General features: G+C 37.2%; 1 protein-coding gene across 1 annotated transcript; it reads left to right on the forward strand.

Moving 5' to 3' along the window:
* Nucleotides 1-6,643: 6,643 nt before the first annotated feature.
* Nucleotides 6,644-45,306, forward strand: ACTR3 (actin related protein 3). The gene is made up of 12 exons (XM_070948273.1): nucleotides 6,644-6,868; nucleotides 26,390-26,445; nucleotides 31,333-31,457; nucleotides 31,852-31,962; nucleotides 34,665-34,760; nucleotides 36,203-36,310; nucleotides 37,106-37,249; nucleotides 38,975-39,148; nucleotides 40,823-40,915; nucleotides 41,808-41,933; nucleotides 43,382-43,465; nucleotides 44,145-45,306. The coding sequence occupies exons 1-12, from the start codon at nucleotides 6,825-6,827 to the stop codon at nucleotides 44,238-44,240; spliced, it is 1,257 nt and encodes a 418-aa protein (XP_070804374.1). The 5' UTR covers nucleotides 6,644-6,824; the 3' UTR covers nucleotides 44,241-45,306.
* The last annotated feature ends 26,783 nt before the right edge of the window (nucleotides 45,307-72,089 follow it).

Consider the following 72,089-nt stretch of genomic DNA (forward strand, 5'->3'; position numbering starts at 1 on the left):
GATGTAAGTCCACCCAGTGCATATACATTCTTACCTACACTAACCTACACTCAAAGAGGCCATCTATGTCAAAATTCAACAGGGGGGGGAGGAATACGACATCATCTATCTCCAGTCTACATACAACACAGTCCTTTCAACAGTTCCAAGAAGGCTCCATACCCATTTGCACCACTCAGGTGATTCTGATGACACAGATAAATCTCCAGGTGGCCTTAACGACTCGCTAAAAGAATGCAAATGACCAGCTATCTGCAAGGAGTATAAATCCTTCCATTCCCCACCATCCAGTCAAAGCTGAAGAAGCTTCTTGGATGAGAAGCAAAAAGTCTTCAAAGAAAAACCAAAAAGTCCAATTGCCTCTTGAAAAAGCACCTTTGGGACAACCATGACCTGGATGACTGAGGATCTCCATAGACATTTACCTACACTAACAGAATAACAGAATTGGAAGGGACCTTGAAGTATTCTGATCCAACCTCCTGCTCAGGCAGGAAGACCTATAACATTTCAGACAAATAGTTGTTCAATTTCTTCTTAAAAACTTCAATTGTTGGAACATTCATAACTTCTGCAGGCAAGTTGTTCTACTGATTAATTGTTCTGTCAGGAAAATTCTTCTTAGTTCTGGGTTGCTTCTCTTCTTGATTAGTTTCCATCCATTGCTTCTTGTTCTACACTCAGGTGCTCTGAAGAATAGCTTGACTCCCTCTTCTTTGTGGCAACCCCTTAGATATTAGAACACTGCTATCTTCTCACTCCTAGTTTTTCTTTTCATTAAACTAGACATACCCAATTTCAGCAACCGTTCTTTGTTTTAACCTCCAATCCCCTAATGCAGAGTTCCCCAAAGTTTCCAGCTTTGTGAACTGGGAGGGGTCCGGAGAGGGGATGGTTCCACACAAGTGCTTGCACGCAGCTCCATTTGTGCAAGGGACATGCATTTGTGTGTTTGCTGCACATGCAAATGGAGCATGCACGCACATGCTCGTCTGCTGCTTGCACAAGTGAGGATGCACGTGTGCTTGCCAGCCATTTCCATGGCCCAGCTACAAACCGATCACAGCCCACAGGTTGGGGACTTCTGCCCTAATCATCTTTGTTGCTCTTCTCTGCATTCTTTCTAGAATTTCAACATCTTTTTTACATTGTGGTGACCAAAACTAAAATGCAGTATTCCAAGTGTGGTCTTACCAAGGCATTATACATGATCTTGATTCTAGAAGACACTAGAAGAGCCTTCTGCTCCTGAGAATCCTTCTCCAGCTAATTTGTTTCCTAATTGAACACTTTCAACTTGCTGAGATCACAGTCTTCAGAATTCCTAAATCCCTTGGCAAAGTCTTAGCAAGGGCTCATGTTGGGCGGGAATTGTAGTCCTAACCCTGTAACAGCCTATTAGATTTGGGAAAGTTCTGTTAGTGGATGGGAGAAAAAAACTGTTGATACCTGCTGCCAAGTTTTCCAACCTTCTCAGGGAGCTGGATCCCCTTCAGCTGAAGCAGAGCCAACAGTAGCAAAACAGGAAGAGTGGTAGCTTTCTGAAAACAAAATCTAGTCAGGCAAAATCCAGAGGGAAAGGAAGGGAAGGAAAAGAAAGACAAGGCTGCTGCTTCGATCAACTGACAAAGCTTCAATGCAGAAGACAAATGGATAGTTAGATAGATAGATGAGAAATTACAATGTTGAACAACGAGGAAAATACAAGATTTAGCAGGATTAAATGCCGGAGAAAATAAATAGATATTCAAGTGATAGGCAAAAGTTTACAAGGCTTCAGAATAGCCAAAATACATCGGGGAAAATGCCAAAATTGCAGCATCTGTGTCAGATTGTTATTCAGTGAATCACTAGTAGAATATACAGAGTCAAGGAGGACTGCCAAATTCTAAGCCGATGATGGCAAATCTATGACACACATGTCAAAGGTAATATGCCAAGACATTTTGGTTGACATGACAGTGTTCACCAACACTCAACAACTATTCTTGAAAGCCTGCCCCAATCTTGCTCAATTTGCAGAGGTTGAGCAAAAATGGAGTGTGCTCTCACATGGCCTCTGGAAGTTGCATGAGAGGGACATGTTCTCACCTGGCCTCTGGAGCCTAACGGGACACATTTTTGTGTGGTTTTCAGAGGCTGCAGAGGCCATGGAAGAGCAATCTCTAAAGCTGCTTCAAGAACCAAGACTCCGTGCAATCCAGAGCAGCCTCAGAGAAGCCATAGGAGCTTGTTAACAGAAAAAGAACACCACTTGAAAATAAGCAGCGTGTAGCAGATCCTGGGGGGTGCCAGGCTGTAGCAAAAATCACATTGGTTTCAAGGTTCGCTACCTTGGGTCATGGCATGAGGCGGCCTGTTTCAGTGGCAATGATGGCATTATGACTGAAATCAAGGCACAGGCCTCTTCTACAGGCCTTGTCACTGTCAAGAGTTAGTGTTCAGAATGGTTTAAAGGGAGGAGAGTTAGAGAATTGTTTAGTTGTGGGGGGGGCATATATCCTCATTTAATGCCTGGAAAGAAAGATGCTATTAGCCTACACTTTGATTATAGAGTATAGGTCTCCCTGACCTGGCCTGGTTGAGCTTTGGAGTCTGCTAAAGAGCAGCATAATCTCATATATGTGTGAGGGTTTCCCCTTTGCAGGCAGTCATATTCAGAATGCAACTATCAGAGAAAACTAGAGAACTGTATGATTGAGGGCAGGGCCAGAATGTCCACCTCACTGCCTACAATATATTTGTACTGTATTCAATAGTTTAAAGATAAATGTAGGAGCGGTAGATAAGAGAGTCTTGTGAATATATTTAAATTGGTTTTGAAAATCAGCACGTATTAAACAAAACATAGACATTTCTAGGATATTATATTCCTCTTTGGTATAACTGATATGAGAACCAGTTTTGTGTAGTGCTTAAGGCAACAGGCTAGAACAACTCCCGGGCTGCGGCCCACTACCAGGCCATGGCCTACTCAGAATTGGGCAGTGCAAATGGCTGGCTGGAATGTGTGCATGCAGCTCAATTGCATAAGCAGTGGGTTGGCAGGCACTTGTGCATGTGTGTGCTAGCCCACCATTCATGCAAGGACTGCATGTGTGCAGCCCAGTTCCCCTTCCCCCCCTTAGCTGGGGCACTAAGCCACGAATGTTGGGGATTGCTGGGCTAGAAACTGGGAGACTGAGTTCTAGTCCCACTTTGGGCAGAAGCTGCACAACTCTAAGTATCTTAGGGCCAGTCAGTTTCTCTCAGTCCTAGGTAGGCCATGGAAAAATCCTTCTGAAAAACTTTTGCCAACAAAATTGCAGACTTATTTAGGCAAATGCCAGGAGTCAAAATTCATTCTAAGGCACCAAAAACCAAAATAAAAATCCTATATGAAGTAAAAGGTACAGATAGCATCATGAGGAAATAATCGAATGGAAGAATGGTATAATTGCATTGGGAATCTGTAATGCATTGGAAATCTGTAATGATTAATGCATAGCATTGCTGGGGAAGAAAAATTTGTAAGATGTTATAGATAGTCCAGAAGTTCACAGTTTTAATAAGAATAGATCTGAATCCATTTGAATTTGAATTCTGCTTGCTCCATCTGGTTTTGGATGCATAAAATACAAATAGTTGAAGGAAAGATGGATGGAGCTTTTTTCTACTCCTTGTCCCATCTTGTAATGTCATTTGCCAGAAACTCCTATGGCTTTTGACATATAATATTAAAATATATTCTTAAATGCCATGGGGTAGAGAAGGAAGAAGGGCTATAGTATAAAAGAATAATAATTAAATTCAGGGATTTTCTTGCGTAAGTGGAGGTGCCACTCCATTTGCACTTTGGTTCTAGCAATACACACACACACACACAAAATTAATATTTATATTAGAAGCCACATGATAATTACCCATCAAAGGCCTATGATTTGAGATGGAGGAAGACGTATAATTTTAAATAGATTATTTGTTGTCAGTTGAAACAACTAATTCAATATTAGAAGAACATTGCTTCCCAACATTGACCTCAACAGCACTTACACTAATGCAGTTTATGGAAACTGTCCAATAGATATGTTTCATTGGCCCACTGTTTTCCAACATTTAGAGGTCAAAGATGAAGAAAAAAATATATCTTGTGGCTTGTGAAGAGGTATGCAAGCACAGAAAAGCCATTTCAACCGCTGATTGGTCGTTTTTATTTGCAATATATTAAGACGTATCAAAAAGTTTTCTAAAATGAAAAGAAACCTTCATATGCTTTACTAGGAAGCATGCATATTAATCTATGTATGTCTAAAGACTGACTTTAGGCACTAGCCCATGTTTACCCACATTATCATTTGTAAAGGCCAGCACTTCTGCTGTAGTACAAGATTTAAAAAAAAAAAAATTACCATGCCATTTAATTCACACATTTCTCCTCCTTAGAAACAAGCCTAAGTCCCACAGTGGAATGATCTCAAGCCCAAAAGAAGATGCAAAAACCTGTAACCAGTTGTGGGATTCCAGTAATTTAACAACCGGTTCTCTACCCCAATAATTTCTTCCAACAACCAGTTTGCCAAACTGCTCAAAAAGTTAACAACCAGTTCTCCTGAAGTGGTGCGAACTGGCTGAATCCCAACTGCCTGTAACCAAGTGTGAGAATGATTGTAACTGCTCAATTGAACCAAAAGTGAATTGTGAGGAAGTAATTGTGAGGAGGTGTTCATGTCAGATAGCACTGGCTCACACAGCAATGATAAACATGAGGCAAATATGGAAAGGAAGGCCATCAGACTGGAAACCAAATGTAGATTAGTCCGGTCTATGGTGTTGCCCGTAGCTACCTATGGCTGTGAAAATTGGACCTTAAAAAGCAAGATGGGAAGAAAATCGACTTGTTTGAGCTGTGGTGCTGGAGAAGGCTTCTGCGTATTCTTTGGATAGCAAAGGTGACCAACAAGCAAATACCGGAGCGCGTAACACTAGACATGTCACTTAGAAGGAAAAATCATGAAACTGCATCTGACTTACTGTGGCCATGTCATGTAGAGAAAAATTGGCAGTAAAAGGAAACCAGGCTGCCTAAGAATATGGTGGCTGGACACCATCAAAGTTGACACCACCAGAGCACAAAAAACCTCAAAAGAAGTAGTGCAAGATCAGAAAATGTGAAGAGACCTGGCCCATAGAATCACCAAAAGTTGGAAACAACTGAATGGATAACATCGTGTTCAAGCAAGCAAGAAGGTGTCTGTGCCATAAAGGTGATGTTAGTATCATATGCTGAATCACAAATTAGATAACCACATTTTGACTTAATGTGTTATGAGCAACTAACTAGGGTGGTTAGTTTGTGGTTCTGATGGAATCTGGACCAGAAAATTTGAGGTATTGAGTAAACCCTAGAAATACATTTATGGAAACACAAGTCGGTTTTGTGGTCCTTGGTCCTTGTCTTGGATGATCTGTTCTACCTCTTAATTTCAAATACATACTCAAGATTCATTTATAATCAAGTTTATAAAATGAATGCTCCCTGGCTTTGAAATATATCTTAGAGGAATTGCATTTACTTTCTCTGCCTCTAGAAGAGCAATCAAGACACATTTCTTTTTGTCATGCTTTTAATGCTGAATCAACTATTCTGATATTTATTTTTTTATATTTACTTTATCGTTTTTTATATTTTTTATTCCATCTTCTTTACAATTGGCAAGTTTCAGTACAGGATTCAGACTAGTATAAATCAAGTAGATAATAAATACCTTGTTTAGGAAAAAATCAAGGCTGCAAGAATTGTTCTATGTGCTAACCCAAATGCAACTGATAGGTAATATAAAAATGTATCTGTAAGTCTTTGTATGTTAAATTATATGACAATAGCTAAATAGCTATTGTACTCAAAAAAACCCACTCGAGCCAGATCTAGTTAATCCTTGGATGGAAGGCCACAAGGAAATCTCATGTTTAACTTGGGATGTAAGATTCCCCTCCCCCCAGATTTAATAATTTTCTAAGAAGAAACTTTATGAGACACCCCATTAATTTTATATATACTTGGTTGAATATGATCGTGGTGCCTCCGCCTTTTCCATCCTTTCACTTGTATCCTGGACCCTTCAGGGTGAGATGGTTTTAGAGATATTGATAGAAATGCCGGGGCAAGTCGAAAAAGCATCCGACAAAGGACTTCCTTTCGCTCTGAAAGAGGCAAATTCTGCCTAGTATGCAAGCATTAAGGCTACTGCAGCTCTGCAAAACCACTGCCTTTTAAAAGCCGGGATTCTGAAAGCAGCCAGTTAGAAAGGTGGTCAAAGAAAGAGGATTCCATCACGTGATTTAAAAAAAAATGCCGTAAAAATTAAACCACGGCTTCCTAAAATACCATTTCTGTCACTGGATAAAACGAGGAGGGCGACTCAAGCCAGCGAGCAACCCCGATCCTCCAGCCCCAACAAAGTGAAAGGAGGAGGAGCGCGAGAGCAGCGCCCGCCCGCGTCTCTTTTCCGCCCCCGAACAGTGCGTTTCTCCTAAAGGCCTCTTTTGTTTGACGCGCCCGCCCGCTCGCTCTACCTCTTTCCGCGGCGCCCCTCCCATGCCCGTGTTCAGGGAGGGAGGGAGCGACGGAAGAGGCGGCCATCTTGGGCTCCCTCGCCGGGGCTGTGCGTGTGCGAGCGGCGAGGGGGGGGAGGGAGGGAGGCAGGCAAGCCAAGGCTGGGGTAAAGGGAGTGACTCGCTCCTTTGCGGAAGTGGTGCCTTCACTCCCCCAGAGTGGAAGGAGAAGAGAGAGAGGCCCGCGGGGTCGTCGGCACCTTTCCTCAGCGGCGTCTCAAAACCCGTGGAGGATGGCAGGGCGGCTCCCGGCCTGCGTGGTGGACTGTGGCACCGGGTGAGCCCAGAGAGAGAGAGAGAGAGATGAATGGGCGACTGGGCGCGCGGCAGCGGCGGAGGCTGACAGTTGGCTTCCAGCGCCGGAGAGGGCGGGGAAGGGAAGCGGCCGGGCTGCCTCTGCCTTTCATTGGGGCGCGTGGAGCGAGACGGGGCTTCTCTTGCCGTCTCTTCTCTCCCCCCCCCCTCGCTGGGCATGGCAGGGCTTTCTGCCCCCTCACTTTATCGATGCCATTTGAGGGTGGCAGGTGTGGGGGGGGGAAGGAGGAGGAGGAGGAAGGGTATTCCCGACTGCCGGGCCGACTGGCTTCTTCCCGGCAGCTCTTTTTCTGCCTTTCGGCGTCGGCCGTCAAAGGCGAGGGTTTTTTTTTTTGTGGGCAGAAGGGGAGAGTCCACGCCCTAAACTGCCTGGGTTCAAACCGGTCCTCTCTTCTCCCCGTTTTCCAATCCTGCGGGAGGCTTCGGCCTTTGCCAGAAGGAAGGTTTGCATTGTCTCCTCCTGATAAAAGTTAACCGGAGGTGGCCAGCGATCTTAATTCATTGTGTGGCTTTGCGAGGATGACAGAGCACCTTCCGCCGCTGGGAAGGAGACCCTTTTGGCCCGCTGAGTCTAGCATTTCCTTTCTCTCCCCCCCCCCCCAATTCTTGGAGGGAGGAGGGTTGCAAGAGATTGGATTTGGATTTTTGCTGTTGCATCGGTCCAAGGCGTTTTTTCCTGCATTGCTGTTAGGATGCAATTTTGGAGAAGAACGTCTGCAGCCTTAATTTCGTTTAGGAAATAGCCATGGGGGGGGGAGGTTTGAAGAAAAAAAAAAAAATCAGCGCCAGCCTTTCTCAGGTCAAACTGGCCTGTGTATAATTTTCAACTAAGTTCAGTATACGGGGACGAGGGGAGCCTTCAGATTGGTGGCTTCCTTTTGCAGTGCCATGATTTGTCCATATGTGCCATTTATTCAGCATTACTTCTCTCTGTGTGGGTGGAAAAAAAAAAAGTCTGCCCTCTCTTAATGAGCAAGCGCAGAGGAACTTCCTTAGTTTTGTCAAAGGCGCTTCCTCCTTTCAGGCTTTTATACCTTATAAGGCAGTTTTCAGTGACAAACCTGAACCAAATCCTTTTGAGAAACTACTTTTCTTATTTTGTAATTACTAATTAATGTGGAGAAAAGGCGCTCAATGTTGCTATTTTCTAACATGTCCCTCATAGAAAAGAACTTCAATGACATTTCTTTCAGGGAAGAGCAGGCATGGAGGATGGCATTGGAGATTTATCTAGGAAGCAAAGACTTCCTGGTATATAGGTACTTTATGTCCTTCATTACAGTTTCTTAAGGAACTGAGTTGAGGCGACTTCATTTTGTGCTTTCACTTTGCTTCATGCTAATAAAGATGGGTTTCATAGAAAATTCTGCATGCAAGTTGATCATTGCAGCATTAGCTCAATATAATTGCAAGTAAAACACTTCTAACTAATCATTCATCCATCAGCCATAGTTTTCTGTTTAAAAATGGTTAATTACATTAAAAAAATATTTTGAGAAATGTGTCATCAAACAACATTCTTTGGAAATTGTGACCTTACCTTTCCATTTGAAAAACAAAGCAAAACCTAAACATATCTATATAAGGAATATGATTACGATAGTTCACTAAAATGGAGCACAGAATATACAGTTGGATGTAAAACTGCAGTAAATTACAACTTGTACTGGTTGCTGTTCTGCTGCCTATAGTAACAAGATATGTGTAGGTACATTGCAATTACAGTACAGTGTTCATTGTAATACACTAAAGAACATGTCCTTTTTTTCATACAAAGCTGTTTTTGCATATTGAGAGGCTAACTATACCAATAGGGATCTCTGGTGACATGTTTCATTTATAAATTTGTGCATAAATCAAAATGATGAGAAATAATCAAAAGAGGAAAAGGATTTAATTTTAGATTCTGCAAAGGGGGCTATCCAGTGAATGCACAGTCATTGGTGTGCAAAGCGCAGCATCTTTTAATTAGTAACTATGATTACACAATTACTAAATTGAAATGTGTCAGTGGCCCTGAAAAATCTGGACTCTGAGATCACAAGCTTTAAAACATTAGATCTGAACATTAGAGAATTAGAACTCCAATATATTTTAAGGATGCATCTTTTTTATAATCTCTTAGTATCACTGTGTAGACAGACCCTATCTTTTTCTTGAGGTGATTATATGTGCACATATAAATTTGTGCACGTTTCCACTGTATTCTGCTAGTCTTACATATTGGTCTCAAAATATGAGGTGAATAGGTTGGAATATTAAAGGGAAAAGGCTAGATAGCCTGTTATGCTAATATGTGCAATATGAAAATGTTTTAAAATTGCTTTAGAAAATTTGTCACATATTTATGCCTTATTAACTTTGGATACAGTTATAAATATTTGAATAATTACTAATTTCCACTGTTGGTTAAAATGTTTCATTATAGTATTGTACACTTTTTGCAAATGTGTTACTACATTTATGATTGCTGTAGTTCACAGTTAAAAGTGCAAAGAATTACAGGTAGTCCTCAACATACGACAACAATTGAGCCCAAAATTTATGTTGCTGAGTGAGAAATTTGTTAAGTGAGTTTTGCTCCATTTTACAACTTTTCACCTCACATTTGTTAAGTGAATCACTGCAGTTCTTACATTAGTAACATGGTTGTTAAGTGATTCTGGTTTCCCCATTGACTTTGCTTGTCAGAAGGTTGCAAAAGAGGATTACATGACTCCGGGACACTGCAACCATATCAATATGAACCAGTTGTCAAACATTCGAATGTAAATCACATGACCATGGGGATGCTGCAATGGTCGTAAGTTTGAAAAATGGTCATAAACCATTTTTTCCAGTGCAACTTTGAACTGCCATTAAATGAACTGTTGTAAGTTGAGGACTACTTGTAGTGGCTTCCAGGGCACTTATATTTTGCAGTATTCACTTTATGTCCAAGAGATGTATTGGAGAACAGCAAAACTAAAATATTTCCTATTGCATCAGGAATACATTGAGGTTCCTGAATTAAGTGCATGAGAAGTCTTAAAATGTGAATATTGAAGTAAAACATTAGAATGTGATTGGCTTGAAATGTTGAAGTATAGCTTAATTCAGACATGAAGTTAAATCAGGTTTACTATATGAGTTTAAGTATGGACTACTAGATGATACTAATCTCATCTGCTTTAATTTGGAATCCTGCTTTAATTTGGAATCCTGCATTGATCAAGAGATTAATGACATAAAAGTCTGCCTCCAATTCTGGGATTGATGACATAAAAGTGCTTCAACTTCCAAGATTCTGGGATTGCAAAATGATGTTTGAATATTTGTGAATGATTTGAATATGTACCTAAAATGTGCTTACTGAATTACATTTAGAGAAAAGTAATATTCCTGAATTTACCATATTTTATAAATTTATTATATAATCTTTTTCATTTGGATATCGGGATGTATAAATGAATGTTTATTATGGGTTGTTGTTGATTAATATTTTAAATTACTTTTGAGATGAAACATTCTATGTGATATATTACTAAATGTGATTCAGATTGTAGTTGCCTTAAATGAGAAAACATGTTGCATGTGCATTTATCAATATATTTTATAAAAATTGTGCACTTGGGTGCTTATGCACAATTCCCACTAATTTTAGTGCTTTTAAATATGCGTGAGCAAGCCCAGAATTATTATACATGATAAAAATAATAGCTGCAGAAAAAATGGAATTAGTAAAAACATGAATCAAAAGTTTTATAAGTTTGTATCTTTAGGCCAAGCTGCACAAGTGATGTTGCATTGTATAGTAAAGACCACACTCCAGAAGTAGAAAGGGCAGGAAGACCCCAATGTGGTAAATGGTGTTCAGAAATAAAATAGTGCATAAAGCTAAATTGTAAATTCATCACTGAGGGCTCACTTTTTTCACTCTCGCTGTAGGCCTCAGAACTCTTTCAAGATGTCACAGTATGTCACAGAAGTGAGTACACCCCCTCACATTATGTAAATATTTAAGTATATCTTTTCATGTGACAACATTGAAGAAATGACACTTAGCTACAATATAAAGTAGTGAGTATACAGCTTGTATAACAGTGTAAATGTGCTGTCCCCTCAAAATAATGCAACACACACCAATTAATATCCAAATTGCTGGCAACAAAAGTGAGTACACCCCGGAGTAATAATGTCCAAACAGTGCCCAAGTAGCCGTTTTCCCTCCCTGGTGTCATGTGATGTGTTAATGTTACAAGATATCAGGTGTGAATGGGGAGCAGGTGTGTTAAATTTGGTGTTATCTCTCTATCTCTCTCTCATACTGGTCACTAGAAGTTCAACATTGCACCTGGCAATGAACTCTGAGGATTTGAAAAAATGAATTGTTGCTCTACATAAAGATGGCCTAGGATATAAGAAGATTGCTAAGACCCTGAAACTGAGCAGCAGCGTGGTGGCCAAGACCATACAGCGGTTTAACAGGACAGGTTCTGCTGAGAACAGGCCTCGCCATGGTCGACCAAAGAAGTTGAGTGCCTGTGCTCAGCGTCATATCCAGAGGCTGACTTTGGGAAATAGACGTATGAATGCTGCCAGCATTGCTGCAGAGGTTGAATGGGTGGAGGGTCAGCTATCCGTGCTCAGACCATACACCGCATACTGCATCAAATTGGTCTGCAGGGTTGTAGTTACAGAAGGAAGCCTCTTCTAAAGATGATGCACAAGGAAGCCCGCAAACAGTTTGCTGCAGACAAGCAGATTTAGGACATGGATTCCGAGAACCATGTCCTGTGGTCCGATGAGACCAAGATAAACGTATTTGGTTCAGATGGTGTCAAGCATGTGTGGTGGAAACCAGGTGAGTACAAAGACAAGTGTGTCTTGCCTATAGTCAAGCGTGGTGGGAATGTCATGGTCTGGGGCTGCATGAGTGCTGCCGGTACTGGGGAGCTACAGTTCATTGAGGGAACCATGAATGCCAACATGTACTGTGACATACTGAAGCAGAGCATGATCTCCTCTTTTCGGAGATTGGGCCGCAGGGCAGTATTCCAACATGATAATGACTCCAAATACACCTCCAAAATGACCACTGTCTTGCTAAAGAAGCTGAGAGTAAAGGTAATGGACTGGCCAAGCATGTCTCCAGACCTAAACCCTATTGAGCATCTGTGGGGCATCCTGAAATGGAAGGTGGAGGTGTGCAAGGTCTCTAACATCCACCAGCTCCGTGATGTCATGGAGGAGTGGAAGAGGACTCCAGTGGCAAGCAACCTGTGAAGCGCTGATGAACTCTGCCCAAGAGGGTTAAGACAGTGCTGGAAAATAATGGTGGCCACAAACAATATTGACACTTTGGGTCCCATTTGGACATTATCAGTTAGGGGTATATTCACTTTTGTTGCCAACAGTTTAGACATTAATGGCTGTGTGTTGTGTTATTTTGAGGGGACAGCACATTTACATTGTTTTACAAGCTGTATACTCACTATATTGTAGCCAAGTGTCATTTCTTCAGTGTTATCACATGAAAAGATATACTTAAATATTTACAAAATGTGAGGGGGTGTACTCACTTCTGTGACATACTGTAAATATTCCACTCATAAAGCTATTCCCAGTAGATAATATAGAATGGTTAAAATAAGATTGAAAGAAAAGTTGAGTGGTTATTATTTGGGCTTGCTAATAAAACTAATTTTCCCAAGTTTATATTATCAAAATCTACCTTGGTTTAGGACTTTGGATGATTTTAGGGATATTGTACACAGAAAGGCAAGGAGAACAGAAGACATGAAAGTTCATTGTGTGTCTGGAAAACCATATATTATTTTACGTAGACCAGTGTGCCAATAGCTAGTCAGAAATAGTTTTCCCAGCATTGCTTACTAAGTGCATGAACTAACTGCCTGAACAGTTACAACTAACAATTACTGCAAAAAATGTGCTTTATTTTAGGAAGACACTTAGAACTTGATAGCATACACTACATAGGTCTCCTGCCTAAATTGCTTTTTCTGAACATTACAGAATGAATAATCTCATGTTGAAAATAGGAAACATACTTCACTGAGTGACTGTGAGTTAGTCACTCCTCACCCAGCCTACCTCAGAGTATGGTTATAGGGGAAAATGGAAGAGCATGTGCTTCTATGCTACATTGAGTGTTTGGAGGAAGTTGGGGTATAAAACTAACACACTTATATCCTCTCTTTTATGCAGTACAATAAATTATTTGTTTAGCAGCCCCCCCCTTTTAGTGGCTGTAATAGATTATATTTATGTACAGAGATCCCCCCCCAAATATCAGCCAAATTTATTGCTTCAAAGTCTGATTTTTAGAAAGCAGCTAAACATATATTAATTTTGCATACTAATAGAATAGAATGTTACATAATTTGTGGTTAGTGTGTGTGCGTGTATGTGTGTGTGCGTGTATCTATATATGTATGTACCCTAATGCTATCAAGTTGATACGTTTTAAGGATTTGTAAACTCAATAAATATGCTTAATATTATAAAAAAAAATCATAGCCAATTAATGATAATGTATTTGTAGTATTTTAATGATAGCAATTCAGTGCTGTAAGTACATAATAGTACAATTTTTACATATATCCTGCTTTTCTAAGATTTGTTATTTTCATCATTTTTATCAGATAGCAGTGTTAGAAAGCACAATTGACTATAATCCGGTATCTCCAGATATATTGAAAAAAGATATCCTTGATGGAGGTTCAAAAAACTCAAGATTGTAGCCCCTGCAGATGTCCTTGATGTTGCAACTATTGCTACATTTATTTCTTTACATCATACCTTTATTATTTATATAAATAACTTAAGACAACAAATATACTTAATACTCCTTCCTCCTTCTATTTTACCCACAACAACAACAACAACCCTGTGAGGTGGGTTTGGCTAAGAGAGAGTGACTGGCTCAAAGTCTCCCAACTGGTTTTTCAATCTAAGGCAGAACAAGAACTCAATCTAAGGCAGAACTGGGAAAGATTGCATTATGTAATCCATAAATATAAATAGTGATGACTTTAATGATCCTTTAAATATTTTGTTTGCTTAGTAGGTATAATGATAAATATTTATATCCTATTTATCAGGTCAACCTGCAGTAAAGGATAGTTTATTTTATTAACATTATTTAAAATAATCAAACAATGGCTTCCCTAACAAGGGGAAATAGAACTACTTTTTTTGCATCATTAAAGCACCAATATTTTCAGCTTGCTGGAACAAACCAAAGTGTTTCTGTGCATCCATGCACTTGTAATCAGTTAGGACTCCATTTGAAACAGCTGTAAAAGCCTTTTAAACAATTGCTTTGTCCATATTACTTGTAAACAAATAATAGTTGCCAATATTCCCCAACATTGATATGCTGTGTAGAATTCCTTAATAACTGTTTTAAAAACTGACAATTAGAATACATAGTGCGGTATATAGAATCAAATAAAACCTATTATATGGTGAATAACCATAGTAAAAAAATGTTCAGTAAATGAAGCATTCTGCAGAGTTCATTTGTGAGTTTACATGCCTAATTCAGCAGTAAAATATTCCATGTGATTTCAGATCCGGTACAATGTTACAGGGGCTCCACTTGGTAGTACTTGAATATCTGTAACATACTGCTTTCTGTGAGTCTTTTCTTATTTGCTAGCTGTGAATGTGAGAGTTGTAGTCCAGCAAATTGGGAAGATGTTAAAATATGTCAGACTGGACAAAGTCATTCAGATGAAACTCGCATGTATGGAAGTGAATAGGTCTGTTACTTCCTATCACTTGAATTGTTGTTACTTTACAATTGTCTCATTATAGTACTGACAGAGTTGGGCATGCATCATTATATGCACGTTCTCTCCTGTCTTTCTCAGATCCTAATTCCAATGTAATTTCAAAGGCTAAAATATATATTTTGATGCTTTTTAAAAATTGTAACACTCCCTCCAGCTCTAATCTCTTCTCCTGTTTCAGTGTCGGCCTGAGTCAACTGAGGCAAGTGAGCTGACTGATTTGAATAGCTCTATGCTAGGATTACCAGATCTGGAATCCAAAAATCCAGAAATCAACCAAATGCCACCTCAGATGCTATTATGGATCAGTGATAGCCATTGATAAGAAATTTATTGCTTAAATTTTTAATCTTGAGTGTTTATTAGCCCCTATAAGTATACCTACACTGGGCCATTAGCTAATATGTAAATATTATTTGAAAAGACTAATATTTGTTGCAACAGTAATTAGTGAACTGAGTAAGCTAGTCTGTGGTTTGTCTGTTGCCTCTATTCCCTCTTCCTCTTTATAAATTAACAAAGGGTTATTTGTTTGCAACCTTGAAGTATCAGTTTCTTCCTCCAACTTCACAGACTTTACAAATGGCAGTTAGAGTTGTTCCTTATTTTAAATCCACATTAGTTTAAGTACTTAACTAAGAAGAAACCTGCAGACCAATATGCACCATCCAGCCAACAATTATTTGAAAAGGTATTTTGATGAATGTTCTAAAGCAAAACCTACTTTTTAATAAATGAAGTAGATATTGCTTGTATTGTTTATATGAATTTCACATTTACCTAAATTAATTTTTAACTGATTTGAGTGATATCACCTTGTCCTATATATGAATAACTTCAGAGCAGGTATTGGTTAGTTACTATTTAGCAAGACTTGAATAATATTTGCATTCTAAACAAATTATTTCTTCAATAACATTCTTAGCTGTAATTTGTCTATTAAATTTTTATTAACTAGCTATATTGGAGAATTTCAGTTTATAATATTAAACCATTAATAATGTGATTAAAAACTATAACAAAAAATAAATGTGAATAGCTACCCTGTTTCCCCCAAAATAAGACATCCCCTGATAATAAGCCCAATCGGGATTTTGAGCGCATGACAATAAGGCCAAGCGCCTATTTCAGAGTTCAAAAAAATATAAGATAGGGTCTTATTTTCAGGGAAACACGGTGTATATTATCACTGGTGCCAACCCAAAAATCTAATAACATTTAACTTTGAGACCCCAGTGGAAATTTTTGTCTTAAAAACTTTAAAAAAGGGTGAGCACCAACTGAGCCTCTGTGGAAGTGAGCCAATTTCCTGAAGTGCAGTCCATCACAGAGAAGAATTTTTCCCAGGCCTCTGCCATTAGCACCTCTTGAATCTGGGAAACGCCCAATATTCCCTTTTGGGATGAGCACACTGGACAGAAATCAACCAAATGCCAAGAACCAACTGGACAGGTTGGTTCTATTTGGAGGACATGTTCCTGCAGATGTAGGGCTTTTAAGGTTAATAACCACACTTTGAATTACAGCTGAAGCTAATGCTATTCTGCAGAATCGGTGTTATGTGCTTGCAGTTGTTCTCATCTGCTAATGTGAATAGTTTCATCTGTACCAATTTAATTTTCCAAATAGTTGTAGTAGTCTGTTGTGATGCTAGGAGTGTGAATAAGCATTACCAGAGTCCCTTGCAGGTATGTAGATTTAAAACTGGTAAATCAGACATAGTTGGTTTGTTGGTTAACAATCATGTTATTGATCATTGAAATTAAATGACTTAGTGGCTAGGAAAACAAGTTTAAAACATCACAATAGGAAGAAGATCAACATTAAAAAAGTGATGGTGAATTCAGACATCTGCTTTCTAGATCCATGCTTCTGCTGGCTAACTAAAGCTGCCTGGTGGTGATGGGAGGTCAGGGTTCTAACAGCGGAATCCCTCCTTGAGTGAGGAAGTTGTTCTTCTACCTCTTCACCCTCTGGTTCACCCTCTGCTCAAGAAATCACAATTGGACCTTACCATACTGGGCAATTTTTAGTATTATGCAACCTCCTCCTTCTGTACTGTGGTTACAGTACAGCCTCGGGACCCAGGATAAAATGGATTAATTGGACCCCTTTCAGTTAGGATTCAGGCCTGAGTATAGGTCAGAAATGGCTTTGGTTCATTTTCAGTAACCTCTTCAGGAGACAGGTTTGGGGATCTGCATCCATGCTTGACCTTTTGATGGCCTAGGTACCATTGGTCATTATATCCCTCTGGATTGGCTCAGAGAGTTGGGGGTAGGTGGCACAGAGTTGTACTGGTTCACCTCTTTCCTCAATTTCAGTTGATGCTAATTAGGCAGATATCTCACCTTGGCCCCCAGTATGTGGAGTGCTGCAGGTTTTTTGCTCTCTGGTGCAAAATACAGTGGCATGGACAGTTATATGTACAGCTGGAATGACACATATTACACCGATGCTCTGAGCTGCATTAATTAGTTGCTAGTTTGCTTCCAGGTTCAATTAAATATGCTGTTTTGACCCTTAATGACCTTTATTATTGGGGTTGGATTATTTGAGGGACAGTCTTTTCCTAGTTACTTCTGCCCATTCCATGAGGTGGATCCCATCTGCTAAGGAACTACACCTGGTGGGACCCAGGATGTAAAGTTTTTCTGCCAAGGCCCCTGCCCTGTGGAACATTATCTCCCCCAGGGTGAAATTGGCTCCATCTTTTGGAAGTTCCTCAAAAACTCTGCAGCATCACTTGAACATCATCAGCATTGGCAGATCAGTCAGGTGCAAAAGGCAGCTTTGCTTGTAACACCTTACATTAGGGGTGTTAAAACAAGGCCCGGGGGCTGGATCTGGCCTGAAGAGTGCTTAGATCTGGCCAGCAGAGACACCCTGGAAACAGCAAAGGACCAGCCCGCGATGCCTGCAGACCACAGGCAGCCTTCCCAAGCTCCATTTTCGCTGGCAGAAGGTTGCAGGAAGCCATCGCAGCTGAAAACGGAGCTCTGGAGCCTGTTCTTGCTGGCAGAACGTTCAGGCCACCACAGGTGCCCCCGACACAAGTGACATCGAGCTGGCCATGCCTACCCTGGCCACACCCACCCTGGCTCCCCGAGGTCAAATACAACCCTTATGTGGCCCTCAATGAAATTGAGTTTGATACCCTTGGCTTATATCCTTACTTGGAAAGTGTTACAAGCAAAGCTTATCCTTTTAATACTATCAAGCAACTGTATGTGCTTCTCCCAGATCCTTAGCAAGGATTCAATAGGTGGATAAAAATATCAAATCCAGTCCAAACATTTGGCTGACTGTTTGTCAAACCATAATAATGTTTTTAATTGTAGATTATTTTTTTGAAAAAATACTTTATGGTCTTTATTGTACCTGGCCCAGAATCACAGTTTGTGAGATGGGTGGCATATAAATATGATAAAAATAACAGTTCAAAACAAACATGGACTGATTAGAATAACTGTTCAGTCCATGATAAGAGGTCATCTGTTATGCATTGCAGGTCAGGCCAGAAATGCTGTGGAACTCCTGACTCAAAGTTTAAAGGCAGTGAAAGTCTGGATGGAACAAGTTGGAGCTGAGTTTCAACTCTAACAAGCAGCGTTGTTATTTCTCCAGGATACACCTTCTCAGTAGAAGTACCATTTTTGAGAAATAGTCTCGCTGTATCATCAAGCTGGCCCTCCCTAATCACATTTAGAAAGATGCTGAAAACAGAATTATTCTATCTATCCCTGTAGTCTCATGTTTGTTAAAAAGTGGGAAAGAAAAGAACAATTCCTAATAGCATAGTAGCTATTTAATTATTCAGTGTGTTTCCTCTGTATTGAATTGGAAACAATTGGAATATTTTATCCTTTCCTCGCAGTGTAGCCTGATTCAGTTCTTTAATTTAAAAATCTAGGAAGGTAAAAGGAACTTTTTATCTGATCCTGCAAAATGGCATTGGAATGCTCTAGTTTCAAATACTGAATCAGATATAACAATTTACTCTGTGTAAGCTAAGTTGTATATTACTTACTCAGAAAATATGAGAGTATAATATATTGCCAATAACAGATTTCCAAGATAATTAAGATTAGTGTTTGTTATTAAATTGGAAATTAAAGATGTCCCATGATAATTCTTCAAAGAATTGTATATCTTCTTTTTCATGATTTAAAATAATGCATTGAGATAAAAAAATCCTTAAATATTTTTGATTCAATGCACCTTTTTCTTTGAAAAAAATCTAGATCTATGTATTGCTGAGTATCATTACTTCTCCTGTTGTTCTTGTCCATTAGTTTCTTGCACAATATAATTTGATATCCATCTTATTCTGAATGAGAAATTACTGTTTAAAATGAATTTTAGATCTTTGAACAATAAAGTAGTAAAAGACCAAACAGGCTTGGTATTAGGTGTCCTCAGTGTCTGCCAATAACCATGTTTATTTTCATGATTCATTCTTCTACATTTTTGCTAGAGTAGCTATGAATATTTTTAGATATGCTGAACTGTGCAGTATAGACTTTACTGGAAATACGTATAACATTTTTCTTCTAATCCTTAAAATACTTTGTAGAAGATAATTTCCTTCACAAGATACTAAATTTTATATAGTGAATAGTATTTTGTTTTAGTTTTCCAAACTTATCATTTCTGGGTGTTGAAGTATTGCTTGACTTATGTTTCTTTATTGGAACTTCTTTCGCACTAACAGTCTGATCTTGAGAGTCTTTCTTTAAAGTAACTCCTGATTAGTTTAGTAGTAGTATGGTATCCTGCAAATGAGCAAGTGTAGAACTAAATACTAAATTTTCAGTATTTCAAAATTTACTAGCACATGTAATCCTTGGTTAACAATTGTTCTATTTAGCAACCATTCAAAATTTAAGATGGCTGGAAAAATAATTTTATGACCAGTCCTCATACTTATGACTTTTGCAGCATCTCTGCAATCATGTGATTGCGATTTGCAAGCTTTTCAACCAGTGTGTGTTTATGTACTGTTGAAGCATCTTGAAGTAATGATTGCAATTTGGAAGCTTCACAGCTGGCTTTTGACAAGCTAAGTCAATAGAGAACCTGGCAAGTCGCAGTCATGTGATGTCTCCCTAAACTGTGGGTGATTTGCTTAATAGCCATACTGGGACTGATGTTAAGTCCGGCATGATCAAGTGATGTTCCATTTAATGACCATGTCACTTGGCAATGGAATTGCTGTTCCCAATTGTGGCAGTTAAGTTAGGACTACCTGTACTTTCCAGCATAAGATTTCTCATCTTAATCTTTACAGATAACCTTCTTGTGATCAAAATTTGGGTGCTTGGCAGGTTGCCCATGTTTATGATCTCTGTGCAGTTCAACTGCCCCTCCCTCATCTTTGCCCTTTTGGCAACCCTAATTTTTACCACCCCTGCTGTCTTTTTCCTTCTACTGCTGATGAGGTACACCTGGCCTCTTGCGATCTCTATGCCAGACATACTTCATCAGTAGCAGGAAAAAGAGGATTGGGAAGGTTCCTTCCCCCTTCCTTCCTTCCTTCCTTCCTTCCTTCCTTCCTTCCTTCCTTCCTTACTTCCTAGTGGCTTCAAATTAGCAGTACATCAATAATAAAACAGATACCGTGTTTCCCTGAAAATAAGACCCTGTCTTATATATTTTTTTGAACCCTGAAATAAGCCTTTGGTCTTATTGCATGCGCTCAAAAGCCTGATTGGGCTTATTATCAGGGATGTCTTATTTTGGGGAAAACAGGGTAGATGATGGTAGGTAGGTAGGTAGATAGATACACACACACATATATATCCATGTGTGTAGGTAGGTAGGTAGGTAGATAGATACACACACACACACACACACACAATAAAAACCTGGCACCAAAGTGAAGATTTCATATGCAGTCTTCTTATCCACCTCACCATATCCCATACCTGGGGAGAAAGCCAGGTCTTTTCCAAAGTTTAGGAGCGTAGAACCCTGCCAAACTTCAAGAATTGTGTAAATAAGTCTTGGGACTATGTCTATTCACCGGTTTTATTTTCTAACATCTTTGGGGAACTCAAAAGACATTCTCTTAAATAGAGATGATAGCAAAACTTGGTTATTTGGTTTCTGGGATGCCAGCTTCGCAATCAATATTTTAAGATAAGCTTTAAAAAAAAAAATATGAGCAGGGATCCTGACAAGCACTAAGAGTGCCCATAGTTACCATAGAAACATATTGCCTGTTTCTCTCATATATAGTTCACAAATTAGCTTTTTAGGTAAAGATATAATAGTATTGTACTTACGTAGCATCATTATATGAATGACTAAAGACTACATGACATACAAATAATAACCCTAACCGTCTTTTATGACTGATCTTTAAAAATGTCAGGTACAGGAAAAAAGAGGAGGTGGCAAATTATTCAGATCCAACATACATATACTTCATTGAATGCCAGATGGTGAGAGCAAATTGGATTCTGAAAAATAACAAGTAGAAAGGCATTTTAAAAATCTCCATGAAAATCTCCTGCTTTTAATTAGGGAATATGGCCCATATGAGAACAAAGAGCAATCAATGGTGCAGCTATTGCAAAGGGAAAAGATGTGATATTTATAGAGAAAGGTGAAAGTTGATGCAGAGAACAAAGACAGAGGACAGATGAACTGTTGAATAATATGAATGGGCAACAAAGCTGGAGCGAGGGATAGATTTGTTAGGTTGTGCAGTACTAAATGTGACTGAATCCATGTAGTGGCTAGTATACAGTAGTGGCTAAAATTGTGGAAACCTTTTGGGAAAATGTATTTTTGAGGTTTGATGTCTAATAACACCACTTTTTTTGGAGTAGTACCATAAGATTATATATCAATGGAAAGATAATTTAACCAAGAATATAATGCAACAAAGGTTGTTCAATTATCTGTATTCCATGAAAAGATATAGCCAAATAACCAGAAAAAGGAAGCACAACTTGCTTAGGTTGATATCAGGTAGCTTTCCTTCATCTGATTGTATCCAGTGAGCATGAATGTTTAGAGACAATCAAGTGTCATCTTGTTTTAGCAATGAGCCAATCAGATCACAGTAGGATTCAGTTATTGATGTCATGTATTGAAGTTGAGAGGAGGACATTTGTCAGTGTGTTATGTGATCACTATCAAGTTGGTTGGGGTTTTTTGTGTTCTTCATTTAGTGAACTTGTAAAATGTAATAAAATTAAAGTAATGATGCAAAGAGTTGTCGCCCAGAAGGTGATGTAAAATAGTATTATTAAGTGAACAAGGTTAAAGAAATTAGTAGAAAAATTGGTGGAAATGTGGCATTTCTAAGTTTTTGAAGAGGTATAAGGAGACTCAGTCACTACAAAACCACACTGGTAAAAGCAGGAAAAGGTGCACAACAGCAAGTGATGATAGAAGAATTAAGAGACTGTGCCTACGTGACAGAAGAAAATCATCTGGGTGTATACAAGATGAAATGGCACAATGCAAATGTGGAGTGCAAGGACTGTTCAGTGCAGACCGTAGGATTTTGGCCTAAAATCTAGAATTCCACAAAAAAGCCACTTTTATCTCTCAAACAAAGGTTAAAAAGCATTACATTCTTGATTAAATTACCTTTCCATTTGATATATAATTTTATGGTACTACTCCCCCCCCCCCCAAAAAAAAAGTGGTGTTATTTGCCATCAAACCTCAAAAATACACTTTTCCCAAAAGGTTTCCACAATTTTGGCCACTACTGTAGTAAGGTACATTGCTTATGGACACACGTTGAGAATTTTTGGCTTTATAACTAACACTGTGTTAAATATCAAGCAATCCTGGAAACAGTTATTTAAATTTCCAGCCTCTCAGCAAAATATGGTATTTGTTTATTGCATTTATATTCTAACTTTTCTTTGGGAATTCAAAGAAAAGACACAAAGGCACAAAGAGAGAGCTTCTCTCATTTTATCACTACATCAAGAACTCTGTGAGGAAACTTGAGTTAAGCAATTGACCCATATTTATTTCACAAACTCCATAGTTAAATGGGAAGTTTCACTCGAACGGCATTTAATAATGACAGAAGATGATGAGGCTGTAACTGAAACACTTGATTTCAGTAGTGGAATAATGATTCCTCTATTTCTTAGGGGGGGGGGTAAGATATTTGTCTTTTTTTTTTTTTCCTTAACAGACTGTTAATGTGGGGCTAGAAATATAAAACCAGCCAGGTCTCAAGACACATTTATTTATTTATTTGCAGGACTTACAAGCGAATCATATGGTTTTTAAGTGAATTTGGCTTCCCCCATTGACTTCATTAGTTTGAAGGTCAGAAATGGCGATAAGTAACAACCCCCCCCCCCCCGTGTGCTGCAATCAAAAATGGTGATCATGTGACCGTGGGGACGCTCCACAGTCATAAGTGCAAGGACTATTTGTAAGTCAGTTTTTTCAGCACTGTTGTAATTTCAAATGGTCACTTAAAAAACTCCCTGTATGTGGTTGCCTATTTCATATGATGACTCACAATAATTCATAAGGGAGTGGTTTTAATTACAGGCAGTCCTCAACTTACAACAGTTCATTTAGTGACCGTTCAAAGTTACAACAGCACTGAAAAAAATTACTTGTGACCATTTTTCACATTTACGACTACTGCAGCATCCCAATGGTCACATGATCAAAATTCAGGTGCTTGGCAACTGGTTCATATTTATGATGGCTGTAGGTCCTAAGGTCATGTGATCAACTTTTGCAACCCCCCCAAATAGGCTCTAGATTTATTAACGTATTAATGTATGCCGATGATTTAGTGTTGTTTTCTAGAACCCAAATAGGAATGAGGAGACTTCTTGACAAGCTCATACGTACAAGCTGTACTGCAAACCACTTGACTATAAATGTAGCTAAATCAAAAGTTTTAGTCTTTGGCAACAAGAATAAAAAGCACAATTGGCAGATTAATGACACAAAAATTGAGCAAGTTACCCAATATACTTATCTCGGAATTGTTTTTTCCAGTGCAGGAGGTTGGACTCCGCACCATCAATACCTTTCTCAAAAGGTCAGAGCAGGAGCAAGCCTTGTATCCAAATTAAGTAAACGAATCCAACCAACCTCCATTTTACCTCTTCGTAAAGTCTTTCAGGCTAAACTTGTTCCGATCATGCTCTATGGTGCTGAAATTTGGGGTCTTACAGAGGCCCCCATATTAGAGAGAACTCAAAATAATTTGTTAAGGAGGATGCTTGGGGTAAACAATTCCACTTCAGCTGCAGCTGTCAGAGCTGAATTGGGACATTTCTCACTGTACATCTATACAATCACTAGGGCGGTAGCCTACTGGCTAAAAATGACCCAGATGGATGCCAGCAGACTCCCTAAAATATGTCTAGAGGAACAGCAGATTTCAAATCCTCAAAGGTATTCCTGGCTAACCCGGCTGTCAGAAATATTGAACCAATATGGCGTAGGGTTCCCGTTGTGTGACACACTGAACCAAGTTAAACAACGGATTAAAGATATACATGGGCAAATGGACATGGCAACTCTTTCAACTAATCATTCCCTTAAACTGCTGAAAGCAGTTAAAACAACTTTTACTCTGGAAAAGTATTTACATTTAGAAATGCCATCAGTGGAGAGACAGTTATTTGTTAAGTTTAGATTCGAACTTCTAGATACCAACGTTAGATTCGGCCGCTATCAGAAAATCCCATATGACAAAAGAATATGCATATGTGGGGTAAACGTCGTGGAGGACACGGCACATATAATATTTGAATGTAGTCTCTATCAAGAAGTAAGAAAACAATATCTGTCCCCAATTATAAATAAATTTCCCCACTGGAATATAAGCCAAAAATTAGCATTTCTGTTGAGGGCTGACTCTCCTCCCCTGGTAAGAGCGATCACTCGATACCTTAAAAGAATGACAGCAATACGAGCCAGTTATATCAAAAAACATTTTATCGATTGTAAGGAAGATGAGCTCAGAGAGGAGCTATCCTATTTGGGTTATCTAGTCTTGGCAACTTAGCTATTGAAATTTGATATTGTAAAATTTTAATGTCATCCATCATATATTTTTAGATTGCTATTTTTGTAACTGTTTTATCTTTTTCCCTTTTTCTTTTCTGTTTTGTTTGAAAAGGCCTTCGGGCTATTCAATAAACTATACTATACACTTTAACTTTTGCAACCTCCTGACAAGCAAAGTCAATATAGAAGACAGGTTCATTTAACAACCATGTTACAAACTTAACAAATGCAATGATTCACTTAACATCTGTGGCAAGAAAAGATGTAAAATGGGGCAAAATCACTTGACAAATGTTTCAATTAGCAACATAATTTTTTGGTTCAATCGAGGACTACCTGTATATGGCCCATTAGACTAGTGTATTCTAAAAGGAAAAGCTTTTTAAAAACTTGATTGTTCAGTTGCAGTGAAGCTTTAAACATGGTTGAGTGGGTGTGCCTTACTACGTCTGTATCTGGCTGCCACATTTCACAAGGAGTTCTTTTAACAGCTACAGTCAGTGTCAATTCTGTAAGGCAGCTTAGCAACCATAGCTATCTTGGTTCTCTAATTCTAATAAATAAGTTATTCAGCAGCAAAATAGTCCCAATGATTATATAAAGTCAGAAATGTGGGAGATATATAAATGTTCCCTTATTGGAATAGATATAGCCCAAGTCCAAGAAAAAGTTTCAAAGAAAGGGTCTCAGATGTTGCTGCCCAAGATGATACCACATCTGTCACAAATTAGCCTCCCAAATAGAAAAGTATTTAATAACCTTTTAGACTAGCTTTTCACCAGAGCACATTTTAACAACTAGATTCTATGATAAGGTATGGAAGATTCCAATTCAGGGCTGTGGAGTCGGGAGATAAATGTTCCGACTCCGACTCCAGGTACCCAAAATTTCCTCCGACTCCTCGACTCTGAGTCCACAGAACTGTCAGGGCTATGGGTCGGGAGATAAATGTTCCGACTCCGACTCCTCAGTTTTCTGTACCTCCGACTCCGACTCCAGGTACCCAAAATTGAGTCCGACTCCGACTCCTTGACTCCGACTCCACAGCACTGGATTCCATAGAGTTCTGATTAAAAAAAGACTATGAATAGTGCACTAGCTGTTAAAGACATATCTTGCTTTGATTGCAAACTCTATTCACTCAACAAAACTGAAAATTTCTTGCAGGAAATAAACCTGCATATCCCTAGCAAGATAGCATTTTTATATCAAAGACCATTTTGAAGAGAATAGACTATTTAGAAGAGATTGGGATCAATTGGAAGGGTGACAGTTTATTATGAATATGCCCTACTATTTTCTCTATTGTTTTAATAGGGGTTTTTTTGTTGTTATGGTCAGATAATTAATCAGTACAAGGTGTTCAGTATATCTTAGCATTGTCACTTGGAACAAAAATATTACCTTGTGCTGCCTGACTTATGGGCAGTTATATGGACTTCTACCCAGTTCTTATGGGTATCGTTTTGGCAGATATATAGTTGGCATCAGCACTACCTTTTCAGTACAGTCCTGAAAGATTTAGGCTAATGACTCTCAGTGAGGGGACTGTGTCTCTGATTAATATTTTTATACATTAATATTTGATCATGTGACTTTGATTTGTAAATACTGCAGTTTTGCTAATCTTTTTTAAAGTAGCTTGTTTATGTTGCTTTGTCTTACAGGTATACCAAACTGGGATATGCTGGTAATACAGAGCCACAGTTCATCATTCCTTCATGTAAGTGTTTTGGGGTACACTGTTGTATTAAAGGATGTAACTGCATTTGTCACTTAATTTAGCTCACAGTTTTAAGAATATTCATACTTTTGAAATTCCATTTAAATGAGGTTTTATACTGTACATGATAGATTTTTTTGAAACCACTTTGAATGTGTTTTCAGATTACTAGATACACTTAGAATTTACATAATGTATGAATTTATAAGGAGGCAATATTATTTTCCCAGTGAACTTTTTGATCATTGTATTATTTGGCTAATGGAAAAACCTGAAAAAATATGTAATGGCATTAGTATTGAGTTCATTTAAGCCCCCTTTTGCTATTTTATAAAACTATGTCTTTTAGCCAAAGTTATTCTGATTAGGATATAGAGCAAAACTAACTATCTGTTGGAAATTTTTATCCTTTCTGGTAGTTTGGCACTGGTTGAATGATTAGTTGAGTCTTGATGGAGCAGGACAATTCATTTCACTGACTAATAAATAGAAGCAGGTGCGATTAGAACAAAAGATGATTAAATGAGAAAGTTTTATCAATTGTCAGGAGAATTGCAATCTTGGCTCTTCTACTGAACCAGGATTTTATCATTCCCCTTTCCTCTTTTTGGTGCTTGAGTATTCTGGATTAGTAACAGCATTATTCTACTGTGGGAACCAGCTGGTATTAAATTGCTGCTTTGGTTTGCCTTGTCTGCATAGCTGTTTATCTTTGGAAGCCTTTTCTGGTTTTTCCTTTCTAAATGCCATGTGGAATTTGGATGTATTCTGGGGAGAACTGCTAAGAAACATTAACAATAAATATTCTGGAGGTATTCTCTCTTTTCTTTCTCTCCAGGGAAGAACAGATTATATCTACCTTTTGCACTACTATTCTAAAGAGGTGTGACATCAGTTGATGAAATTAAATATGGGGATTTTTTGGTTCTTGAAGACAAATTCAGGAATAATTATACTAATTGCCATTGCTTTTTTCATTCTGTCATTCAGAATACAACTAATCAACATCTTTCTCCTTCAGCATTCTCAGACTGTCAATGAAATGATAACTTCATTCCGTGCTCACGTGGCATTCCTTATTCAATATTTCCTTAATTTCCCCTATAAATACACTACTAATATATTATTATGAGCTTAAAGAGATGCCATTCTATGTAGTTTTTCATAACAGTTTAGTTTAACCTATCCCTGGTTATTAAACATGCCAAAATAAATTACAAAAAATACAGGGAACAAATGTATGAGAAGCAAGAGAAGGGGCTATGTCATGCCATTGTTTGATGGATAAATAATATTTTCCTTGGTAGCAATAGCAATGGCACTTAGACTTTTATACTTCTTTACAGTGCTTTACAGCCTTCTCTAAGCGGTTTACAGAGTTAGCATATTGCCCCCAACAATTTGGCTCCTCATTTTACCTCATTTTATCAGAAGGATGGAAGGCTGAGTCAAACTTGAACCTGATGAGATTCTAACTGCCAAATAGCAGGCAGCCGGCAGTCACAGAAGTAGTATCCAGTACTGCACTCTAACCACTGTGTCACCATGGCTCATGATGATGAGTTGATGGTGAGTTGAAGTAGTTAAATGCTGAAAGAAGTCAGAATGTGGCCACTGGTGAATAAGAGAGAAGAAACAGTATGCTGAAGTAAAAGATACAGGGATTCAAAAGGTTACATTGAACATAGACCATCCCAAAATAAATCAGAAAACAAAAGAAAAAGAAAAACAAAGTGAGAATTGAACAGGATCAGTGCTACCACAAACTGCAGGATGTTTGAAAATGAGAACTGGAGTGATTATGGGTAATGATGCCTGGTTGAACCCCTTAACAAGCTCTTATATTGTCCTAAATTTATTTTATTTTGATTTATTTTATTTTATTATTTTATTTTAAATATTTACATAGCCATCCAGCTTATATCAAACTCTGAAATGATGAAAAAGCATACTTGGCCTAAAAATGTCGTTATGGGATAAGGATTCTTGCAGTATTTTGTGGCAGACCCTACAGTGTCTAGAGAGTCATTTATTGTGATGCTTTAATTTGAATACTTGAAGTGAGCAGAGGGTTTTGTTCCATGGCCCTTTTGTCTCCATGATTCATTGTAACATTTTACTAACCATATCATTTATCATAAGTGTCTTAAGTAATGCCTTGCATACATAGCATAGCAAGTGGCAAGCTCAAATCCACTTTTACTCATTTTATTAAATCTAAACATGTTTGGATTAAATTGATAAGGGATTTCAAGAGTCTTTCCCCTTCCAATAACTGGGATGTTGGAAAAAAATACACTGGAAAAAGGCAGTAACAAATCACTTCCATATTGCCTGTGAGTCAGGATATATATTTTACTGCAGAAACAACACATTAGTTAACAAGAAATTTAAAAGTTTCTAGAATATTTTTCGGAAAATATGTTATAGCCTGTTTTCTTTGTTATTATCATATTATCAATAATCTTTCCTTAATATATGACATTTCAATGTCATTGAAAATGCTAATTTATTTTTTATTCACCACACTGACCATTTATAGATTATAAAGTCATCAACAATATATGTAGTCTTTTGTATATTTTACTTATTTTAATAAGCTTCCTTTACATTTTTACTAATTATCTTTAAGAGATTGGAGTAATGACTTAATCATTAAAAGTACTTAAAATATCATATTTGTTTCAGGGCTTTTTAAAATTCTCATGCAGCATAAATCCAAGGCAGTCATTTTATATTGCATGAATAATTCCTGTCTTTAAACACCATGGTAACCTTTTTTTTAAATAAAAAATATCCAGATATAATTTTCAGTTCATAGTGTCAGATGTGTTGTTTTTCAGTGCTACTTTTCTTTTTTAATATTTTAACTAGCCAAAGAACTTGCATGATTTAGCAGCCAAATTTTATATTTTATATATGATACCTTGTTATTTCTGTAATCTAGAATCAGACAAATAGACAAGTGTCATTAGTAGTGCACTTGAGAAATAAAATCTGATAATGTATTTCAGCATTGGTGAAGGGCCAGGAAGGGAGGGGGGGAGGAAGGAACACAGGGATTATAATCAATTCAGGCAGTCTGTCCTTCCATAGATTTATAATTTATCAAGTGTTGTGATAATTTGATTATTTCTGTTATTTTATTATTATTTCTAATATATTGTTATTTCTATTCTCTGTCCATTCAGAATATTATTTATTATTTACATGTTTTAAAGAAGAGTGTTAATGGTCTGGGTTAAAGATGAAAGTTTTGTCTGGTTATAGTGATCAATTGATTATATACCATCAGGTTGTCAATTCTCAGTGATCTCTTTTCTAAAAACTGCTTCAGTACTTTTTGATTTATAATTATGCATTTTTATGCATATTTAGAATGTAAAGTGAACATTTTGACAAACAGAGCTTGGATAATAAATATTTGCTATACAAAAGAAAGTTAAGAAATAAGAAGAAAGCTCCATGAAACAATATTCTAAGAATTTATTATAAAATAACTGGTATTATATAAACGTCATGAGGCTGTATTTCTGGTATAATGCCTTGTGTTTGGCATAAAAAATTATAATTCTACTTCATTTATATATCTGAAGCACTGTTCTGTCCCCGTCCCCCCACACACACAAACAGCCAGCCAGGGGTTAAAGAATACTCACACAAGGTTCGTTATCAGGAACTTGGCAGCAATACGATAACCGTCTGCCAAGTGCTTTACTACAAGAAGAGGGAGTGTTCCTCCACCAGATAACACCAACGAATACACACAGTTTTCCAAACAATCCAGCTCAAACATGAAACCTTCAGCAGATTTGGCGTTGTACAAAGTGACTAGCCAGAAGTTAGCTTTGTCCGTCACAGAGTCTAAATGGCCACCACACTCTCTTATATAGCCTGTGGGGTGTGGTCCAGTGACTCAGCTTAATCCCTGGCACGCCGCCTCATCTGCTGCAAACGTTTATCTCGCCTTCGTTGGCGTGGATCCAGGAACGACTTATCACCCCCATCGCTGTCATCGGAGACACCTGGCTCCTGGTCAATCTCCTCTCCCTCAGCAGACACCTGAGGCATTGCCAGAGAGGAGGGGCCTGGAGAGGGAGGCCTGGCCGGCTCCTCTCCTTCATGTTCGGAGCCTTCTTCCTCCGATAAGATAGGCTCGGAGGACGGAGCCACAACAAGCACATTATATTTAAGCCCTTTTTATTGAATCGGAAATAGTGAAATTACAATTTGAATGTTTAATATAGAAAACCAGAATTGTACTTTGGCTTTATCTCTTAAAGTCCATTGCCACTAAGGTTTGTTTCTGGTGGTATTCAGCTGGTTTGGACTGGTTTGGGCAAACCAGTAGTGGTGACCTGTGGTGCCTACCCATCTGCCCCGGCACTATGATGTCCTATTTAGCCATGTTTTCTAAGCCATGCGCATGCGTGCAAGCCGCGCACAAAAGCAAAGCGTACGTGTGGAAGGCATTTTCGGTCTACGGCGAACCGGTGGTAAAATTATGTAAAACCCACCTCTGATTTGTCTGTATTGTTGGTTCTAGTACTTCTGTGCAGAATGCTATTATCTCTCAACTCTGCTTGATTCAGGCAAACATTTAACACTCTACCCATATCTATGAGCTTTGTAAAAAATTTTTGTACTTTTAAAAAAATAACACTCAGATTTAACGGACATTTGCAGTAAACCCCCCCCCCCAAATTCTAGTGATGCTTTAAGTAGAAGGTTGACTTGTATTTGAAATTTATTTTTTCTAGAAAACTGGATAAACATATCAACAGTAATATCCTTCAGAGTAATAAGTCTTTGTAGAAGAATAAATGTTTTATTAAAAATTAAGGGTATAATTCTATCTGTAATTTGCTCTTATTTTCTGTAATAAAGGTATTGCCATTAAGGAATCGGCCAAAGTTGTCGATCAGGCACAAAGAAGGGTTATGAAAGGTGTGGATGACTTAGACTTCTTTATCGGGGATGAAGCAATAGAAAAACCCACATATGCAACAAAGGTATTAAAATAAAAAGTGGCATTTTTTCTCTTTTTTAAGCAAAGAAAGAAAGATTGTCTAACTTTCAGGGATGAATAATAATTTGAACTTAATTTTCCTCATACAAATTAATGCTTTATTTACGGTATCATATAATTTATTATAAACAGCAGTATGTTAATATTTCAGGTTAAGATAAAGTTTTAAGATGCTTACTAGTATATTTTAAAACAAGTTATGATAATTGATTTAATTTAAAAAGAGCAGTATCATGTAAAAATATAAACTCTATACTTAACAGTACAAATAAGCCAGAGCAAAGTTAAAGGCCGCCTTCTATATTTATTCATATTTATGTGATTCTACCATAAGTTTAAATTTAGTATTCTTTTAACAATGTGCACATTTTAAACAGTGGCCCATTCGCCATGGCATAGTTGAAGATTGGGACTTGATGGAGAGATTTATGGAACAAGTTATCTTTAAATATTTAAGGGCAGAACCTGAAGACCATTATTTTCTTTTGGTGAGTATAAAATCGGATTTGAAGTAATCAGGATACTGATTACTCAAAGTAGAACAAATCCTTTAATTTGTAAAAACAAGTGTAATAGATAATTGAGCAAAGGCTGAAAAGTATTACCTCTGATATATATTACAGCACAACAAAATGGTATATAATACAAAATTACATTGTAATAAAAATTAAAAAATGTGGTACAGCAAAGTAAAATAAGGTAGGCTCACAGCTTAAGCCCTGGGGGCACAGTGACTAGAATGCAGTATTGCAGGCAAACTGCGCACAGCCTGGAGTTCGATCCTAATGGGGCTCAAAGTTTCCTCAGCCTTCCATCCTTCTGAGGTTGGTAAAATGAGGACCCATATTGTTTGGAGCAATATGCTGACATTATAAACTGCCCAGAGAGTGCTGAAAATACTGTGTTTCCCCTAAAATAAGACTCACCCCAAAAAGAAGCCTTATTATTATTATTATTATTATTATTATTATTATTATTATTATTCATATTTCTATGCCGCCCACTCTCCGAGGACTCTGGGCAGCTTGCACCAAAGACAGTATACTAAATAGCATATTGCCCCCAACAATCTGGGTCCTCATTTTATCCATCTCGGAAGGATGGAAGGCTGAGTCAACCTTGAGCCGGTGAGATTTGATCTGCTGATCTGCTGAACTAGCAGTCAGCTGAAGTAGCTGCAGTACTGCACTCTAACCACTGCGCCACCTCGGCTCTCGGCTATCACAGTGATGGCTAACCTTTATGTCATCGCGTGCGGGGGGGGTGTTGCTCGCGCATGTGCCCACACCCATAGTTCTATGCACCCCGCCCCCACTGCACATGCATGCAATCCTCCCACTCCCCCCGCTTTTGGCACACGGTGGCACGGTGGGCCCGGTAGGCCCATTTTTTGCTCTTCCCCAGGCTCCAGAGCCTTTCTAGGAGGCTGGGGAGGGTGAAAACGGCCTTCCCCACCACCCAGAAGCCCTCCGGAGCCTGGAAACAGCCTTTTTCCTGATTTTCAGTGGGCCCAAAAGGCCTGAAAATCACCTGGTGCGTGCACGCATGCATACCAAAGCTGAGCTCACGTGCCCACTGATACGGCTCCGCGTGCCACAGGTTCGCCATTATGACCCTATCATGTTTTTGAACGCATACGCTCAAATTAAGCCCTACCTCCAAAATTAGCACTAATTAAGACCCCGCCCACCCTGGGGTGCAGAGGGTGGGGGGAGGTAAAAATTAAGCTAGGGTGGGAATGGAGGGATAGACTGCTCTCCTTACCAGGCCTCGCACACCCCAACACCTGCCTTGCCTTCTTCTGCAGCCACTTTTTCTGCGTCCCACTTCTGCGGTTACTTGCCCCTCCTTGCACACATCGCCCCCCCAACTCCGTTTCACCGTAAGAGCCTTCTGGAAACCCCTGTGTAGCTGAGAAACTTGCTCTGGATTGATGTGTGTGGCACCCCCTGGCTTCCGTTTTGCCTTCGGATGTCTTCCAGAAAGCCCTCTACATCCGATAACAGAGCTCCGGATTAATCCCGATTAAATGGAGGCCAGGGGCGATGCATACAAGCAGAATCAAGCAGCCGCAGAAGTGGGCGGGCAGCTGCCTCCTGCGGGTGGGTCTGTTGGTGCCGTGGCGGTGAGATGAGTCAATAATTAGAAAAGAAGCCCTATAATTTTTTTCAGGGGTCAAAAGAAAATAAGATGTCTTATTTTCAGGGAAACATGGTATGTCTTATTGCTATAACACTGAGAACACATAAAAAACAAACTCATAAAACAGATACCAAGTGAATAATTCTTTGGGGGAAATAATTATCTGGGGAAACTGTTTCTAAAGGTATCTATTATTAAGACATTTATAATCATAAATTTTAACAAACAAAGCCAGTTCAGAGAGCTTCCCTTTGATGGATTTATTGAAGCAGAAGTTTGGTAGGTAATTTATCAAGGATGCATTCCTTCTTTAATCAGAGAATTTGGATTCTTTCTATTTAGGAGGCAGATGGACTCCGTAACCCAATTGTTCCCTTCCATATCTATAATTATAGCAATTATTGTGACAATAACCAACCTAAAGTACTCTTCTAAAATGCTTCTGCATTTTATAGCTTTAAAATCTTGAAATAATATTTGTAGTTTCTGAAGCCAGATCAGAGAAGAAAGTTGGAATTTACCTAGTATTTAATGGCTGTAAGGCTATTATAATAAAATACATAATTGCAGTATATGAAAAAATACATAAAATTGCTGACCTCATTTAGCTCACTAAAGAATTCTTCAGGAGCAGTCTTGATTTTTAAGACAAAATGTTCATGAAATTATGTAAGATGTATTGTCTCGCTATTAAATCTTTTCCTCACTCACTGACATTAACAAAGTTTCCAATTTGTATGTAATTCCTTAGCAGAATTAAGAGAGTTAACAGAGTTCTTCTGTTGTTTGAGAAAGTAATGTCGGGGAATAATGGGACAACAGTGTTCTGTATTTACAGGCACTACTTTCTTTTTGTGGGGGAAAAATAAGCATACTTAGGAAGTTACAGTTCTTTCAGTAGGAAATCAGTTCATCTGTGGTGTTGGATATATTAGATCCTGTAAAGCTATCAAAACAAGTAAAATGAAGGATAATTATTCAGGTAAAAATATTACATGGCCTACAGAAAGTAGATTAGATTGAGCTGAATAGTTTTTTTTCTTCACAGACTGAACCTCCTCTAAATACTCCAGAAAACAGGGAATATACTGCTGAAATCATGTTTGAATCCTTCAATGTTCCTGGGCTTTACATTGCTGTTCAGGTGAGATGTAGAGTTCTGATTTTATTAAGTAATAGTCCTTAAGAAACTATGTGGATTCTACATAATTAGCCTGTTCTGCATCAGCTGCACTTAGAACTTTTCTTCTGACCTAAATGATAATGGTAATTTTATGAGAACTTCTTTCGTGCTATGTCCCAACTAGCCCACTGGACAAACAATGAGATCACCCAGTTTGAGGTGAGAGGCCTTTTGCATGAAACTCACACATTTGGAAATGTTCTAAATATGTTCTGAAGTATAATATAAAGTTTTGTAAAGTCTAGGTTTGTAAATGACTAAAACGCACTCCTTTATCTTTGTTTTCTTCTGACTGTTAATTTGGGATACATAAATCACTGTTCCTAGTATGGGACATCTAGTCCTGTCTTTTACTTTTTGTTGGATAGCATGCTTAACTAAACAATGAACACTAGTGATGCTGCTTGGGAGGGGTGGCTAATAGTTTCTGTACAAAATGCACTAACTGCCTCTTATGATTAGGTGTGGTGTGGAAATACTACCAATGTGCAAATCACACTAATGTAGAATTTCATAAAGTAATACAAATTAACTTTCTATCAAATTGAGGTAAGAGCAAAATCATCTCATAAAGTATAGTTTGTCTTTGTTTTATGTGATCTATAATTGTCTGTGAACTCTGCTTCTTGGAGGAAAGAATGATCATTAGCACAGCAATTGCTATGTAAGTTGTCAATCAGAATTTCACTTCTGCCTACTCTCAGGATATAGAGCACCTTATAATAAGTGTTTATTGGATGAAAGAGCAGCATGGTGCCTATAGTTTTATTATTTCTATACTTAACTCTTCTATAGTGTGTCCATGGTTTGCTACCACAGTATTTTTTTTGATAGGATTTATTTTTTGTTTAACATTTACAAGACATTTGGCATTGCTTTGCAGTTGAAGATAATTTTTATTTTAAGTCATAATTCTGACTTATTAACATTTCTTATCAATATTTATTGACTATGTATATTACACTTCTTAACAAAGGATAATCTTAACACAGTATTGTATTGAGTTCTTATACCTGAACTCATCATATTTGCAATCACTTTATGCCAGAAAGATAACATGAAAAAGAATATTGTATTTTCAGCCAGTCTGAAATTAATGTAGCTTCAGTGGGATAGTGCTGCTTTCCATCAATACTTTACCTACTGAGATTGTCTCAATGCTTGAGTGTGAATTTAAGAAGAGTTCTACTTTTCTTTTCTGTAGTGCTGCTGCAATTGTTTAAAATTTAACAAACTATATCTGTTCTTATATGTTCTTTGTTTTCTTTTTCACTTTATTCTTGTAATGTGTATAATTTTCTTGGGCTATGTAATGCAGTATAAATATATTGTATGATTTTGTCTCGTAGTATTCATTTTCTGGAGATTATGAAACACTTATGCTCATACTGTTTCTTTGGTAGGCTGTCCTTGCTTTAGCTGCATCTTGGACATCAAGACAAGTAGGAGAACGAACACTGACTGGAACGGTTATAGATAGCGGGGATGGTGTCACTCATGTCATTCCTGTGGTAAGATATAATTACAGTTTCGTTTATTAAAATACAGTTCCTAATACTGTAATTATTATGGAAAGCACAATCTTTTGTTTTCAGCCTTCTCCTTATGAGTTCAGAGCTATGTAACTATCCCCTACAAATTACAAAATGCAAAATTTTAACACTTTTATTATTTTTAACTAGTATTAAGAAATACATTTTCTTAGTTTGCAAACTATAAGGCACTTAAACAGCCTGTTTATTTTATTTTAAAATATTTCAGTGATAGTTAACCTGTTGTCTTCAAGATATTTCATTAACAATTCCTAAAATTCCATACTTGTGGCTGATAGAAATTAAGTCTAAAACATGAGAAAGACACCATTTGGTATACCTGTTGAAAAGCTATGGTCTTCAAAAATTTCATGACATAGAAAATGCTAATCCTGAAATACTTGTTTTGGTGTTCTCACTCTTGAGAAAGTTATATTAGATATTATTATTAGATTGTGCTGTAGGATGCCTTGAAAGTTATATAAATAGAAAGGCAGGGTACAAATGCATTATTGAAATGCCCTACAGGTGATCTGTAGCCCTATGAAATGCAAGTCTTGCTACTTTTATTAACTCTGAACATAAGTTAGGGAGTGAGGGGAAGGATTATTAGATGAGCAGAATTTTATCTTTTCATCTGCTTAGTGTAACATCATCAGAATTGGTTCTGATGAGGTACAGTGTCAAGTACATTCCTGTCCAGCAATGCACCAGTGGGAAGAAGATCAAAGGTAGTCTTTATGATTGTCACTGAGGACATTCTTTTATTTCCAGGCTGAAGGTTATGTAATTGGTAGCTGTATCAAACATATTCCAATAGCTGGACGAGATATAACTTACTTTATTCAGCAACTGCTAAGAGAACGAGAAGTAGGAATCCCTCCAGAGCAATCATTGGAAACTGCTAAAGCAGTCAAGGTAATATATTTGGTTAATGTAAATGGATATATCAGCAATATTTTTAATATTTATTTATTAAGACCCAAATGCAAATAGATATATTAAAATGCAAACCCTGACTTTGCATAGGTATATTCTGTGCCATCCAGCAGCCTTCACAGCAAACTGGAATGAAGCCCAAAAATGACAATCCACTCTACAATTATGCACTTGCATCAAGATTTTGTGATGCACCAGAAATGGCACAGTCCTTATTTATTTGGATTACTTAACATTTTCAAAGCATTTACATTCCCTGTAGCAAGATTCCCTTCATGCTTGGGTATACTACAACTTTCTAACTAGAGCTGCCTTTGAAGAGTGGAAATTTTAATAGGTTCAGTATCTTCATCCAAAATGATACTCACTCTTTGTACAATTCTTGGTTACAATAATTTGAGTTCAACTCTTTATTGTAAGTCAATAATTGCTTTACATCATTAAGTTAATTTTAATTATGGTATTTTTGGGAGTATAAGATACATCTTTTTCCCACCTAAAAGAGGCTGAAAATTTGGATGCATCTTATACTCCGAATGTAGCTTTTTTGAAGCTTTTTTCAGCCCTAACGAGGTGCTAGCGAGGCGCTAGCGAGTGAAGCGATCTTCCCCGCTTTGCCTGCTCCCTTGACTCTCCACTGTGCTTTAATGAGGTGCTAGCGAGTGAAGCGATCTCCATGCTTTGCTCCGACTCTCAGCTGTTCTTTAGAAGCTTTTTTTCAGCCCTAGCTAGGCTTCACTTGGCTAGCGCCTAGTTAGGGCTGAAAAAAAAACTTCTAAAGAACAGCTGAAAGTTGGAGCAAAGCATGGAGATCGCTTCACTCGCTAGCGCCTTGTTAACGCACAGCGGAGAGTCGAAAAGCCTGCTTTTCTCATTGCTGCTTCCTCTCAGCTGTGCCTTAGAAGCTGTTTTTTATCCCCAAGCAGGGGATAAAAAAACAGCAAACTAATGTGCTGAAGCTGACCAGATTAAGGACGCTAGCCAGATGAATACCTGGTAGACAGATTTTTTTTTCTTATTTTCCTCCTCAAAAACTAAGCTGATACTCCAGTGCATCTTATACTCTGAAAAATACGGTACTTGTCAAGTCTGATAGATTTTATGGCTAATCCATAAATAAATGTAAAATAGTTAATATTAGGAACTGAGAGGGTAATTAGCCAGCAACTTATTTTTTCTTCTATATGTTATAATTTAAATAGATTTCTGGTTTTACATTGCGAAGACCTATCATTCCTTTTCTGGATGTTCTTTGTCTATATTTCCCCACAAACACATCTATTATTATTGATAGGTATTTGGTTATACAATTGTACAGTATGTTACTATAGCAACAATATGTATGATTGGATTTTTTCCATTACTATCTTGCTGCTGAAAGAATTAAAACTGTTCAGGCTCTCTGGATTCTATACATTTTGTTAACAAAGCATAAAATGTATCTATACTAAGAATCCAAGTACTAATTATCTAAACATAGGTGATTAATATTAGTTTTTGATATCCTCCCATTTATGCCATTTGTATAATGCCCACAGTCACTTTACTGGTAGCTGAGATGGGCAAAGTAGAAATTTGATAAATAAGTACTAGTCTCTATCATATTTTTCAAGGAAACATTTAGTCCTGTTATATCTAAAAAAGATCAGATAGAAAGCTTGGATATTTAGTCATTTTAATAAATGTGTGTTCTTGTTTTTCCAGGAACGTTTTAGTTATGTCTGTCCAGACTTAGTGAAAGAATTTAATAAATATGATGTAGATGGTACCAAGTGGATTAAACAATATACTGGAATCAATGCTATCTCAAAGAAAGAATTTACCATTGATGTTGGCTATGAAAGATTCTTAGGGCCAGAAATCTTCTTTCATCCTGAGGTAAATTGAAGCATATTATATGTGTGTGTGAATTCTTTCTAAATAATATTTGAAGTAAAAGGGGATGGTTGTTACATTTTAAACCTACACCAGTGGTGTATCTCTCTTCCTCCTGTGAATTGTTTTAATTATATCACCAGTGTAGTTTTTATGTTGAGCTGTAAGGTTAAATGTTTCTCCCAGCTGATGCCATTTTTTTATATTGAACTGCTTGATTCATTGCTTAGCATTTGAGATGTGTAGGTGGACTCTGAATTGTTCAGCATAAGATAACAGCAGGCAAAATAGAAAGAGGAAAGTGATCAGAGGACACATTCTGGCTTTCAGTGGGCTGAATCTGGCCTTTACAAGTGCGCTTTTTCTCTCAGAACAAATGTTTCTATTCTGTTTTCCCTCTGCAGTTCTGTGTGGCCCTGCGATCCACCTCTGTGTGCATGATTAAGCACATCCCTTTATCTGTATTATGAAGCTGGAATATTTTGCTTTAAATCATAATGATACTGTTAGTCACTTTTGATGTGGTATGATTGAAGGGCTGAATTGCATCCTCCTAGATCAAGATAAGTTTATCTGAAGTGTTACATGTTTGAAAGAAAAACCCTACCTCTACATTTATATATATCTTAAGAGATGGGTAACTGGATACTTTAGAGCTATATTGACCTAAAGTTTCCACAATTGCTGAAAATTGGTGGCATGGTTTCCATTATTTAGAGGTAAGAAAACAATCTAGTATAAGCTCTAAAATTCCTTAACAGAGCTTTTAAAAAAGCTGAGGGAAATGCTCAAATTTTAGCAATAGCAATAGCACTTAACTTATATACTGCTTCATAGTGCTTTATAGCGCTCTGTAAGCGGTTTACAGAATCAGCATATTGCCCCCAACAATTTGGGTCCTCATTTTACTGATCTCAGATGGATGAGTCAACCTTGAGCTGGTCAGGATCAAACTCCAGACTGTGGGCAGAATTTGTCTGCAATACTGCATTCTAACCACTGCGCCACCACAGCTCAGGGTATTTTCCCTCATAACCCAAAGCTATTCCTGCAGAAAAGTTGGTCCTATCTATTTTATATCACTACCTCACCACAATGGTCTTAGACATATTAGATACAGTCACAAAAAGCTTTTCCAAGCCTATTATAACAGAAAACAAGGCTGAAGATGTGGATGTTTGTTTTCCTTCACTTTTCTAACTTCACTTTCCTTTTAATTAGAAATAATTCTTCCTTAAATCATGCCATTTTTAATATAAAACTCCTAGCCAAATCACCATTTCTTTTCATACATTGCTTCCCATTTAATTTTGGGTTAATTATCTCTAGTTGTTAAATTTATTCCATCTTTCTTCTAGTTTATTTTCTTGAGGATGCTAGAACAATCTATACTAATCATTCCATTCTATTTTTTAAAAAATATGTGGGATTGTTCAAGGCACCAGGTTAGAAACCAGGAGACTGTGAGTTCTAGGCCTGCTTTAGGAATGAAAATTGTCTGGGTGACTTTGGGTTAGTCATTTTCTATCAGATCACTCTTCCAGGGTGGTGGTTGTAGAGAAAACAGAAGGCAGGAGTATTAGATATGTTCACCATCCTAAAAGAGACAGAAACTTAGCAAGGTAAAAATACAACAACAACAACAATAATAATAGGAATACCTACTTCTGTTTTCAGTTTGCTAATCCAGACTTCACACAGCCCATCTCAGAAGTAGTAGATGAAGTTATTCAGAACTGTCCTATTGATGTTAGACGTCCACTGTATAAGGTTAGTCAAATGAGAGAAGGTAAGAAAGTATGGATGTAAAAAGATGTTGCTAGATGTAAAGCATCTATTTTTTTCTATTTCCTAAGAATCTCCCTCCCTCTCTTTTAGATAAAAGCAGAGTTTTTAAAAAGTCTTAATATAGATAACTAAAAATAATATTTGAAAGCATGGGGGTTATATTTATCATTTGATATAAATGTTGGGATATTAACAATTGAGCTTGATATTAGCTGGTTCTGCTTATTGCTTTACTTGTACTGTCTTCCACTATGTCTGATGGAATTTGTACATGATTTGATGTAGTACAACTTTATTGATGTGAGGAATTAACATTTTAGTCATAGTTAAACATAGACAAACTGCTGAAATCAGTTGTCATGTGATCAGCAGGCCAGTCTAGTTTGTGAAACTTAAAAGGAGTTTTTGTGATCTCCTCTAGATTCTGACCTTCCCAGAATAAATGTCTCCTTGGAGACCTTTGCACAGGAATCCCCTGGGCCTTGAGGATAACTGTGCTAGCCAGCTTGGAAATGCTTTCTGTCAACAGAAGGTCATTTTATCTCAACTGAATCTTCTCAGCTGCTGCCTGACTTTTAAGATTTGCTTTTGTTCTGTAAAATTAAATTTTGTTGATTGGTGAAAGCATATTTGAGCAACACTATTCTCCCTTTTTAAGATTGCTCAACGCATTACTTAAAAGATACAACTTTGCCTTCTATGTAGGAAATAAAGTCTGTGAACAGGTCACATGTATAGAAATTGCAGCTGTTTTTCTGTCTTTTATGACTGGTTAGAAATGTCATTATTACCACTATTCCTAATTCCAGAAGTGAATATCTCAGTTTCACTGCTGCATAAATGATTTGATTTTGTTTGTGCAATTTTAATTCAGAATATTGTCCTTTCTGGAGGCTCAACAATGTTCAGGGATTTTGGACGGCGTTTGCAGCGGGACTTGAAAAGGACTGTGGATGCTAGACTGAAACTCAGTGAAGAACTGAGTGGTGGCAGACTGAAGGTTTGTTTCCTAGACAATAGAATGCATTGATGTAGTTGGCAGGTACTCTGATTTAAATGCTTGCTTGGAATGGAAACCTTTAACAACGTCCTTATAGTACTGAATAGTAGTATTAATCTGATTTTCCTTGTTATCTTCATAACTTTTTTTATTGCTGTAGAAAGTACTCAGATCTGTGCTTTTGAAATGAACAGTTGCGATGAAGTGGTGATCTTTACCACCTAATGCAGGCAGCTGAGTACTTGGTGTTTCAGAAATTCATAGGCAATTGATCTATTAGTCACCTCATGCTTTGGGTACTTCATCTTCTCTCTGCACCTTTTCCTGTTGGCTCAGTTTCATTTTACCTCATTATTTGATAGTGTTTACATTTTATTCATTATTATTTTATTTAATTATTGTATTTTTTATTGGCCCTACAATATCTCTGATGGATAATGTATATCCGAAAACATGAAAAGCAGATACTAAAAGCATATTCATTTTAGTATTATTCAGCAATTGCAATTAAATATTGCTTGAGCCTGAAAGTATTAGTGAGGTAATATTGGCAATAACCAGCTATGGAGTTATAGACCCTCTAGGCTTGGTGAGGCAACAGTCCATTTAATTCATCTATCTCAAAGAAAGTTTTCATTCTCTATTATGAAAGAAATTGCCATAGAAGCTTCAGTACTATCCCCTACAAAGCAAGTATCAGAAATAATTTAATAAGGTTAATTTGAAGCATCTCAATTTTGCAAATTTGTAATGGCCTGTTCTATACATTTTGAAAGTGTTTAAAGTTTGAAAACCAGCTGCAAATACACTGAACCTACCTGCTTACCTGCTCAAAATGCCCTTTCAAGGTTCAGATAGTTCAAATTGAAATATTTGGCACATCTCTAATTTTGAGAATCTTTTTCTTGTTTAAAAATTCATTTTGGTCTTTACTAACACGTACTAAACTAGATTTTATTTTGTTTCAGCTCTGGATGTTGCTCTGACTCAAGCAGCATATTAGGAATAGCCAGTATTTAGTTGAATAGTATTTTCTAAATAAATGGTGATTACAATAAAAAATGTGATGAGCTTAAAAGAGATTTATTAGAATTTAAGAAACACATTGCTATTATATTATTTTTATAAATTGTTATAAATGAATTTAATAAAGGTGACTTGGTACTTTCCTAAACTTTAACTGCTAAATTATTTTTACTACTTTTACCATGGAAATGCAGTGGAATTAAAACAAATATTAAATAAAACTAAATAAAAATTGAGTTAAAGTTGTGTAAATATATTCTCAATAGAAGTGATGGTACAGTCATAACTGTGTTTTATTCCTTGGAATAATGTTAAATCATTTATTTTTATACAAGGTAATATTGCAATATAGTAAATTTTGTATAAGTGGACTTGTACATTTTTTGGAATTAATCTTATACTGATTTTGTTTTCCATTATAGCCAAAACCTATTGATGTACAAGTTATTACTCATCATATGCAAAGATACGCTGTTTGGTTTGGAGGATCAATGCTGGCTTCCACAGTAAGTTTACAAAAATGGAAAAGGAATCTGAAGAGATGGTTCACTATAACAGTTATTGCAATATTACAATAGGTAATAGGCATTACAATAAATGTTGTAAAAATATTCAGAAAGAACTTTCTTTAATATTTCTTTGATTGGGAACTGCCCAGAGTATCTTTATCTCTTCCTGGTCCAGATGATATTCTGAAATTTTAGAATAGGGATAGATAGCACTTTTATCTAGGATAAGCTATAAGACTTATGAGTTTATAGAAGGTTACATTATTTGGCTTTAAGCCTTTTCAAGCAGGGAAAAACACGGAAATCTTTGAGTAGTTCATGACTTTTAATAGGAGTAGTGAGTGCCTCAAACCATTTGAGATGACTTCCTGAGAATACAGGAAAAGACTTTAAAACTTCAGGTCCTTCTACTCTGGAGTTCCATGCACCTAGCCTTCAAATGTACAATAAAAACTGAACACAATATTCAAGAACACCAATTTACTGCTTATATCTTCATTTCAAAAATTGGAAACATTTATTTTTATAGGTAACAGCATCATTTGTGATAATGTTAATACAATAATCTTTCTTACGGAATTTTTTGGTCCTTTTACAAAATGTTTATTTTAATAAATATAAAATTGCAATATGATCCAGTGCATTAATTAAATTTCTCTTTTGTCTTCTTTTTCAGCCTGAGTTCTACCAAGTATGCCACACCAAAAAAGATTATGAAGAAATTGGTCCTAGCATCTGTCGTCACAACCCAGTTTTTGGAGTTATGTCTTAAATCTGACATTTAATGATTGAGTTTAGCGAGGCAAGGAAATGGTCTTTCTCAGTGCTTGTTTGTCTGGATGGTCGGTATTAAGATAAGAAACGTGACTTGAAAATAAGAAAAAAAAAAAAAAGACCAAACACAATTAAACAGGAATATTTTAATAACTGTCTCAACATGCTGATATAGTGGGAAGCCAAAACAATTCAAAGTGTTTTTTTCTTTTGACTAAATATTTGAAGCTGTGCATAAACAAAACAAAAGGAGTTGGTCTTTGTTCTTTTTGTGCCCTAATATTTTGTATATTAATGGAATATCCAAGATTTGATGGGATTTGATGGTTTGTAGATAGTCAGCTCTATAATTCTTCTATTGTACTCTTAATTGTGTACAATGCAAGAGCCTGTTTATATTTCCTACTTTTTTATACATTGAGAAAAAAAATATCAGTGATTGAAAGTAATGTTAATATTTGACAAGAAAAAACACCAGTGACCAATTGGAGGGGAATGTGAAAATTAATAATGCCCACATGGAGTTTCATCATGTAAATCTCTAATAATGTCAAAATATGACCAATCTTCCACTTGCATTCCATACATAATGCAACTTGGCAAATGCTTTTGGACCTGAGGGACTAGAATCTTGGATTAAGTGATGCCTGCTAGTGCTTTCTGATTATTCGGTGCATTTTCATTCTATTTCTTGCTTGGGGAAGGGGCGGGAAAGTAAAGGCAAGACTGTTGGACAAGTATTGCAGTTCTGTAGTGTCATTTCTAATTGCAACCAAATATTCCGATTATGAAAATGGGTGTATTCCACCATTCCAATAAAGACACAACATTCTTTTTTAATATTCATGTGAGGCCTTTCAATTTCGTTGTTTAATCATTTGTGAAGGTCCTTCTAATCTGCAATTACAGTTTCTCACTCCCTAATTTGGAAAAGATGAGAGGGGATACATGTATGCAAGTGGTGTGTTATCTATTTAATAGCATAATGCAGTTTTAGAAGCGTAATTCTAATTAAATATATGTTTTTCATGAGATTTTGGTAAATAAAGCTGTTGCATTCCTGGCGTCTTGTGTCACAGATTTGATACTGTAACTCAAGAGAAACAAGTATAAGAACTATATAAACATGGTATGTTTAGTCAGAAGCAGACCTGGTGGAGCTGAATATCAAATATGTAGAGTACGTAAAAATGGAAGTATTGCTGCGTTTAACTGAATGTCATGACAAAGTTCTCCTTGACTGGAAGCTTTGAACAGAGAAAGTTTCTGATCATTCAGAATTATAGTTAAATTTCCATCTTAAACTTTTGGGTAAGTGTGCGGTGGTCATAACCGGAGACTGGGATTTTTAAGTGCATCCTGGCAGTGATCCATCTTTACAAATATTGAATGTCTGAACAAAATTATAACCAAGTATGACACCTGAATCTAGAATTATGTTAGATATGCTCACACAAGCATAATAAACTATGAACTAGGGTTTATTAAGAGCTTACAAATCCATCTCAAAATCTAAGTTTTTAAAAAATAGTTTTTATTGAAGTTTAAAAATGCAGAGATAAAAAAACTAATGCAAAATAAGAAAAAATAAAACAAAAACAAAAAAGTGCAGAGACAAAAATGGGAAGGGAAGGAAGAAAAAATAATAATCCAAATTTGGATGTCCCATGAAACTATGCCCATAGTGGTTGGTTTACCTGCTGATGTGAAAAAAAGAGTAAAGCAGAAATTGGAAGCTGCATATAAATGACTTCATTCACAAGTCAGGATTCCTTATGTCTTATCGTAACACTTGTCTCATAAAGAATAGGGTTTTCTTCATAGTATCACAGACTGAACTATATGTAGCCTGAAGTGAAGTATCATATACAATACCAAGATTTATTTTGTGGATTTCCTCGTGGAACCTAGGATAGCAAATTGTCATAGATTTTTGCCAGAAGATACCTTTTGGTATCTAACTCTGATTATCAAATAAACTCACCAGAAAGAAGTTGTTGTGCTTCTGTGTATTTAAGATTCAATTATATTTTTTTTCAGTGAGTTTAGTTTAAAAATTAAGGATATTTATATAAAATCTTGATTTTAAGGCCAGTTATGGGGAAGGGATGTCCATTAAATGTATGTTTACATAAGTGATATATGTATGTCAGTTGTATGATTATGGAAGTAATATAATTACATAATTTGCATAATGATGCAGATTAAGTAAATTGCATCAGTTACATAATTATGAAACGACATAAATAACGTTACTTGTGTGAACTGCTTACAATGAACATTGGGGGGGGGCTAAGATATGACTTGACTTTGCATCTGAAGTTGGCTGAACAAGGATTCATAAAACCTTGCATCAAACTGAATAATGATTTACTTAACATCTGGAGAAACAGTACTTTACTTCAGGAGCTGCCAGCTCTTGATTCTGAAAAAGTCAATGGTGTTACACATCAATCCTAATTAGATTTGCACAGAAGTAAATTCTACGTTACACCATAATTCAGTAGGATTCATGTGGAATTCTTTGTGGTCAAGTTTGCCCTCTTGGTCTTCAAGTAAATAGTCTTGTTTATTTTTGCATTGTAGAGATGATGCTAAAACCTGTTCCTCATCTCCAGTTCGTCAAACCTTGTGTTATAATCTTGGTTTGTAAAACAGTTCTTTTTAGGTACCAGCTGATACGATTAGTTGGTAGTAACCTGTGTTTATAGCAATTAAAATTATTTAAATGCTTACTACAGAAATAAAAAGAATCAAATAAGGTTTTTTATCTTGATAACTTCTATCAGTCCATCCTGCGTGTGTTAATAAGTTAATGGCAAGAATTTACTTACTCTAAGTAACTTGTAAAGGAACTGGATAATTACTTGTTTTTTGTAGCAACTGGAATGCATTAAATTAACTTTTTTTAAAAAAAAATCAAAATTTTAATGAAATATTACTTATAAATGAAAGCCTCTGTTCAGTACCTTAATAAATTCATTGTAAGGAAAATGTATGGATTTTCTATTTAAAATGAAATTTGTTGAATTATATGAAAATCCTGTGTAATAATAATAAAGAATTGGCATTACCAAAAAATTGTGAAAGACAATTTTGAAAATAATATATTGCATGTAACTGCTAAATATTAGAATACATATATAATGTGTACTGTTCTAATCTTTAATAAAAGCTTTTGCTGTCTTCTAGAAAGCTGACAGCAGAGAAAATTCTGCACAAAATATTAGTTCTTATCTCCTAAACTTCAGCATTTAAAATATAACCTTTGTCAGTTTGCATCTGGAGAGCTTAAAATAGTGTATTTTTTATTTTATGCAGAATTGTAATACTAGGATTTCTCTTTTGGTGTAGCTACATAGACTTTTTCCCATGACACTATTTCATAGAGAGGACTAATTTATATGTTTGAAATAGGCTGGGTATGTGATGATCATGAAACAATTTGATATCAATTCCAGTGTAATTTTGGGCTTCCAAGACTCCTTGAGTGCAGAGCCTTCAAATCTAGGATAGGTGTTTTCTAGGCAACTTGAATCCATATATAAAGTTAAAATATTCCCCACCCATCGCTATGATTGTGCCTTCCAATATGAATATGCCTAGGCAAAAATTTTAGAGAAAATGTCATGGTTAGATCTTTTGAAGTGTCAACAAGGGTTGTTGGTTTTTTTGAGCAGTGCTTTTCATTGCCATTCTAACTGACTCTGTTCAATAGTCAAATCATTGGGGGGAGGAAATAGATTTCCAAATTATGGCCCTCTACTTTTACTGTCTTACAAAATAGACAAGGAACCATCATAATGCAACAGCCTAGATTCCTTTAGTGATTGTCCTGTTGAGATTCATCACTGACCTTGTAATGCAGCTCGAAACCTTGACAGCTAGGTAAACTTCTATTATGATATTATTTATTTAATGTAATACACTGAGGCTACTTTAACAAGGAATATGTTGATTTCCCCTCAGTTCAGCCATACCATATTTCAAAATCCGTTTTAAGAACGTTTAAGAGAAATTCTGAAACATTTATGTTAATTTTGGAAGCTATTTTTAAACTCTGGGAATTAGGGAATGAGATCTAGAGACTTTGCATTGCCAGACCTGGCCCCCAAATCACTAAATAAGCCATTCTGGTTCAGATTATGTGTAGCGTCTATTTTTGAATATCATGTAGGGAGACCTTGTTCTTCATCTGTTTTTCTACCTCTGTTACCAGTTGGATATATAAACAAAAAGATGCATGCATATGAAAGTGTCCTTAGTACTGAAAACAAATTCCTATTTAAAATGTTCTTTTGATAGCACCTAGCCTGCAGTTTGTAAGCCCAAAACAAATAATTAAAAAGTATAATTTGTTTATTTGACTATTCAAATAACGTTGCACTGGAATTTAATATATGTTAATACTGTATTGTACATACACATGCAGGTATGCTTACCATTTTAAACTTTATATATTTATTCAATAGCAGAAATGTGTTAATTGCCTTTTAGGTAGCTATTGAAAATGAAATTCAAAGATATACATTGAAATAATATTATTAAATTATAATAATTAACAACATGATAAGAGTCCTGACACAGAACTCCACAAGTCTTTTTATGTTGTATGTTCAAAATCACCTTCAGTGTCTATAAGAAATACAGCATTTCTAAATGAAAACTGTATTCTAAAGTCTTTACAACACTTTATTAGAAAAAAAATTAAATCTATGCTGATCTTCTTTGGAACCAGTAATACTGATCTTTATGCCAGCTACATTCAATATTCCTCATTTCAGCATTATTATAAAATAACTTCTGACTGAAGTAGCAGATAAAAATCAGTAGTTATTAAATCAGAAGTAGTGATTTCGATCAGTCTTTGGAGCCAATCTTCTGCTTATGCTTGGAATATTATGCACTTCTACAATGTATATTTTCCAATATCTGCTCTGAACTTTATAATGAAACTGGAATCAGAATACAGCTGTCTATTATAGTGACAACCACAATAAGCCTCTTAAAGCATGCTTCCAACATAAGGCTAGAGAATGTAGAACTCCAGTCAATCCAAGTTAATGATACTTGTAGAAAATGATTATTAGTCCCAAATTTTTAGACTGTACATATCTTCAAAGCTATTCCTTATGTCAATAGCACCAACCATCTGATAAATGTTGGCTGACATTTTAACAGCTCACAAAGAAACTGAATACGTCTTCCATCTCTGAAGAGGCTTAATATGTCGGAAAAAAGTAGAAGCCAATGCTCTATAATTAGAAGTATGAATAATTTATTAAACATCTTGGCACTACAGCACTTATATGTTATTTTTTATCCTGATAGAAATCCTAAATGTAGATACCATCAAGCGGTAAATATGTTAGCTCCCCATTTAACTTCAGATAGTCTTTGACGTACAAGTTTGTTTAGTGACCGTTCAAAGTTGCAACGGCACTGAAAAAAAGGGACTTATGACCATTTTTCACACTTATGACCATGGCAGCATCCCCATGTTCACATGATTTACATTCAGACGCTTGGATACTGACTCACTTTTATGTCGGTCGCTGTGTCCTGTGATCCCCTTTTGCAACTTGACAAGTAAAGTTAATGGGGAAGCCAGATTCATTTAACAACTGTTTACTAATTTAACAACTGCAGTGATTCACTTAACAAAAGTTGTAAAATGGGGCAAAACTTAATTGACAAATTTCTCTCAGCAACATAAATTTTGGGCTCAATTGTCGTAAATTGAGGATTACCTGTAATTGGGGAGCAAGTGTATTAACGAGAGAAGAGAAGAAGATTCCATTTCTTAGGGCAGTTTTCTGTTTGCCTTGTCATTTGATCAGCTATACAATCTGGATTTTAAATAAGCGTAAACAGAATTGTGAGACACTCATTTTACTTTTTTTTAAAAAAAAATATTTACTTAAGTTCATAATTTGGTTTATTGTTCACTTTTGGGACTGACCCTTTGGCTTCCTCTCTCAACTGCATTTTATGTCTTAATTTGCTTTTCTGTACAACTTTTAAGATACTGTGTAAAAAGCTCTTTTGTTGTTCCAAACCTAAGTTGCCTATCTTAACAATAAAAGTATAATGTATAATTCTGGAATACAAGTCAATGAGATCTAATGTGTGCATAGCTGTTTTTTTCTCTTTTAATTATTATTTTACACATAATCCAGCTAATCACATATGCATGAGTCATGCTTTTTAGAAAAGAAATACATGCACACAAAGCACTCCAGAATACTGTAATTGCTCATTGAGAAAAAAATGAAAACTTTAATCTTATGATTTATTTAAACCTCTGGACACAATGTTTATTCCACTCCACTTAAAGAGATCCTTGAAGAGTTAGCTCTTCCCTCAGCCGATAGGATGATATGCCTGCCCATTGTTGAGGCTGAGTTGTGAACAATACGATAGTTTTCTTTCCCCAATATGGCTATTTTGTTCCTGTTTTAATTGTTAACTAATTAATAAAGGTTTGTTTTTAACCTTTATTAGCCACCCAGAGTTGAATATGAATTGGGAAGCCATAGAAATGAGAGGGAGAGGGGGAGAGATTTATATATTATTTAACCAAGACTGTTAATGCTCTTGTACCACAGACTGGCAGGGTCAATTCAAAATGCTATCCTTCATTCCCCAGTTCACTGATGACATAAATTTTTAATCTGGCCTGAACTTCCCATTTTCATTGGATGACCCTGGCTTTAGTATGAGAAAACATTTCCCTTTTTCTCTTCTCCATAGCACATATAAGTGTACCTACCTTTGTCAGATCAATTCTATACTTACTTTCTTTTTTCCTCCCAAAGTCCAGATGTTGAAACCATTCAACACAAAAAGTTACTTTAGTCTTTGGCCACCTTGGTTGCCTATTGATGTCCAATTTCCAATTCTAGCCAATCTTTCTGATAGTGAGCAATAGGCAATGCACAATATAATTTTTTATTCACCACAATTCTAAGTTTTCCTTCCTGATCAATTGCTGCATGCCAGATGAGATTTCTTCAGAGTAGATTGCCAGAATTGTACCTTTCTTTGCTTTGAAGTGTGTGCATCAATTCCCAATCCCACAATCTAGAACAGGGGTATCAAACTGGATTTCTTCGAGGGCCAGACCATCATTGTAGTTTGTGGGGGGGGAGAATGGGGGGGGACAGATGCCTCCAGCACCCTGCTAGCCAAAATGGGGCGCGTCTGCGTGCATCCCCCCTACACCTCGTTTTCACCCTCCATAGCCTCCTGCAGCACTCTGCCAGCTGTTTTGGGGGCCATTTTTGGACCATTTTTCAGCCCATTTTCCGGGATCATTTCTGGGATTGTTTTGGGGCCTGTCTTTGGCCAGCAGAGTCCTGCAGGAGGCCATGGAGGGTGAAAACGAGGCGTGGGAGGAGGGGCCGTACACATCCCGCTTCAGCCACCAGAGGCACTGTGGGCTGGTCCTTTGATATTTTCAGGCCAGCCCCGCTGGTCGGATTTAAGCACCCCGCGGGATGCATCTGGCCCGCAGGACTTGAGATTGACACCCCTGATCAAGAGAGATTCTTTGAGTTTTTTTGTTTGGACTAGTCTAGTTAAGGTGTCATCAATAAAGTTGGCCACTCTGCTTAATTGTTAGATGTTTATGAACAACTTAAAACATGCTGATGCCACATTCTTTTCTGCTGTACTTAATGTGCATCTTTCTCTACCTGTTCTTCAATGAATGATTCATAAGAGATGGGAAATTTGTGAGCTGCAGCTAGAAGAATTTTTGATAATTTCATCCTGCTAAAACTGGCTTCAGGGTGAATGCGCTATGGGGATCAGGATGGGAGGCAGATGATTGATGGTTGGCTTTTACCTCAGCATTTTTCAATGCCATCAAATGTGGTGTCCTGCTGAATCTTTAGAGAGAACTGGGAAGAGATTCTACTGCTTTTCTCAGATAGATTTCAGACTACCGTGTTTCCCCGAAAATAAGACCCTGTCTTATATATATATATATATATATATATATATTAACCCCAAAATAAATGCTTGGCCTTATTTTCGGGGAGGTCTTATTATTTGGGGGCGCATGGAACAAGATGGGGCTCCACTTGCCATCTTACCTGATTTCCAGCTCCGCGTTTAAATATTTTTGGGGAGGGCTTATTTTCGGAGGGAGGCTTATTTTAGCGCACGCGCTCAAAAGCCCGATTGGGCTTATTATCAGAGGATGTCTTATTTTCGGGGAAACAGGATGTGAAAACAATCTTTAAAAAAAAAGAAAGTCGGGGCTCTTGTGTATCTCCAGCGCTTTTCAATATCTATATGAAAATGCTGGAACCTCATAATATTTATAGCCATTTTTCTGAAATCTCCACTGGATGGTATACTTTTCATATATGTCTGCTTGTTCTTAGTTGTGAGTTAAAGAATGAATGATTCTTCCCTTCTTGTGAGAATCACAGTTCCAGAGAAGTAGAATTTTATGATGATTATTTCCCAGAAGATGATTATATATGATTTGTGGTGTTTTAGGATCCAAATCTCTCTGGTTCCTTTGACAGAAGCAACAATCAAGACTGCTTTGTGTTAGTTTGAGACACCAGCTACATCTCTTTCTGGAAGAAAATTTCTTTAATACAGTACGTGGGCCATTCATCTCTTAAGTTTCACTAGTATAATGAATTCTTTGTGGAGCTCTTGTGTATTTAGAGTGGAAAATTTGGTTGGTACAGAACTAGGCAGATAACGGGAATAACTGATAAAAACTGGCAACTTCTTTTCTGAGTAAAATACAAAATACTGGTTTTTCCATTTAAAACCACACATGCTTGGATTTATGTTACTTGAGTAATTTCTCTTTCCACTGTATATTCCAAACCTGCCTATTCATGAGATCACTGGATGAAAGTCAGTTAAATTTGCTGTGACTCTTCTTGTGATTCTTCATGTTTGGAACTGAACATCCTCTATAGTTGTCTCAGTTCTTTGGAGTGCCTTCCCTGTTGAAACTGATGTGGGCTGAGTTTCAAAAAGGTCTCAAACTCATCTCTCTTTGCTTGACAATTTTTTATTAGTTTATCAAAGTATAAAATTCAAAGAGAAATGAAATGAAAAATAATGAGAAAGTAAGGAAGGAAAAAGGGAAGAGGAAAACCTAACTAGGGTAAAAAGGGAAAGGGAAAAAAAGCATCAAATCTCCAACACTTTTTAACACAGCGGAATAAGGTAATGACATACAGCATCAGCTTCTTACTTTCGCACAATAATACGTCCTCACCATTTCTATAACAACAAACCTATCTAATTCAGTAAAACCCCAAATCAAAGTTTCATTTTTTCCCACCTCCAGTCCAGAAGCGGTTTCCAAGTACAGGTGAAACACGAAAAATTAGAATATCATGCAAAAGTTCATTTATTTCAGTAATGCAACATAAAAGGTGAAACTAATATATGAGATAGACTCATTACATGCAAAGCGAGATAGTTCAAGCCTTGATTTGTCATAATCTTGATGATTATGGTTTACAGCTCATGAAAACCCCAAATTCACAATCTCAGAAAATTAGAATATTGTGAAAAGGTTCAATATTCTAGGCTCAAAGTGTCCCAGTCTAATCAGCTAATTAAGGCATAACACCTGCAAAGGGTTCCTGAGCCTTTAAATGGTTTCTCAGTCTGGTTCTCAGTCTGATTTGTCATAATCTTGATGATTATGGCTTACAGCTCATGAAAACCCCAAATTCACAATCTTAGAAAATTAGAATATTACATGAAATCAATAAAACAAGGATTGTACATAGAACAATATCAGACCTCTGAAAAGTATAAGCATGCATACGTAGTCAGCACTTGGTTTGGGCATCAATTACTGCCTCAATGTGGCGTGGCATGGATGCTATCAGCCTGTGGCACTGCTGAGGTATTATGGAACCCCAGGATGCTTCAATAGCGGCCTTCAGCTCTTCTGCATTGTTCGGTCTCATGTCTCTCATCTTTCTCTTGGCAATGCCCCATAGATTCTCTATGGGGTTCAGGTCAGGCGAGTTTGCTGGCCAATCAAGCACAGTAATCCCATGGTGATTGAACCAGGTTTTGGTACTTCTGGCAGTGTGGGCAGGTGCCAAGTCCTGCTGGAAAATGAAGTCAGTATCCCCATAAAGCTCGTCTGTGGAAGGAAGCATGAAGTGCTCCAAAATCTCCTGATAGACGGCTGCGTTGACCCTGGACTTAATGAAGCACAGTGGACCAACACCAGCAGATGACATGGCTCCCCAAATCAACACAGACTGTGGAAACTTCACACTGGACTTCAAGCATCTTGCAGTGTGTGCCTCTCCACTCTTCCTCCAGACTCTGGGTCCTTGGTTTCCAAATGAGATGCAAAAGTTGCTCTCATCAGAAAAGAGGACTTTGGACCACTGAGCAACAGATCAGTTCTTTTTGTCTTTAGCCCAGGTAAGACGCTTCTGAGGTAGTTTGTTGTTCAGGAGTGGCTTGACAAGAGGAATACGACATTTGAAGCCCGTGTCCAGGATCTATCTCTGTGGTGGCTCTTGATGCACTGACTCCAGCCTCAGTCCACTCATTGTGAAAGTCCCCAACACTTTTGAATGGCCTTTTGTTGACAATCCTCTCCAGGCTGTGGTCATCCCTGCTGCTTGTACACCTTTTTCTTCCACACTTTTCCTTTCCACATAACTTTCTATTAATGTGCTTTGATACAGCACTTTGGGAACATCCAACTTCTTTTGCAATTACCTTTTGAGGCTTTCCCTCCTTATGGAGGGTGTCAATGAGGGTTTTCTGCACAACTGTCAGGTCAGCAGTCTTTCCCACGATTGTGATTCCTACTGAACCAGACTGAGAAACCATTTAAAGGCTCAGGAACCCTTTGCAGGTGTTATGCCTTAATTAGCTGATTAGACTGGGACACTTTGAGCCTAGAATATTGAACCTTTTCACAATATTCTAATTTTCTGAGATTGTGAATTTGGGGTTTTCATGAGCTGTAAGCCATAATCATCAAGATTATGACAAATCAAGGCTTGAACTATCTCGCTTTGCATGTAATGAGTCTATCTCATATATTAGTTTCACCTTTTATGTTGCATTACTGAAATAAATGAACTTTTGCACGATATTCTAATTTTTCGAGTTTCACCTGTAGAAATGAAGTTGGTTGTATTTTTTTCTTTAATTAAAACAGCCAATGTAGCCATGTCTCCTAACTCCCATCAGCTTTTGCAGCCAATCAATCATCCATTGTGGGAATTAAGGTATTTTTCCACTTCAACTGCCATCTTTGTAAATGCTTTTTATTGCTTGTAAGTTCCTTTTTTAAGCTACTATCTTTGTTTTCAATGAATTATCATAAAACGCACTAAGAAACTTAAGTAATCATCATAAAGTTGAATAAATAAATTAATCAAAAGACTAAATTGTGCCATAACTGTTAAGTTTGCTCTAGCACAGGCGTCCCCAACCCTGTAGTGGGCCGTGGCCTATTGGCCACTGGGTTGCATGAGTAGCTGGCCAGTGTGCATGCTTGTGAATGTGCATGCACACTCACCCATTCATGCTGGTGTTACCCCGAGCATCACACGTGCAGAGCACATGTGTGTCGTGTATGTACTTACGGCCCCATTCGTGCACACATGTGCACGTGTAAAGGCACCTGTATCTCCCTTCGGGCTGCCAACCCAGAAAAGTTGGGATACTCTGCTCTAGCATCTATAAACAGAAAGTTTAACATTTTCAAAACTAGAAAACATATATGTGGTGATATGTTTAATGTTTGGCCAACATTTTTAGAATCTGCTTAAAGACATGTTCTAAGTGGCCCAGGTCAAATTTCATCGGCAACAAAACTCAGATAAGGAGAGGTTCCTGCTGGGAGGGTGTCTTTCCAGTAGGTATTATGATGAAGGTAATCAAGGACAAGCAGTTTGGTGAAGGGAAAAATGCTCCTTCTGATAACCTCATCTAATTTTAAAATCAAGTCCAAAACTTCATTGGTAATCAGAGCCATCGTTACAATACAGATCTTGCATTGTCCTTCTGAGATTGTATGGCCACATTCTGCATCAGGAGTTTTTGAAATTGGTTTTAAAACTGGTATTACCAGAGTAAAGATGCAGAAAAGAATTTTCTCAGTAAAAGAATGGATAGCTGGCAGCATACAAAACAGGATTTCTACTTGAAGGAGTCCAAGAGGCCACCATATACCTAGGCACATACAATACAAACAATGGTGGGATTCAAGTAATTTAACAACCGGTTCTCTGTCCTAATGATTTCTTCCAACAACCAGTTTGCCAAACTGCTCAGAAAGTTAACCGGTTCTCCCAAAGTGGCACGAACTGGCTGAATCCCACCACTGAGTAGAAACACTGTTCCATTATGTAACCACATTTTTTGTTTGTTTTCTCTAATATCAGATCATCAGCTATGCGGAAGCACTGATAAAACAGAAGGGGGCTTTATTTCATAAGGCTGCTTTTTTTAAAAAAAAAACTATTGATTTAAAACTGCTTTCTGTAATTAAACATTGAGCAAATTGCTGGGAATTTGTGCCTTGGACATTATATCCATTCCTGTTTTAATTGGGGTCATTTCAGAAGGATTATATTTTCTAAATATTTAAACTAAGGACTCACTTCTATAAATGTTAAAATCTTGAAGAAATTATCCAGAATCGAACACAAGTGGCATGTCAGGAGGAGGAATGAATAACTTAGCATGAGCTATTTAAATATAGCACTGGAAAGTATTACAAAAGCAGCATGTTCTGGAATAATAATTAGTTTCAAGAGCTAATACACAGACTCCAGCTTTTCAGCTATGCCTTTTAAAATACAGCATTTAACTATTACAGTCCTAAAATAGCACTCACAATATTTTGGAATAGATTAGATCTTTTTCAAGAGGCAATTGGACTTTCTGGTTTTTCTTTGAAAACATTTCAAGATGTCTCTTGAAAAAGCACCTTTGGGACAACCATGACCTGGATGACTAAGAATCTCCATAGACATCTACAGTAGGTCTTTATACTTTGTGGCCATCATAGATACTGTACCTTAGTAGTAAGATGCAAACTTATCAGCGGTTTTAACCAGTGTCATCATCAGGCTGTGCCTGAACTAACATCATTAGTCATTGCAAGCACCTGGAGTAACATCAGTCATCTCTGGTCATCACAAAATGGTGTCATCAGTTGCCACCCGGTTGCACTAGTAAGTGGTGTATATAACTATTTCACCCAGATATTCATAACTCCTCCCTCAAAGTGATACTCATAAACCTCTCCTCCCTCACAGGTTACAGAACTCAACAATTTGAATGACAGGAGGTTTAGTATCTTCCTGGAATGGAACTTTTATTACAAGCTAAGCCAATCTAATAATTTTTTAAAATTATGAGCAAAATAATGGAGGTAAAATAAAGTCAGGCTTATGATTCTGTGAAGGTGTGATTGTGACATCTATTAAAAAAGGGAGAAGGAGGGACAGGTAGGATGAATTTACCAGTTTGTCTGGACTTGTTATACAGTAATACACTATTCTATACAGGCGTTGAGTTATTGATATCGTCACTATGGTTCAAAATTCCTGCATGCTTTTGAAAAATAATATGGCAGACTCTGATGATGATTTATCTGATGTAAAATGATCAGTGGTGAACTCTTCTCTGTGGGATGGTCTCCAGGCCATCCAGAATCTAATGGCTTATTACTACAGACCAAATGTGGAGATGACCACTATGTCATACATCAAGGTCACCCTGGATGCATTGAACATACCTGATATAAGTTTGCTTATATTTTCTAACAGCTGTTGAATGCTGTCACAATTACCCTCTTTCTCTACATAGTAATTTCAAATGCCCATCCAACATATTCCAGCTATGTGGATACTGTCCTATTGTCCACAAGTCCTACTTCCCATGAGCCTGGAAAGGCCAGATATCTTGCTAGTTGAGTAGTAAAATTATAACTTTTATTTCAGGGGAAAGCTGTTGCTGATACATTGCTGGGAAGGGTGATATAAAACTCTGCCTTCAGTCATCTTAACCAAAACGATGAATTTCTCTAACTAGATGGTCCTTTAACTAGAATCTTTCCATGTTTCCCACGTCCTCCTTTTTGGATCACTTTTTTCAGTTCAAAAGACGTTGGGAATCTTTATGAACTCTTAGAGTAAAAAGACCCTTTTATAGGACTTTTGCCATAATCTTTTACCACCCATTCTTCCTTCTTTCGAATTTTTCGATGATGAATATTTTATCCGTATAGATTTGTTCGTACCCCTTTTCAAACTTGCTTTTCAGTCTGGATTCCCTAAATGATCTCCCCCCTTAACATATTTTAAAGTCTTTTTAACATTTCTTCATATGGCTATATCCATATCTCCCTCTTGAAAGATAAATTTACAATATTAGGAGCAGTATGGATGCTACAGTGGGAAGGCCTATTGTACCACTGAAGAATAACAGGTAAAATATCTTCCTAACAATGGTTGTTTCAGATTTTATTTTTCAGGGTATGATTAAACTTTTATATAATGGCTGATTGAATCTCATTATGGGTGACAAAATGATGAATGACATAATGCTTTAAAAGGTTCTTTAGAGGAATCTATGGAGATTCTCAGTCATCCAGGTCAAGGGTGTTTTTTCAAGAGGCAACTGGACTTTCTGGTTTTTCTTTGATGATGTTTTGCTTCTCATCCAAGAAGCTTCAGAGCTGAAGGAGCTTCTTGATTGAGAAGCGAAATGTCTTGAAAGAAAACCAGATAATAATAATAATAATAATAATAATAATAATAATAATAATAATAATAATAATAATAATAATTTTATTTCTATACCACCCTTCTCCCGAAGGACTCAGGGCGGTGTACAGCCAATTTAAAAGCACAAGACACAACAATAATTAAAAATTAAAATAATTAAATAGATTTGGCCGATTTAAAACCCCAAAAATTAAAATACCCCAATTTAAAATTATTATATTGACAGCCCTGCCTGGCGGAACAACAGGGTCTTCAGTGCGCAGCGGAACACCTGGAGGTAGTTCAGTTGTCTCTTGAAAAAGCACCTTTGGGTTCTTCAGAGGAATATTTAATAACTCTTTACTGGCTTCTCTCTTTATCTTTTGTAATGCCTGTACTGTTTCAAAGATATTCTGGAAGGCTGCAGCTACCTCATGTCCCACCCTATGGAATAAGATGGAGGTCCAGGCATATTTGCATGCTAAAGACTGTTAGGATAAACTTTTTTCCATGGTTTTCCCTAGAAAATATGGAAACATCTATAGATCAGCCTATCATTGCTGATCAAAGTTAACACCACTGTCCTATTTTCAGAAAAGTTAATTTTTGCAGGTTTATAAAGGGTATAAGCATCTTGCCCTGAAGGTCATGTCTTGACTTGCTTTGAGGATTGGCTTTTGACATGTTTCCTTTTCTCCTAAAAAAGGGAATTCACATTGCCATAATTCCCTGCACAACCAGATTAGTTTATTTATGTCAGAAGCATCACAATTAAATGTCAGGCATACTATATGATATAATATTTAAAACATAAAATACAAGATTAAAATATGTACAAATTAAAGAACATCTTGCCCAGAAACACAACCAGGTGTATAATAAACACTCCTTAGAATACTTTGATATTTCATTCTTCCAAAACACCGCTGACAAATCACACATTTTCCTTTAACATATGATTTTATTGGTAATTCAAAGTTCAGAGTGGCATATCTATGCCATTGGAAAAAATATCCCTCATCACCACTAGAAAATAAAGTGTCATAACATGCTATTTAAAGAAGGTATCCTACAAATCATGCCCACAATCACAAGCAAATACATCTTCAGTTGAATTGCAACTCTTTAATAGACAATATTACATTATATAATATTATTAAAATATAAATTATAGGGATGCGGTGGCTCAGTGGCTAAGACACTGAGCTTGTCTATCGAAAGGTTGGCAGTTCAGTGGTTTGAATCCCTAGTGCCGCGTAATGGGGTAAGCTCCCGTTACTTGTCCCAGCTTCTGCCAACTTAGCAGTTCGAAAGCATGTAAAAAATGCAAGTAAAAAAATAGGGACCACCTTTGGTGGGAAGGTAACAGCGTTCCTTGCGCCTTTGGCATTTAGTCATGTCGGCCACATGACCATGGAGACGTCTTCGGACAGTGCTGGCTCTTCAGCTTTGAAACGAGATGAGCTAGAGTCAGGAACGACTAGTGCATATATGCGACGGGAACCCTTTACCTTTTTAAATAGACAATAGCAAATAGAACCTGTCCCTAACCTGATCTTCCAACAATCTTACAGTGTAATTGTATTCATTCGCTTTGCTGTTTTCCATTTTTCCCAGTATTAGAATCTTCTCCAGAAAGCTTGGCTTTTTCCTAATGTGTATGAAGAATGATAATTTTGAATGAAGCCTGGTCATTTTTGTCTCTCATAGCAACTCTGGATTGATTTGTTTGATCATCTTTTGCTTTTTCTTTTTTTTAAAAAATTTGATTTATATGCCGCCCTTCTCCGGAGACTCAGGGCGGTTTACAATGCGTTAAGCAATAGCCTTCATACTTTTGTATATATTAATACAAAGTCAGCTTATTGCCCCCACAATCTGGGTCCTCATTTTACCTACCTTTGAAAGGATGGAAGGCTGAGTCAACCTTGAGCCTGGTGAGATTTGAACTTGCAGTAATTGCAGGCAGCTGATGTTAATAACAGTGCTTTAGTCTGCTGCGCTACCAGGGCTCTCTTGGCTGCCATAGGATTTTTTGCCAACACCAAATTCAAGAACATCAATACTACTCCTGTCCTGCTTCTTCAAAATCCAACTTTCACTTCCATAGAACGGTCACCAGGAATACCATGATTTACAGGATTCTGATCTTTGTAGGTATAGCTACATCACAGCATCTGAATATCATTTCCAAGGTCTTCATGACCGCTCTATCAAGTGCTAGTCTCTGGTGTATTTCTTGACAGCTTGTTCCTTTGTTGCTAATTGTTATCCTTAAAAGGCAGAAGCTATCCACCACTTCGATATTTTCATTGTCAATTCTAAAGCTGATTGACTTACTTGTTGTGACCTACATCTCGCTCATATTTAATTAGAGACCTGGTTTTTTTCCACAATACTCCTTGACCTTTATTACCAGACTTTGTAGATCCTTTTGCATTTTTGTCTAATAGTGTAGGGGCATCAGCATAGACTACTAAGTGTAAAAGAATGGTCAAAAGTCACTTTTTTTTTTAGCGCTATTGTAACTTCAAACTAAATGAATGGTTGTATGTCAAGGACTACCTGTATTGCATACAGGTTTCTGGGTGTACAAAAGACTTCAGGAGGAAGCAGAAAGCTATCAGCCTACTTTGCAAAGCTTGACAGGTCTGTGATTAGAACACTGATTAAAAATTATACTAATCAATCAAGGTTAACTCAGGATCTTAGCTAACATTTATCCAATGGGTTGGCAATAGCCTCAAGCTATTTTCATTGATCATTCTGGTTGAGCTGATAGGGATCAAAGTATAAAACATTCAAAAGATACTAGATTGCTGACTTTGGAGAATGTGCTGAATCAAAACTCTTTCCTGCCCTATAGCAGGAATAAACAACCATTGACTCTCCAGCCTTAGTAATGTGGTGGGGCTGAATATATATTGCTCAAAAAAATAAAGGGAATACAAGCAGAAGACATCCAAGATCTGAATGAATGAAATAGCCTTATTAAATACTTTGATCTTTACATACAATAGTTTATACACTGCTCAAACAACTAAAGGGAACACAAAACTACTGTATGTAAGGAACAAAGTATTTAATAAGGCTATTAAATACGGATGTCTTCTGCTTGTGTTCCCTTTATTTTTTTGAGCAGTGTATTTATAATATACCTACCATTCTTTTCTGTCAAATGTATAATGTATTGAAAATGTTAACCATGATTTGTTGTTGTTAGTTGCAAAGTCGTGTCCGACCCATTGTGACCCCGTCCATTTAAGCTCACGGCGACTGCTTCAGTGACTCCATCCAGCCACCTCATTCTCTGTCATCCCCTTCTTCTTTTGCCCTCAATATTTCTCAGCATTAGGCTCTTCTCCAGTGAGACTAGAACCATGATCTAGTCAAAGCAAATTTTGAAATATGATTTCAGTTGTAAATATCTACTTCTTTGATTTAAATCACAATTACTAAATTTTGAAATAAATCCATTCTTCATACAAGGCAGGAAAACTGATGTCTAACAATTATTGCCTACTCTGAGTAATTAAGTCTTTTTTTACTCTAATTAATTAACTAATTGACTTTTAATAACTTTGCTAATTTTACAGCTAATTGTGTAGTCAACTAGTATCCATGTTCTATTTTGCCTCCACAATTCTTCTTTATTAGATGTTTTAACCCCATTTTCAGAAGGACTTAGGCTAGAAAGAAGGCCTGTTTAAGAATTTTAGACAGAGAGAGACATTTAAGTTTTTAATGCATGTTCCTATTGACTCCAAGAGATTTCCTTCAACAGTTTGAATCCTATTTATAGTAATTTTCTGTGGATTAATCAGTAACTGTAAAAAACCATAGAAGAAACAATTTAACAAATACCAGAATAGATGTTCCTAAAAATATTCCACTTTACATTAAGAACAGAAGTAGAAAATAAACTTGTAATATAATAAGTTCAAAATGTACCAAATCTGTTGAAATATGAATATTCAATTACTTTTTTTAGGAGTTCCTTTTGACCTGTCATTAGTACTGCCAGTTGTTGACTAGTTTGCAACAATGTTTTAAAAAACTGCATTTCTATATCAAGGGAATTTACATTTGATACATTTCAGTAAACAGAAATCTAATTCTTGTGCCTATGTTTTTATAGTTATCGTGTTTTTATTAACTCAGCAAGCCAAATATGAGAAGCCTCCAGTCAGATCTGGATTAAGACCAACTGATACTTAAGCACAGCCCAACAATGGCATCCCCCAAACTCTCAAGCCATAAGATGGAAACAGTTGTGATATCTGACAACATCTTCTAAACTTCTAAACCAAACTTCTAAACTTTATGTACTGTAGGAAAAAAAAGAGTCAACATTGCAGATTAAAGATGAACATGACAAATAAGGACAATTACATAAAATTTGTGTAAAGCTGAGTGTACAGCAAAAGAGTGAAAGGCATGACAGGTCTGTGGTGTTTCTTTCCCTTGCTGCCCTAAGCATATGCTTATTTTGTTGTTGTTCAGTCTCTTAGTTATGTCCCACTCTTTGTGATACCATGGACCATAGCATACCAGGTCCCCCTGTCCTCCACTGTCTCCTGCAGTTTGCCCAATTTCATATTCATTGTGTCAATGACACTATCTAACCATTTCATCCTCTGCGGTCCCCTTCTCCTTTTGCCTTCAGTCTTTCCCAACATCGAAGTCTTTTCCAAGGAGTCCTCTAGCCCCACAGTGTTTTACAGCCCACTCTAAGCCATTTACAGAGTCAGCATATTGTGCCCAACAATCTGGGTCCTTATTTTATCGACTTCAGAAGGATGGAAGTTGAGTTAACCCTGAGCCAGCCAGAATTGAACTCCTGGTTGTGGGCAGAGTTTGCCTGCAATACTGCATTCGAACCACTGTGGCGCCATGGCTCCTGTGATGGACTTTTGCTATAGTTTTCATGCTTTTACTTTCTATTAGTCACTGGTAGAATAGAAATAAAGATAAACAATTACATGGCTGAACATAAAATCCCAATATAGCATATTAGACGTTGGCCATGCATCTCAATGGACACCTCCCATCTTCACAATCTCAGCTCTCTTTACTTTTTGTATTCTTTCAACTAAATGAGAGACAGTACCACACAGAACTTGCTGTGGTATTCAGCATCCTCTTTATTTTCAAGAATGCTTCTAGACTCCATGCATTTTTTGAAAATGAAACTGTAAAATGGATGCAACCCAGAGCTTTGTTTGGCAGTGTGGCAGTTGCCTAGAATTATTTTTTTTTTTTTTAAAAAAAAAACTGCATTACAGGTAGTCCTCAACTTACAACCATAATTGAGCCCAACTTTTATGCTGCTAAGTGGGATAATTGTTAAGTGAGTTTTGCCCCATTTTACAACCTTTCTTGCCACTGTTGTTAAGGGAATCACTGCAGTTGTTATGTTAGTAACCTGGTTGTTAGTGAATCTGGCTTCCCCATTGACTTCGCTGGTCAGAACATCGCAAAAGCTGATCACATGACTCAGGGACACTGCAATTGTCATAAATATGAACCACTTGCCAAGCGTATGGATTTTGATCACATTGATCACAGTTGATCAATAGTTGATGCCACAACTATTAGGAGTGTGAAAAACATTCATAAGTCACTTTTTTCAGGGCTGTTGTAACTTTGAGCAGTCACTAAGCAAACTGTTGTAAGTCAAGGACTACCTATAATCACTTGGAGGCAGCATGTGACTAGTTGCATCCTTATTAGCTATCATTGGATATACATAGACAAATCTTATTTTATAGAGTTCCTTTACCAGGAATTAAATTCAAGGATTTTTACACTTTAGATGACTGACTATATATAGGACATTTGCTTTAGGAAATATTGAGATGCTGATACTCACCAGTGTTGCAAGAATTGATATATAAAATAAATCAGAATGGTGAGAGCCAGTTTGATGTAGTGGTTAAGGATCAGACTAGAAACCAGGAAAAGGTGAGTTCTAGTTCCACTTTACATACAAAGTCAGCTGGATGACTTTGGACCAGCTCCCCTTCTCAGCCCTTGGAAAGAAGCAATGGCAAATCATTTCTGAAAAATCCTGTCAACAAAACTGCACAAACCTGTCCAGGTAATCCCTGAGAACTGGATATGATTGAATGGAAGAAAAAAAATCAGAATGGTATATACCCATCTACCTTTCCAGTCATAGTTCTAGTCCATTTTGTGGCCAATCATTTGGAAAGGACGGCATAAGGGAATGGCAAATATTGTCCCCCATTATCTAAGTAAACTATATTAAAAAGGCAGCTCAATCTTACCTTTAAAAAAAGCAGAAGAGAAAATTCTACTGTATTCTTTGCTTGAAGGAGAGCCAACAGCTTCCATAGGAGAAGCTCAAATGCATTTTTATATTTTGGGCAGACAATTAACAATTAAAGTAATGGGCCGGATTACTGCTCTGGGGCATGATCACCCCCGTTTGTGTAATGCATGTGTAAACATGGCCCAGGTCACGGCTGAATTAAATAAATCGTTAAGTTAAATTAAATTGTGTTAATGTAAGCTAAAGCTATTAGTTAGATTGAGCCACAGACCCCTGTTCGTACGTTCTGAAAAAAGCTTCATCTCAAGTATTTCAATAATCTTGACAATGAGGCTACAAGATGGGCAATTCTCTTATATCTGAAACACCAGAACAAGGCAATTAATCACATGAATTTCTGTGTAATTGATATCTGTATCATTCCATGCTAATTACGTTAGGGAAACTAGCACACACACAAAATTAAAAAAAAGGAAAATTGGGTTCTACCTGTCAAAAGTTAAAAGGCATTCCTCATTAGCATAACCTAATTTGTAGCATCCTACAGCACTTCAATTTGCATCAGGTAGACGCAACTCATTTACACAGCATGAAGTAGCTGAATTCTTTCCACAGACTGCTTCAAGTTATTTATGAAATATGAACTCTAATGGAAATATTGCTTCAGAAACAAATTTCTTATTGGTCTCTAGTGTGAGTTTCTATATTGTTAGAGAAGTACTTCGTACCACGGTTATCCATGTTCATAGATATCTGATATCTTAGGCAGGAAATGTATCTAATACTTCTTCCTCCTCCTATTTTTCCCACAACAACAACTCTGTAAGGTGAGTTGGGTTGAGACAGACTGACCGGCCCAAAGTTAGCCAGCCAGCTTTCATGCCTATGGCAAGACTAAAACTCACAGTTGTACAGTTTCTAGCCTGGAGATTTCAAGGCAGCCAACAAAGTACGCCTGCCATCTATCAACAACCCTGCAAGGTAGAACTAAAAGAGGTTGAATTGATCCAGAACCACCCAATAAACTCTCATGGCTAAAGATGTATGTGAATCAAGGTTTTCCGGCTCCTAATCAAACCCCTTTGCCATTATATCATACCGGATCTCATATTAATATAGAAATATAAATTTAATTAACAACAGTTTGAAGACTTTCTCATTGATATACACACACGTTTGTTTGTTTATTTAACTTTGACTAAATCACTAGGAGTGCCATGACTTTTTAATAATTCATTGACAGTTGATTTCCTGATCACATGCTCAAGTTATAAATTAACTTTTATGAATATATTGCTGGGTACCCTTGAAATATGTTATTCTACAAGTACTGCTAGAGCTATTTCCCATAAGTTGTATTTGCTGGGGCTGCTGGAAATTGCATCTAATTGCATCTCTCATCTTTGTGAAAGACAAATGGTAACTTCTGGCAAATCACCCGCTCCATCCTTTGGAGTGTCTAGGAAGGATTCATTAAAGATTGGCAGTTAATGTTTGCAAAATAGCTGCTCTGTTTATTTCAGAACCGACTATTTTAGAATTATCTTCTTTCCATGATTTGAATTTAAGGCACAAGTGAAAAAAAAAACAGATGTCATATTGTGGTTTTCCAGAATGGAACAAAAAGAAATGAATGACCTCTTTAGCTCTGCAAGGCAGAATGGATGGAATTCTTCCTAGGAATATCAAGAACAGAAGCCGTAGAAAAATATGTATAACAAATTATTTTGAAAGCTTTGAAAACAAATCCTTGAAGACCAACTTCAGTGGGGACTAGAATTGAAAGGTATTTTAAGCTTACAGAAAGGGTTACAAAGGAGAAAACTGTTTTCCTTCTTGGTCTTTAACTCTCCCCTCCATTTTTCTGGAATTTTAAAACAGTTTTCAAGAGATATCCAAAGAATGGAAGAATCATCATTTTTGCTTTTTCTTTCAGTGGTTTGTCTTGTATATTGATATTTGCTGTTCATGCTATAAATAATTCAATCTGCATATTATTATTTTTTAAATCAGTAACAAAACCAATATCCATTTGGGCATAAAAAATAATTATAAGAATAAAATTGAATCAAAGTTAAAAGTACATTCATTTAACCAGTACAACTACAAATAACAATAACAACAATAATAATTTACTGCATTTCTTTCCAAACCAACTTATTAAACATGAACGGTATTGTAGAGGGAATGGAAAAGTATTTTTTTGCCCATTTCCTACCGTATTTCTGGCATCTAGTCTTTCACAAATATCTATTTTAAAGAATTTGGCACATTCTGGAACAATGTATTTATTTTAATTCGTTTCACACTCAGCCAGATGTTCACACTGGATTTGGCCTTTTTAATCCATTTATTGATTCCTTCCCAAGGTCTTGGAATAGTAGATGTTATTTGATGGTATTAGAGGTAACCTCTCAGGATGTAAGCTGAATAAAGCTACTTTTCGCAATTGACTGATGGAGTTTTTGTCAATACCAATGTTGTTCAAATTGTGCCCCAGATACTTTGAGATTGCACCCAATGCACAATTTCATACCACCTTTGCTTTCCTCTGCCATAGTTTTTCTATTTCTATCTGCAGGTTTTGAATTTTGTTATCTTCTTCAGTTCTTTCTCTTCTGTGCTGCTGTCTCCAGGTACTGCTATATCCACTGTCCAGATTTTTTTTTTCTTATCAACAATTGTTAAGTCTGGCATGTTATGCAGGAGATGCCTCTCAGTTTGAATTCTAATGCCCCAGAGCACTTTTATTTTATATTAATATGTATTTGTCTTGTTTTACTCCTTATGTACCACTGCAAATATTTTATTTTATTTTTTTTCAGTAGGAAAAGAAGAACATTTTCCTTGGGGAAAATGTTTCAGAAGTAGAAATGAAACACTCTTCCTTCCCACATTCTGGGCACGGTTTTCTACAGATTCAGAAATCTTCAATTGGGATCCACGCCTTTCACATTCCGAAATAGGAAGAGATGCTACAGATAAGTGGTAAGTCACATAACTCTTTTCAGAATGAATGTCATCCTTTTTATGGCATTTCCCGAATTAATATATGCAAAGCATTCAAAACAGGCACTTGGCAATTTTACTTTGAATTCCTAAAGCAACTAAATCTTTAGTATGAGTTGTGTGGTTGCTTCAAAGCAGGGGTGAAATCTAAAAATTTTTGCTACCGGTTCTGTGGGCATGGCTTAATTAGTGGGCGGGGCTTGGTGGTAAGGTGACTGGGTGGGCGTGGCCAAATCAATGTCACTTCTTTATCCTTTTTTAACCTACAAAACACAACACAACACAACTGGCTCACCCACAATGTAAAAGCAGCTGTGCTAGACTCAAAATGGCCCCGCAACAAGCAGGAACCTCACAGCCACAAAAAGCCCAAAAAAAACTTTCACACTTTACACACACACAACACAACACAACACAACAGGTTCACCCACAATGTAAAAGCAGCTGTGCTAGACCCAAAGTGGCCCCTGCAACAAGCAGGAACCTCACACAGCCACAAAAAGCCCAAAAAACCAACTTTCACACTTCACACACACAAAATTCCACATACAGCTTTGTGAGATTTTGTATGTTTGTGTAGTTAGAGTGAAACACTACAGAAACACACTAAATCTCAGAAAGCTGCACAAATATTATTTTATTTTATTTTTATTTTTATATAAAAGCAGCTAAATTTAAAACTTCCTAAACTTTAAATGGCTAGGTCTAAAAAAAGAACAACTAAAACAACCCCCCAATTAACTTTTTTTTTTAAAGCTCCCAAAGGGGAAAAAAATCTTACCCAATAGATTAGGGGTCTCCAACCTTGGCAACTTTAAGACTTGTGGACTTCAACTCCCAGAATTCCTCAGCCAGCTTTGCTGGGAGTTGAAGTCCACAAGTCTAGGCAGGAAGGCAGGCAGGCAGGCAGAAAGAGCTGCTCACCGATGAGCTTGATTGCAGGCAGGGAGATTCAGTTGCTTGCTGATGCATGGATTGCGATGTAAGCAAGCTGGAGGCTGGGAGAGGGAGGGGGGGAGAAAAAAAGAAACTTTTTTTCTTTTACATGGCTCTGGCGATCCAAGCTGAGTTGCCTGATTAGCAGGCAACTCAGCTGGGATGTCAGAGCTTGGCTGGTCAGAGCCATTTAAAAGAAATAAAAGGCTCTGATGATCGCGGGGCTTAGCTGGGCATGGGGGGTGGGGGCAGGAATTTTTGCTACTGGTTCTCCGAACTGCCCGCTGCCATCGCTATCTACTCGCCCAAGCCGGTCCAAACCGGGAGCATTTCACCCCTGCTTCAAAGGTTATTCCTTGTTGCCTGCACAACAACATGTCTGTTAAGATTGTCTGCAAAAGAAAGCAACTGCATTCACACATATGTGATGGGGAGAAAGCCATATATAATTCTGAAGTGAGGGTTTGCATCTTGCCGAAAGCATGACAGTTTGAGTAAGTCAAAGAGAGATGCTAGAACAAGTTGTGAAAAATCTTTGCCAATCAGTTTGTGAAGATCAACTGAATATTTCTTCAAACTTTTGCAGTTTCCAAAATTTCCACTAGATGGTACTTTCTTACAAGGAATTAATATTAATACACCAAAGTCTTGTAAAACTTGATGTACAATTTCCTGTTTTGGCAGTCTTAAATGACTTTTGAACAATAATTCTAAATGAGAATTTTATTTAAAACAAACAAAATGTTCTGCCAAAGTGAACACAACGACAACCTAGTTAATATCATAAAAATGTCGAACAACATTTTTGAACAACATTCATTAGCAAATTCCTTCAACTGTCTCAATGTCATTATAATCTGTTTTTCACAAATTTCATATCGACATTTTACCACAGGATGCATAATTAAACCACAATAATTTCATTTAGGAATTTTCTGACTCTGTAGCTTTGTGGTGGATTGTGGACAGGGAGCATTTGTCTATAAAAATTCAAATCTGAAGGAAACTGAAATTTCTACAATTTTATGAACACAATAGAAATTGATTTGGTTATGAAAAATTTTAAATAAATGAGAATTGTATAAGGTCAGTGCAATATGCAATTTTATAAATATATTTCAATTGTAGAATAAGATTAGCTATTAGCGACATATGTTGTCTAAATTCGCAATATATTTTCTGTCAGAATATATATCTTTTCCTCTCTTGAGTGTGTACCAAGAGCCATGGTGGCGCTGTGGTTGTTAAAATGCAGTACTGCAGACTACTTCTGCTGACTGCTGGCTGACTGCAATTTGGCAGTTCGAATCCCACCAGCTTAAGGTTGACTCATCCTTCTGACGTGGATAAAAATGAGGACCCAGATTGTTGGGGGCAATATGCTGACTCTGTAAACTGCTTAGAGAGGGCTGTAAAGCACTGTAAAGCAGTATATAGGTCTAAGTGCTATTGCTATTGTTATATAGACATATTAGGCTTATGCATGCTTGGAAAATGGTTTAAAGGAAGTACTTTGCACTTTGCTGTTCATTAAAGCTGATATATGTTTTTCCATTTGGAAAAATAATATGTTCTGTAAAAAGTTGCCACAATGAGCGGACTCCTTAAAAGCTTCCATGAAATAGCTGTCAGCATCACTTCGCTGGGGCTGTCATTCCGGCAGGGACAGAGGCTACCATTTCGGCAGGGACGGAGACAAACAGATCATGCCCAGGAAATCTTGCCTTAACGCTGCCTGCTTCCTCCTGATTTCGGCTGGTGGGACCCTCTTCTAACCACTGTTCCTGGAGTCTCCATTTCTTCCAGCACTGCCAGACAGGTTGCCACCCCTCAGCTGAGAGGTGGATGGGACCACGCCTGCGCAAACGCCACGCCGGCTACAATAGCCAGCATTAATGGGGGCTTACTGAACCCGATGGCCCTGGACTAATTGCAACTAATTACTGGCCCAGGGAAGCAGCTGGAACACTCCAATAGGAGCTAGGGTTTGGGGTGGAGTTAGGGGGTAGAGTAGTGGGGGTGGGGTGCACTGGGTTTAAAAATGGTGATGGGAGCACGGTATGGTTAGAGCTGACAATATTTCACTGAAACTGCACTGGGTGATTGTTGGAGCGTGCCGAATCGCGGAAGGTAAAACTTTACTACAACGTCCACCCTGTTGTCTGGTATTTCCTTTCCCATCCTGATCCGGAACCTGACAATAGCACTAGAGAGAAGTTAATATTAGTATTCATTAATTGTCTACTTATTCACCTATTTTTGCTGCAGGAATTTTCTGACACTGTATGAGTGCTAAAAATACAGCTTAGATACACCAGTATAGATTGACCGCTTCTCTGCTAAATCCCCTGTGCCAGGTTAATTATTGGTGGTTCTTAGTAGCAACATGTCATCTGCAGTGGTCATATAATTACCCACAATACCCTGGTGCAGCCCAACAGCACTTTGGGAAAAGGAAACTGGCATTACAGGAGAGCTTTGTTTTTCCCATTCAGCAAGCCTGGGGCCAAACAAGGAGGCTGCCTTAAAACCAGAGAAGTTTTTAACTATTCAGCCATCAAAATCAGCAGCTGGAGTAAGTTGCTTGCAAAACCAACTATTTTATATATTGTATTATAAAAAATAAAACAATATTTCTTATTTTTTTATTATTTTGTATTAATCTTTTGTACAACTTTGTTTGTTTGTTTGTTTGTTTATTTATTTAATTTGATTTGTATGCCGCCCTATCTCCATAGGACTCAGGGCGGCTCACAACAATTAAAATCAAACCAGATAAAAACATATTAAAATACAAATTAAATGTATGTTAAAACTCATTAAAATAATCAAACCCCATCAGTCCAGGCTGGGCGAAACA

Source organism: Pituophis catenifer, unplaced genomic scaffold (genome assembly GCF_029215685.1).
Source record: "Pituophis catenifer annectens isolate HBS135680 unplaced genomic scaffold, rPitCat1.0.hap2 SCAF_1, whole genome shotgun sequence".
NCBI lineage: Eukaryota > Metazoa > Chordata > Lepidosauria > Squamata > Colubridae > Pituophis > Pituophis catenifer.

What these genes read in the sequence shown, in the direction of transcription:
- ACTR3 (XM_070948273.1), top strand. Translation starts at nt 6,825, where the DNA reads ATGGCAGGGCGGCTCCCGGCCTGCGTGGTGGACTGTGGCACCGG. An exon ending in ACAGTTCATCATTCCTTCAT is followed by an intron (nt 26,446 to 31,332) that starts GTAAGTGTTTTG and finishes TCTGTAATAAAG; the next exon opens with GTATTGCCATTAAGGAATCG. An exon ending in AAGACCATTATTTTCTTTTG is followed by an intron (nt 31,963 to 34,664) that starts GTGAGTATAAAA and finishes TTTTCTTCACAG; the next exon opens with ACTGAACCTCCTCTAAATAC.